This window comes from Delphinus delphis, chromosome 6 (genome assembly GCF_949987515.2).
Source record: "Delphinus delphis chromosome 6, mDelDel1.2, whole genome shotgun sequence".
NCBI lineage: Eukaryota > Metazoa > Chordata > Mammalia > Artiodactyla > Delphinidae > Delphinus > Delphinus delphis.
Window position 1 is genome coordinate 3,563,527 of NC_082688.1, and position 60,948 is coordinate 3,624,474.

The window sequence follows — 60,948 nt, forward strand, 5'->3', positions numbered from 1 at the left end:
GAATGGGCAAGATTAAGTTTTGCACCCCAGATGTGCATGGGGGCTTCAGAGCCCAGTTCACTCCCAGAGAAATACTGAGTTTCTACCTTTCCCAGCTGAAATGCCCGTCTGCCCCTGCATCGGGACCTCGGCACCTGGAAGGGCCCCTGGTGGGTTTAGAGGCAGACGTGCTGGGCTTGCCCAGAGTCTGGTTTTCGGTCCTGACTCTGGGCACCTGGGTGGAACACGCTCCATCCTGGGCCCACCGCCCCCTCTGCGGCAGGAAGGGACCAGCCTGAGTGACGCTGTCCACGCCTCACATATGCAGACAGGACCAGGGTGGGGTTGGTGTCGCCGCCAGGCCAGTAGCGGAGCAGCAGGAATGGCAGCCTGGGCTGGCAGCCGCCAACGGCCCCTGCAGCCAGGGCAGGAGGCCCAAGGTGTCCATCAAACATACCGACCGATGGCCATGCAGCTCCGCCCCAGCTGCGCAGGCACAAGACTCCTGTCCCTCCCAGACTGACAAAGTGCCACACGGCAGGGCACCGCTCTGAGGAACAGCACAGAGCCACGTTTGCAAAGGCAAAAAGAAACGGGTGAAGTGAATTCCGCTCATATATTGTATTTAGGCCAAACATATCAATTGTCAGTTTCAACGTGTAGCCGATATAAAAATTATTGATGAGCTATTTGCGTGTTTTTCTACTAAGTTGTTGTCAACATCCGGGTGTATCAGTCACAGTGCCTCTCAATCAGATGGCCACATCTGATCAGGGGCTGGGGGCCGCCACATCAGATGTGCAGAGCAGAAAGGACACCAGGGTGGTGGATGAGAACAAGAAAAAGTGCAGGCGCACTGTTTAGAAAAGAGAAGCCGATGGTCAGTGCAGGGAATGACCAGAAAAAGGGCTGTTTCCGTGCTCAGCTTCCACCGAGCCTGGCGTGGCCATGTCTCCCGTGGGTGGGCTGAGGGCCTTAGGACTGATTTTTCTAGCATTTCAGTGACAGCCACGTGGTTCTCGCCAAGCCAAGGGCATGACTGCCCCCTGCTGGACTCGCTGCTCCCTGCATCCGTCCTCTTAGGTGGGGAAATCCTGGCACCCAGTGGGCACAGCTGGCATTTCCGCAAGAGGGAAGCTCCCATGGCCGGGCTGGGGCTCAGAAGTATAGGGACCGTCGGTGAAGGGGGTTAGAAGGTACAAACTTCCGGTTATAAAACAAATAAATTCTGGGGACATAATGTACAACGTGGTGACCATAGTTAATAACACTATATTACACATTTGAAAATTGCTAAGAGAATAGATCTTAAAAGTTCTCATCACAAGAAAATTAAAATGTGGTAACTATGTATGGTGACGGGTGATAACTAGACTTATTGCGGCCATCATTCTGCAATATATACACACACTGACTATTACATTGTACACCTGAAACTAATATAAATGTTACAGGTCAATTATACCTCCATTTAAAAAAAAAGAACAGGGCCACCTGGACCCAGTTTACCAAAAACATCAGAAATGGGGCTGGGAAAAAGCTGAGGCCAGTGAGGCAATAGAATAACTTAAAGGGGATGTCAGAAAACTCAGTAATCAAGATTTTACTTTTATATATATATATATATATATATATATATATATATATATATATATTTAAAGTAATTTTAAAAATCAAAATTAACACTAAAATACCCGTGATGAACAAAATATCAAATGTTAAATAAATACAGGATCTGACCCTCACCCAGTCCTGGAGGTGGTGGGGTCCTGCTTGGCTTTGGAGAGACCCACTTAAGCCGGCCCGGGACTCTCCCAGCTGCCAGAGGTTCTTTCTGGAAGAAGGTGGGTGTGTTAATCTGCTCAGGAGGCCATAACAAAATACCGTAGAACTTGGGGGGCTTAAACAACAGAAGTTTATCTTCTCACAGTTCTGGAGGCCGGAGTCCCAGATGCAGGGGCCATGGTATCTGGTGAAGCCTCCTTTCCTGGTGTGCAGATGCCTACTCTCTCCGTGTCCACACGTGGCCTTTCCTCGGTGCAGAGAGAAACCTCTGGTGTCTCGTCCCCTTCTCTTTTTTTTTATAATTTTTTATTTTATATCGGAATATAGTTGATTAACAATGTTGTGCTAGTTTCAGGTGTACAGCAAAGTGATTCAGTTGTACATATACATGTACCTATTCTTTTTCAAATTCTTTCCCCATTTAGGTTGTCACATTCTCTTCCCTTTCTGATCGGGACTTCAGCCCTATAGGATCAGGGCCCCACCCCGATGTCCTTATTTAACCATAATTGCCTCCCGAAAGGCCCCATCTCCAAATACAGTCACATTAGGAGTTAGGGCTTCAATGTGTGAATGTTGGGGGCACAGTTCCGTCCACAGCAGTGAGATACAGATGAGGGAAGCAAACCTCCTGCTACCTTCCCGCTTCTCTCTGGCCCTCTGAAGCGCCTGGGGGAGACTCTGTAGTCAGGCAGCTGGACCCTAGAACCTGCCCAGCACCCTCCAACCTTTGGCAAAGACATGGGATGAGCATGGGCTCAATAACCCGCAAACTCCACCCGCCTGCGCAGTCCGTGGTGTCCTCACAGCTCAGACCAGGCTCCCCTGGCCCTCCTGAGCGGCCAGGCCATGGGGCCAGCAGTGCAGCCACCGCCCACCCCACAGGGTCTCCTGGATTCAGAGCTGACAGCCGAGGCGCAGGAGACCTGTCCCACAAGGGTTCCTTCTGCTCCCATGAGGATCCCGATGGCGGCCTCTGAGCTGTTGGATCCTTCATTTCCGTGACTCCCCATAGAGGGCCCACGGTCACCCACTAGGAAACCCGGGACAGCCGAGGTCACGCAGACTGGCTGCCTCTGTCCATGGCTGTCCAGGGCCTGCCCCGCGGGGCCAGTGCACTGCGGGGATGGAAGATGGACCTTGGTTTCTCTGGGCACCTCCAGCCAAACGGAACTGATTTCTTGGGAGATTTTGCAAGAGATTCGAGACTCCTTTTCCCACAGAAGTAGCCTGGAGGTGGGAGGACGGTCTGGTTTACAACTTGCCCTCTGAGAGGCGCAGCCAGGAGTGGCCTGGGGGAACTGCCCAGAAACGTAACAATCCCCCTTCACGGTCATTCCCTGTGCTGACCAGCGGCTTCTCTCTGTCTTTTTTTTTAGTGCTTTCCCAAAAGAATTGAACACACATCCACCTATGTGTTAAAACGCGCTTAAAAATGGTTCATTTTGTGAATTTCACCTCCATTTTTTTTTTAAGTGCTTGAATCCCTGCAGGACACTCTGAGCCCAGCTGTGGAGCCCGTGGTGGTTTAGTACCTGGGGAGCTCCAGACTTTCGGGGGCTACTTCAGGTGATGCCATTCATCCGTCGTGCCCCCGGACACAAAGGACAGAAGTGCACCCATTCATCATAGATGTGTGCTGCATTCCAGCCCCAAAGAGATCTTAGAGGCTCAGCTGTACAATGGGTCCCCAAAGCCACTGACCCTCTGCCTACTGAGAGGTGGGGTCTCTAAGAGGTCTTAGAGACTCAGCTGTAAAACGGGTCCCCAAAGCCACTGACCCTCTGCCTACTGAGGGGTGGGGTCTCTAAGAGGTCTTAGAGACTCAGCTGTAAAATGGGTCCCCAAAGCCACTGACCCTCTGCCTACTGAGAGGTGGGGTCTCTAAGAGGTCTTAGAGACTCAGCTGTAAAACGGGTCCCCAAAGCCACTGACCCTCTGCCTACTGAGAGGTGGGGTCTCTATCACCTCCTTAAAGCTGGTAGATGGCTCCTCCAGCAGAGGATGGAAGAGGGAAGATCTCTTGGTTCAGAGGCCAGTCAGCGTGCTGCTGGGGTCCAGCTCCCTGGACCTTCACCCTGGGAGACTCCTTCTCTGAACCTGGCCACCGCCTGGAGAAGCCCAATCCACATGGACAGGCCACAGGCAGGCGCCGCCTTGGAGTCCAGCCTTCGGCACCACTGGGATGGTCTAGCCTCAGGCTCCAGCACCGGCACCTCCCAGCCGGGCCCAGACAACCTGGAACAGAGACAAAGCCACCCCACTGTGGCCGGCTCGAACTCCTGACCTCCAGGCCCCTCCGTGAGTGTAATAAAAGTGGGACTGTTTTATCTCACACAATTAAGGTTGAGGTGGTGTGTTTCACAGAAATAGAAAACCGGATCATCAAGAGAGTTCCTTCTTTGAGTGACGGCTGCCCCATCACTTCCAATTTGAATGACCTCAAACTGATATCTTTTCCATCTAAAACGTCATGCTTTGCAGACATCTGAGCTCGCCCGTGTAAAGGCTTGGTGAAGGGCAGTATTCTCAGGAAGTACGGAGCCCTCTGGAAAGCTCTACTGCTCAGAACCTCCCATTGCAAGGGACAAAACACGAGCCAAAGCAGCTTAGCCCAGAAAGGCAGGTGTCAGCGGGGCCAGGGCAGCCTCAGGCTGGATCCAGGGACCAAGGAGAGGTCGTGGGCGTGTCCACCCCCTCTCTTAATCTCTCTCCCTCTGATGGCTTCTTTCCCTCCTTCTGGACCTTCTCCACATGGCCAAGGGAAGGGTGGACTTGGCCACAGAGTCCCCGGTTCACACTGTCCCATGTCAGCAACCCGGATGGAAGCCCCCCCTTCGGTGCGTGTCACGCGTGCAGATTCACACCCCTATACGCACACACCCACACGTGCACACATGGGAAGGACTCTCTCTACATAGCAAGACTTTGGGTCATAATTTCTACTTCCTTAGAAGCTGCGTACACGCTCATGTACGTGTACACAGATGCACGGGGCACCTGTACATACACACAAGCACACATACACACACACATGCTCACAGGTGCGCACACACACTGGGTCTTCTGATCCCCACATTCACGTTGGGGCCACCTGCCCTGGTCTCGCCCTGCTGTGCCCACAGGAGGTTTTCCAAGACCGGGCAAACGGCAGAACGATCCCTTTCCAACAACCCTTCCTGTGAAGAAGGTAGACAGACCTTCTTAACAAAAGACATCTAACAGAGGGAAATATTTGCACTGAAATGAAAAAATTGCTACTCCAAGAGCATTTTTAATTATCTCTTTGAAACTGGAAAGTGTCTTGTGTGGGTGCAGAACCCATAGGCTTGTTTCTCACTTTTCACTGCGTTACCGTCCTCGGGAGGGGCCCTGAGGGGTGGCATCCCCGTCCTGGGCCCTAATGCTGACTCCCATGTTTTCTTGAGGTGCCCTGGCTGAGGACCATGCAAACCCTCCAACCTCGAAGCCTCGCTCCTGAGATGAAGACAGAGCTGCCGCTCCCAGGCTGTGAGCTTGGTACTGGGGCTCTCCCTCCCTCTGCCTCTTGCCCCAGCCAGGCTCCCACTCCTTTGTTTATTCTACAGATATTGACAGAGCATCTTCTACGTGCCGGACGTGTGCATCCGTCAACTGAGACCTGCTTTCATCTTGGAACATTTAAACCAAGTAATTCTCCCGTTGCCTTAAGTCAACCATGATAGAGCTGCAAACGTGAACTTCTGATCTGCAGGATGCTCTGGGGACAGCAGTTCAGTGGGCAGGGGGCTCTGCCCTTTACAAGAGACAGATTTTTACACAAGACTATAAAGCCTCGTATGTTATCTTCTTCCAGAACTCAGACTCCCACTTCCCTTTTCCTGAGAAATTCATCAGAAGCGGGGTTCCCAGCCCCAGCACGACTGACACTGGCGCTGGATCACTTCCTGTCGCGGGACCCCTGGGGCGCCTGCTGTGGAATGTGGAGCATCTTCCTGGCCTCTACTTGCTACGTGCCACCCCTGCCCACTGTGACAACTGCTGGTGTCTCCAGACTCCGTCCCGTGTCCCCTGGAAGGCAGTGCCCCCTCCTGTCCAGCACCACTGATTCAGAGGAAATACTTCTCCTAGATTGGAGTCTTTTTGAGCCCGTTAGAGAAACTAACGGCTTCCTGTACATGTGAGGAAGGTCTCTGCACATCACCTGGCCAAGAACACCTTCCTGAGAGAGCAGGCCCAGCGAGCAGGATGTTGTTACAGGGAAATCTCCGACGGCAGCTTTGGCCGCCGCCTTCACCATCGTGCCCTCTACTTCCCCATGATGATCAGACGGTCCGTCCAGGTTTCTACTTTTGACTGAGCCTTATCATTCCTGATACATCTTGACAGGCTTCTCCACTGCACACGGTTTGAATGAATTTCCTGTGAGGAGCCTTTCATCTCAAACCTAAACAGCCAAGGAGCATCCGTACCAGAGAGACAGTTGCTGAAACGCAAGGAGCATAATTGCTTCAAAGGAGGCGGCTTGGAGCCTGGGCGGGAGCCGGGGGTTCACTTCCGAGGACACAGCCCCTGTTTGAGCTCTTGCTTCTGTGACTCTTTCTGCAGTTTGGATCCGCTGTGTGAGTTCTTGTCCCTGAGGAGCTGGTGCCCCTCGGTCCCCGGCCTCCCTTCCCCGTCTGGGGGGGATTTTCCCACATCCAACTCCACGAGCTTCTGGGAGCATCTAGAACCTTCTAGGAGCACCCAGAACCTTCCAGAACCAGGCCCAGATTCTTCTGCCAGGGAGAAATGACCTTTGCACTTTTTACTCCGTGAAGTATCAGAAAGGAAAAATCATTATTTCCCCTCAAGGCTTTTATACAAATAAGCAAAATTCTAAGCAACAGGAAAAGAGAAAGGGAAGTGCCCAGTTTTTTGTTTTTTTTAATCCAGTGAAAGTTGTCCTCTTCGTTTGTTCTGCCGGAAGGGTTTGTTTAAATTATTGGAACATAATAAACGATAATATGTGTTTTTATTAAACTGAAGTTCTGTAAAAGATATTCCTAAAACCAAGATGACTTCAAAAATTTCTTTCAGGAAAAATGATTGCTGTCTTTAGCTATAAAGACAAGCCAGAACAGAGTCTCCCAAAGGGGGTCATTGTGTTTTTTTAAAAGAACCTTAGTGGGGCTTCCCTGGTGGCACAGTGGTTAAGAATCCGCCTGCCAATGCAGGTGACGCGGGTTCGAGCCCTGGTCCGGGAGGATCCCACATGCCGCAGAGCAACTGAGCCCGTGTGCCACAGCTACTGAGCCTGTGAGCCACAACTATTGAGCCCGCGTGCCACAACTGAAGCCCTCAGGCCTAGAGCCTGTGCTCTGCAACAGAGTAGCCCCTGCTTGCCACAACTAGAGAAATCCCGTGCCCGCGCGCAGCAGCGAAGACCCAGTGTAGCCAAAAAAATAAAATAAATAAATAAATAAAAAAAAAAAAAAAAAGAACCTTAGATATTTACTTGAAAAGCGTGAGTTTGAAACTTCTGCTGTGAGCATAGCTAAAGCTATGTCTTTATCTACCTAGATAACACGTTAAAGCAACAAGAAGAGTTTTTTTTAAAACTAGGAGATAAGTATAAAGTACAGACTCTGAAAATACACATAAGGGAGGGGAGCTAAAACTGGGCAGAAGGAAGACGGGCATCTCCGAGGGTGGTGGGCAGATCCCAGGCAGTGGATCTCAGAAAGAACCAGCAGGACGCATCCCTCGTAGATGAAAGGGGCTCGCTTGGAAGTGAAAACACTTGATTGTAACCAATGTGGGGATTGCAGAAAGAGGAGGAAGTCACACTGTCAGCAAAAATCCACCTGCGTCCAGGTTGGCTCCAAGAGCCCGAGAAGGTAGCAGACACACGTGGTTACATGAACCAGCAGTGTTTGCAGGAAGAGGTCCACTCAGGAGGGCGGAGGAACAAGCTTTGGAGTTGTGAAGCTGGGAGGTATGCTGAGCCCTCACCCAGAGCATCCACACAGGCAACAGGACAAAAATCAACAAGTGGGATGATGTCCAACTAAGAAGCTTCGGCCCAGCAAGGGAAAGAATCCACAAATGAAAAGGCAACTTGCGCACTGGGAAAGAATACTTGCAAACCGTATGTCTGAGAAGGAGTTAATATCCAAACTAGATAAGGAACTCACACAACTCAACAGCAAAACCTAACCAATGTTTAAATGGGCAGAGGATGTAAATAGACGTTTTTCCGAAGAAGACAGGCAGATGGCCAAGAGGTACATGAAAACGTGCTCCACGTCACTAATCATCAGGGAAATGCATATCAAAACCACAATGAGATGTCAACTCACACCTTTCAGAATGGCTATCGTCAAAAAGAGAAGAGATAACAAGTGTTGGTGAAGATGGGGAGAAAAGGGAACCCTCGTGCACTGCTGGTGGGAATGTAAATTGGTGAAGCCACTATGGAACACGGTACAGAGGTCCTCAAAAAATTTTTAAAAAGGGCTACCATATGACTCAGCAAATCCACTCTTGGTTGTATGTTCAAAGGTAATGAAAACAGGATCTAGAAGAGATACATGCACTCCTCCCCCATGTTTATTTCAGCTTCATTCACAATAGCCAAGATATGGAAACAATCTAAGTGTCCATGAACAGACGAGTGGATAAAGAAGATGTGGTGTATATACAATGGAATATCATTCATCCATGAGAAAGAAGCACATCCTGCCATTTGTGACAACATGGAGGGACCTTGAGGGCATTATGCTGAGTGAAATAAGAGGCTTAGACTGAGAAAGACAAACACTTTAAGATATCACTTATATGTGGAATCTAAAAGAGCCAAACAACTAAGAGAAAACAAAATGTGAAAGAATTTAGAAAAATATTTATGTCATATCATTAAATATAAATGGGTTTAACTTATTATTCAAAGAAACAGACTTTCAGGTTGTACCTAAAAGCAAATCCAGTTCTATGCTGCTCAAAGAAATACATCTAAAATTACTAGAAATTTTGAAAATAAAAGGTTGTCAGTGGTATGTCAGGAAATGGAAAAAAGCAACTATGATTATGTGTTAGAGGATTATATGTTAAATACTGTCTACAGAAAATGAGGAATAAAGTTTAATATATACAGTTAAAATAGTAAAGGCAACACTATCACAAAAGTCAAAATCTTTCTAAGTATCATGACCTCAAATGGAGGAGAAAGGAATGAAGGACAATGAAAATGGTAAATATGGAAGTAAATGTAAATGAATATTAAATGTATAAAACAAAAAGATAGGAAATACAGAAGAGTGTGAGAGACATAGTAGATGGAGAGAAAATCTAACACACATTTCACTAGGGTCCCAGAATAGGACGAGGCACAGAATGAGAAGCAATATATAAAGAGGTAATGGTTAAGAACTTCGCAAAATTGATGAAAGACATCAGTCTACAGATTCAAGAAGCCTTGTGAATCCCCAACGAGGATAAATAAGAATAAATCTATAACTAGACATTCATAGTATAAACCTGTTTAAAAATCTGCAATAAAGAGAAAATCTTAAGCAGCCAAAGAAATAAAGAAGGTTGTTGAATTTTCACACACACAAAAAAACAATGAAATGATATCTTTGAAGTGATAAAAAAATAATAATAGTAATAGCAATTGTTCTACCTAGAATTATCAGATAGAAGAGGTGGGGTGTTGGGAAACAATATACTCTTTACAGGAAATACACCTAAAACACAAATATACTTAAAAATTGAAAGTAGGGCTTCCCTGGTGGCGCAGTGGTTGAGAGTCCACCTGCCGATGCAGGGGACACGGGTTTGTGCCCTGGTCCGGGAAGATCCCACGTGCCACAGAGCGGCTGGGCCCGTGAGCCATGGCTCCTGAGTCTGCGTGTCCGGAGCCTGTGCTCCACAACGGGAGAGGCCACAGCAGTGAGAGGCCCGCGTACCGCAAAAAAAAAAAAAAAAAAAAAATTTGAAAGTAAAAGAATAGGAAAAGATAGCATAAAATACCAGCCAAAGGAAAGCTGGTGTAGCTATCTATATCAATATCAGAAAAATAAACTTTAGAGCAAAAAACATTACTAGACATAAGACAGACTTAATATTGATAAAATAATCAATTTATCAGGAATAATGACAATTCTAAATTTTTATGTACCTAATAAACAAAGAAAAATAGACAATTACACATCATGGGAGATTTTAATACAATCTCAGTAATTAAATAGAACAATCACTTGAAAATCAGTATGGATATAGAATATTTGATCAACATGGCCAAGAAAACTGAGATTTGTTACTTCTTACAACTCCACACATTCTTCCCAAATGCACTCAGAGCATTTACAAAAATTAACCATATACTGAGCCAGAAAGGATGTCTCAAAAGTGTGAAAGGGCTGATATCATGAGGGGTACATTCTCTGACTTCAGGGAGTGTAGCAGATTGTAGTTTCCATAAAAATAGCTTCAACAGTATTTCTGTTTCAAGGTCTTCCAGAACTGTGTAGAGATGGAGTCTAATTCCCCTAGCTTGGAACTTGGCAGGGCTTTACCTTCAAGAACCAGAATCTAGCGGGATTGATGCTGAGAGACATCTAGGGCTGGGTTACAAAGCTGATGCCACCCAGCTAGCTCTCTCTCAGACAGGTCTCACCCTTAGAACACAGCCATAATGTCGTGAGGAAGCTGAGGACACATGGAGAGCTCGTGTGAAGGTTTTCTGACCCAGCTAAGGTCCCAGCTGATGCATGAATTACTAGATGTGTGAATGGATGAAACTTCAGATAATTCCAGCCCCCCGCCTTTGAGTCATCCCCACTGAGCCCTACCCAAACTTCAGTTCCTGAGCAAAATAAATACCACTGTTGTTGTCATTTTAAACCACTATGTTTTCGGGTGGTTTGTCACAAAGCAATATGTAACTGAGACACATCAAGCTAGAAATCAATACCCAGGGCTTCCCTGGTGGCGCAGTGGTTAAGAATCCGCCTGCCAATGCAGAGGACACAGGTTCGAACCCTGGTCCAGGAAGATCCCACATGCTGTGGATGCAGCTAAGTCCATGCACCACAACTACTGAAGCCTGCGCTCTAGAGCCCGTGCTCCGCAACAAGCGAAGCCACAGCAATGAGAAACCCACGCACGGCAATGAAAAGCAGCCCCCACTCGCCGCATCTAGAGAAAGCCCGCGCACAGCAACAAAGACCCAACACAGCCAATAAATAAATAAATAAATAAAAATTAGAAATCAATAACCAAAATAAATCAGGAAATTTCCATTCTTGGAAATTACCGTTACATTATTATGAGAATATTTTTAACGAAATAATAATCAAATTGTAATACATCAAAACTTGTGAGATGCAGCTTAAGTCATGGCTTAGAAATGTATAGCCTTAAAAAGTATGTAAAATTAATAAGAAATGCTAAAAATTAATAGATGAGCATCCATCTTTTAAAAGCCTAGAGAAGGAATAATAAAGTAAACCCAAAGAAAATGGATGGAATAATACAAATAATAGAAATTAATGAAATACAACAGCATTTAATACAAAGTTTTCAACAAAATGTAAATTTGGTTCTTTGGAAGAACTAATACAATTGATAGATCCATGATGAAGAGGTTAATGAAAGAGAGAGAGAGAGAGGAGGCATAACTAACTAGTATCAAAAATGGAAAAGAGGACATCGCTACAGATCTTGTGCATATATACACAAAAGATATTAAAGTGATATTATGTACAACTCTATGCCAATAAGTTTGAAAATTAGATTAAATGGACAAATTCTAAGAAAAATACAACTTACCAAAACTAGTATAAGTATAGATTCTAAATATTCCTAAGATCGTTAAATAACAAACCCAGTAATAGATACAAAGAATAGCATAAGACACTCAAATGTGTTCCAGAAATTCCTAGTTACCGATATTTAAAAATCTATCATTGTCCCTCACAACAGTGACAAACTAAAAATGAAAAATCATTTGACCATCTTACTAGTGAAGAAAAAGCATTCTATATATTCAACATCTATTCATGATAAATAGCTTGTAACAAACTAGAAATCAAATGGAGCTAGGAAAATATCAAAGATATCTACCAAAAAATAACACAACACACAACCCACTTGAACTCTTGTTCCAAGAAACTGCAATGCTTATTAATTTCGGGTAGGAGTGCAAAATGGTACAGCTACTTTTGAAAACAAGTTGGCAATTTTGCATAAACCTACCACGTGACCCAATGGTTTCACTCTTGGTATCTACCCAAGAGAGAAGAAAATGTCTGTCCATACTAAGACTTGTACACTATTTATGATAGCTTTGTCTATAATAGCCCCAAACTGAAAACAACACAAATGTCCATCGGTTGGTGAATGGATAAACTGTGGTACATCCAACATTTAAAAGGAACAAACTATTGATATATGCAGAGTCATGGATGAACCTCTAACTATTACACTAAGTGAAAGAAGTCATATTCAAGTGGCTACGTAATTGCCCTGAATCAGAATATCCTTCAACTTCTGAACAGACAATGAAGACAGTAATTAAGTAACTAAGACGGGGTGGTTTGGCAATACCATGTGGAACCCAGATAGAAATCTGTGCATAAATGGATACTTGATTTATTACAAAAGTGGCATTGCAGAGAATTCAGGAATTATGTCTCCACTTAATGGTTCTGGGCAATTAAATATTCATATTTTTAAAATATGGAATCAATACTTCACATTACATAGAGCAATCAATCCCATATGGACTGTAGAGCTAAATCTGGAAGGAAAAACAATAACTGTTTAAAGATAATACAAAAAAACAGCTTTTTTGGGCTTCCCTGGTGGCACAGTGGTTGAGAGTCCGCCTGCAGATGCAGGGGACACGGGTTCGTGCCCCGGTCCGGGAAGATCCCACATGCCGCGGAGCAGCTGGGCCCGTGAGCCATGGCCGCTGAGCCTGCGCGTCCGGACCCTGTGCTCCGCAATGGGAGAGGCCACAACAGTGAGAGGCCCGCGTACCACAAAAAAAGAAAGAAAGAAAAAAAAATTCTGCTTGCAGATTGAGTGGCTCCCATTTTAGCTCATGTCTGCCTTCCTGGTTCTCACATAGCGGAAAGAAGCTACCTGACAATTTCAACATGTCACCTAGAAATCTCTCAACCAGATCCACAGGTACATTTTCTATCTTCCAAGTTACAGACAACAGGCAACATTTTGTCAATTGTTGAGCTACGTGTTACACCATTTTTCCATCAGCTGCAGCATTTCTTCTTTAAATGCCTTTGCAGACTCCACTACCATTTTGCCATTTTGTTAACCTTTGCTGATAAGTTCTTTGACACTTTTCCATTTTCTGTCCACTGCCTGGTCCCAAAACTAATGCCACATGGGTTGGGTCTGTGTACTGCAGTGTGCCCCTCCCTCTTTCTGGATTCCAATTTCTGCTTCAGTCAGCTTTTGCTACATAACAAGCAACCGCAAAACTACTGGCTGGAAAAAAACACCATTTTATTTGCTCATCGTTCTGTAGTTCAGCAGTTTGGTCTGGGCTCAGCTGGCCTGTTCTTCTACCAGTCTTGATGCTCTCATGCATATGTGGTCAGCTGGTGGGTTGGCTGGTGGCTGGATGACTAAGATGAGGCCCTCAGCTGGAGTAGCTCCTCCTTGCCCCAGGGATCAGTCATTCTCCATTCTGCTAGCCTGGGCTTCTTCACATGGTGGTCTCAGGACCGCAAACATCAGTGAGACCAGCAAGCCCCAGTGGGCAAAGCCATTCAAGCCCCTGCTTATACTGTGTGTGCTGAGGTCCCGTGGGCTGAGGCAAATCACACAGCCTAGCCCAGAGTCAAGGGGTGGAAAAGCAAAGTCCTAATGGGAGGAGCAGTCACACCTCTGAGGACCACAGGCCTGGAGGAAGAGGATCGCCCCTGAGGCTGAGGAGATCAGGAGAGGCAGGCGGGAGGGGCCCTGCGGGAGGAGCGGGAGAGGAACAGAGGGCGATCACCTCGTCCATTCAGGCCGGAGAGGCTGCTGAGCTCCCAAGCCACTTACCCCCAGCCAAAGCCCCATCCAGGCCGCGTGGGTCCTGGGGGCATAGGAGGGAGGCTGGGGAGATCAGGAGAGGCAGGCGGGAGGGGCCCTGCGGGAGGAGCGGGAGAGGAACAGAGGGCGATGCCCGGCCCGCTCCAGCCCAGGAAACCTGCTGGGCTCCCAGGTGAGGTCCCCCACCCTCTGAGACCAGGGGTGGGAAGCACGCCTGGGCCCCTTCTGTTCCTTGAGCCTAAGCCCCATCCCCCACAGCCCCCAGGACCTTTTCCAGCCCTGTGGGTCCTGAGCATTGGCCCCGCCCACCACCCAAACCTCGCCGGCGCTTAGGCCACGCTCTCCACAGCCAAGGCCTTTCCCACCCACCCACCCCTTTTTTTTTCCTTTCCCTCCTCCTCCTTTTTACTATTGTGGTACTGATGTACCTTCCGATTGTTGATTCATCTATACTTTTATTTTTACATTCTTTCTAACGTATCTGTTAGTTTCCTAGTCTAATTTTATTTTTTACTTTGTTATTGTTCTCTTTTTTTTTTTTTTGCCACCCCACGAGGCTTGCGGGATCTTGATTCGGGAGCCTGGGGTCGGGGGAAAGCTCCTGCAGTGGGAGCTCTGAGTCCGAACCACTGGACTAACAGAGAACCTCAGACCCCAGGGACTATTCATCGGAGTGAGGTCTCACAGAGTTCCTCATCTCAGCACCAAGACCCAGCTCTACCCAGTAGCCTACAAACTCCAGTGCTGGAAGCCTCAGGCCAAACAACTAGGAAAACAGGAACACAATTCCACTCATTAAAAAAAAAAAAAAAAAAAGTGAGATGGTAAAAAAATACGTCACAGATGAAGGAGCAAGGTAAAAACCTACAGGACCAAATAAACGAAGAGGAAATGGGCAATCTACCTGAAAAAGAATTCAGAGTAATGATAGTAAAGATGATCCAGAATCTCGGATGTAGAATGGAGGCACAGATTGAGAAAATACAAGAAATGTTTAACAAAGATCTAGAAGAACTAAAGAACAAACAAAGAGAGATGAACAACACAATAACTGGAATGAAAAATACACTAGAAGGAATCAATTACAGAATAACTGAGGCAGAAGAACGAATAAGTGAGCTGGAAGACAAAATGGTGGGAATAACTGCTGAGGAGCAGAATAAAGAAAAAAGAATGAAAAGAATGGAAGACAATCTCAGAGACCACTGGGACAACACTAAACGCACCAACATTCAAATTATAGGGATCCCAAAAGAAGAAGAGAAAAAGAAAGGGTCTGAGAAAATATTTGAAGAGATTATAGTTGAAAAATTCCCTAAGATGGGAAAGGAAACAGTCACCCAAGTCCAGGAAGCACAGAGAGTCCCATACAGGATAAACCCTAGGAAAAACACACCAAGACACATATTAATCAAACTAACAAAAATTAAATTCAAAGAAGAAATATTAAAAGCAGCAAGGGAATAACATACAAAAGAATCCCCACAAGGTTATCAGCTGATTTTTCCGTGGAAACTCTGCAGGCCAGAACGGAGTGGCAGGATATACTTAAAATCTACAACCAAGATTACTCTACCCAGCAAGGATCTCATTCAGATTCGATGGAGAAGTCAAAAGCTTTTCAGACAAACAAAAGCTAAGAGAATTCAGCACCACCAAATCAGCTTTACAACAAATGCTAAAGAAACTTCTCTAAGCAGGAAACACAAGAGAAGAAAAAGACCCACAAAAACAAACCCAAAACAATTAAGAAAATGGTAATAGGAACATACATATTGATAATAACCTTGAATGTAAATGGATCAAATGCCCCAACCAAAAGACACAGACTGGCTGAATGGATACAAAAACAAGATCCATATATATGCTGTCTACAACAGACCCATTTCAGACCTAGGGACACATACAGACTGAAAGTGAAGGGATGGAAAATGATATCCCATGCAAATGGAAATCAAAAGAAAGCTGGAGTAGCAATACTCATACCAGACAAAATAGACTTTAAAATAAAGACTGTTACAAGAGATAAGGAGGGACACTACATAATGATCAAAGGATCAGTTCAAGAAGAAGATATAACAATCGTAAATGTTTACACACCCAACATAGGAGCACCCAACATAGGAGCATAGGCAATGTTTACACACCCAACATAGGAGCATAGGCAAATGCTAACAACCATGAAAGGAGAAATCGACAGTAACACAATAATAGTAGGGGACTTTAACACCCCACTTACACCAATGGACAGATCATCCAAACAAAATAAATAAGGAAACACAAGCTTTAAATGATACAATAGACCAGATAGATCTAATAGATATTTATAGGACATTCCACGCAAAAGTGGCAGAATACACTTTCTTCTCAAGTGCACATAGAACATTCTCCAGGATAGATCACATCTTGGGTCACAAATCAAGCCTAGGAAAATTTAAGAAAATTGAAATTGATCAAGCATCTTTTCTGACCACAACGTTATGAGATTGGAAATCAGTTACAGGAAAAAGTAAACTGCAAAAAACACAAATATTTGGAGGTTAAACAATGCCCTACTAAATAACCAAGAGATGACTGAAGAAATCAAAGAAGAACTAAAAAAAATACATAGAAAAAAATGACAATGAAAACACGATGACCCAAAACCTATGGGATACAGCAAAAGCAGTTCTAAGAGGGAAGTTTATAGCAATTCAATCTCACCTCAAGAAACAAGAAAAGTCTCAAATAAACAATCTAACCCTACACTTAAAACAACTAGAGACGGGGCTTCCCTGGTGGTGCAGTGGTTGAGAGTCCGCCTGCCGATGCAGGGGACATGGGTTCGTGCCCCGGTCTGGGAAGATCCCACATGCCGCGGAGCGGCTGGGCCCGTGAGCCATGGCCGCTGAGCCTGCGCGTCCGGAGCTTGTGCTCCACAACGGGAGAGGCCACAACAGTGAGAGGCCCAAGTACAGCAAAAAAAAAAAAAAAAAAAACAACTAGAGAAAGAAGAACAAAGAAAACCCAAAGTCAGTAGAAGGGAAGAAATCATAAAGATCAGAGCAGAAATAAATGAAATAGAAATGAAGAAAACAATAGCAAAGATCAATAAAACTAAAAGCTTGTTCTTCAAGAAGATAAACAAAATTGATAAACCCTTAGCCAGACTCATCAAGAAAAAAAGAGAGAGGACACAAATCAATAAAATTCGAAATGAAAAAGGAAAAGTCACAACTGACACTGCAGAAATACAAAGGATTATAAGAGACTACTACAAACAACTATATGCCAATAAAATGGACAACCACAAAGAACTGGACAAATTCTTGGAAAGGTCCAATTTTCCAAGACTGAACCAGGAAGAATTAGAAAATATAAACAGACCTATGACAAGTAATGAAATTGAAACCGTAATTAAAAATCTTCCAACAAACAGAAGTTCAGGACCAGAGGGCTTCACAGGCAACTTCTATCAAACATTTAGAGAAGAGCTAACACTGATCCTTCTCAAACTCTTCCAAAAAATTGCAGAGGGAGAAACACTCCCAAATTCATTCTACGAAGCCACCATCACCCTGATACCAAAACCAGAAAAAGATATAACAAAAAAAGAAAATTATAGACCAATATCACTGATGAACATAGATGCAAAAATCCTGAACAAAATCCTAGCAAACAGAACCCAACAGCACATTAAAAGGATCATACACCATGATCAAGTGGGAGTTATCCCAGGGATGCAAGGATTCTTCAATATATGCAAATCAATCAATGTGATACACCACACTAACAAATTAAGGAATAAAAACCATATGATCATCTCAATAGATGCAGAAAAAGCTTTTGACAGAATTCAACACCCATTTATGATAAAAAACCCTCCAGAAAATGGGCATAGAGGGAACCTACCTCAACATAATAAAGGCCATATATGACAAACCCACAGCAAGCATCATACTCAATGGTGAAAAACTGAAAGCATTTCCACTAGGATCAGGAACAAGACAAGGATGTCCACTCTCACCACTCTTATTCAACATAGTTTTGGAAGTCCTAGCCACAGCAATCAGAGAAGAAAAGAAATAAAAGGAATACAAATTGGAAAAGAAGAAGTAAAACTATTTGCCAATGACATGATACTATACATAGAAAATGCTAAAGATGCCACCAGAAAACTACTAGAACTAATCAATGAATTTGGTAAGGTTGCAGGATACAAAATTAATGCACAGAAATCTCTGGCATTCCTATACACCAACAATGAAAAATCAGAAAGAGAAATTAAGGAAACACTCCCATTTACCATTGCAACAAAAACAATAAAATACCTAGGAATAAACCTGCCTAAGGTGGCAAAAGACCTGTACTCAGAAAACTATAAAACACTAATGAAAGAAATCAAAGATGACATAAACAGATGGAGAAATATACCATGTTCTTGGATTGGAAGAATCAATATTGTGAAAATGACTATACTACCCAAAGCAATCTACAGATTCAATGCAATCCCTATCAAACTACCAATGGCATTCCTCACAGAATTAGAACAAAAAATCTTACAATTCTTACGGAAACACAAAAGACCCCAAGTAGCCAAAACAGCTTGAGAAAGAAAAATGGAGCTGGAGGAATCAGGCTCCCTGACTTCAAACTATACCACAAAGCTACAGTAATCAAGACAGTATGGTACTGGCACAAAAACAGAAATATAGATCAATAGAACAGGATAGAAAGCCCAGAGATAAACCCACACACACATGGTCACCTTATCTTTGATAAAGGAAGCAAGAATATACAATGGAGAAAAGACAGCCTCTTCAATAAGTGATGCTGGGAAAACTGGACAGCTACATGTAAAAGAATGAAATTAGAACACTACCTAACACCATAAACAAAAATAAACTCCAAATAGATTAAAGACTTAAATGTAAGAACAGACACTATAAAACTTTTAGAGGAAAATATAGGAAAAACATTCTTTGACATAAACCACAGCAAGATCTATTTTGATCCACCTCCTAGAGTAACAGAAAGAAAAACAAAAATAAACAAATGGGGCTTAATTAAGCTTAAAAGGTTTTACACAGCAAAGGAAACCATAAACAAGACAAAAAGACAACCCTCAGAATGGGAGAAAATATTTGCAAATGAAACAACAGACAAAGGATTAATCTCCAAAATATACAAGCAGCTCATGGAGCTTAATATCAAAACAACAAACAATCCAGTTAAAAAATGGGCAGAAGACCTAAATAGACATTTCACCAAGGAGGACATACAGATGGCCAAGAGGCACATGAAAAGATGCTCAACATCACTAATTATTAGAGAAATGCAAATCAAAACTACAATGAGGTATCACCTCACGCTGGTCAGAATGGCCATTATCAAAAAAGCTAGAAACAATAAATATTGGAAAGGGTGTGGTGAAAAGGGAACCCTCCTACACCGTTGGTGGGAATGTAAATTGATACAACCACTATGGAAAGCAGTATGGTGGTTCCTAAAAAAACTAAAAATAGAACTACCATACGACCCAGCAATCCCACTGCTCGGTATACACCCTGAGAAAACCATAATTCAAAAATAGACATGCACCACAATGTTCATTTCAGGACTATTTACAATAGCCAGGACATGGAAGCAACCTAGATGTCCATCCACAGATAAATGCATAAAGAAGATGTGGCACATATATACAATGGAATATTACTCAGCCATAAATAGAAACGAAATTGAGTTCTTTGTAGTGAGGTGGATGGACCTAGAGTCTGTCATACAGAGTGAAGTAAGTCAGAAAGAGAAAAACAAATACCATATGGTAATGCATATATATGGAATCTGAAAAAAAAATTGGTACTGATGAACGTAGTTGCAAGACAGGAATAAAGAGGTAGACATAGAGAATGGACTTGATGACACGGAGTGGGAGGGCGAAGCTGGGGTGAAGTGAGGGTAGCATCGACATATATACACCACCAAATGTAAAGTAGGTAGCTAGTGGAGTGGGAAGCAGCAGCATGGCACAGGGAGATCAGCTCAGTGCTTTGCGATGACCTAGAGGGGTGGGATAGGGAGGGTGGGAGGGAGGCTCAAGAGGGAGGGGATATGGGGACGTGTGTATGCATATGGCTGATTTGCTTTGTTGTGCAACAGAAAGTAACACGGTACTGTGAAGCAGTTATACTCTGATAAAGATCTATTAAAAAAAAAGAAAAGAAAACAAACGGGTGGTTTCAGCTACTCCAGCCTGGCCCCAGAGGACAGACCGGTCACGACTTAAGAATTTGTAGCCAGACTGTCACCTGATCAGATAAAGGTCAACTGACCGAGCTGCAGCTGCTGCCTGGGGGAGCCAGGGAGTCTTAGGCTGAGGCCAGGCTGGAGGGAATCAGCAGAGAACTCCTGTCTGCTGGTAACCCAAGTCCCTGGCATCAGGGCGGTCGGGCCCAGCACAAAAGAACGTTCCCAGTAAGGGAGTCTCGGCCCTTTAGGTGTCACGTCTCCTTGACTTTTCTTCTCTGCTTAGACAGCTTTAAAGGAAACCCAATCATTTCCCAACTTAGTAAACCTGCACTTGTGAAATGTAAGTCACCATTTTGTGGATGGCGACCACAGTTCTGAATGTCAAGGGCATTGCGGGTGTGTGCGTGCACTTGAGGTAGGACCCCTGTTTAGTCCCATTTGGTGGCTACGACCCTCCCCTGTAAAAGGGCGGGGCTTCCCCAGATGGTCTGTGAAGCCCTTCCCAGCACTTCAGACTCTCCTTAAATACATCAGCAAGCCTCAGGCTTCAACCGAGCCAGCAAGGGGACTTCCCTGGTGGTCCAGTGGTTAAGACTTCACACTTCCACTGCAGGGGGCATGCGTCCGATTCCCTGTTTGGGGAATTAAGATCCCACATGCTGTGTGGCCCCAAAACAACAAAAAACAAAAGAACAGCCAGCGAGGAAGAGTAAAAGAGCCAAAGAAAGGAGGAAACTGGAAATGGTAAATAGAGGGAAAATAGAAAACATGAGTGCAGAAGATGCATAATGAGTTGCAGAGGGGATGCTTCTGCTGGGGGGTCCGCATATTCAAGGGCTCTCCCTCCAGGACCCCACCAGGTGCTCTTGGGGAAAAGCCGATTAGACCCCTAGTGTCCGTAGCAGGGGAGGGGCAGTAACACGCCAGAGCCTGCCCCATTCCTGCCTTTGCCACACACTTGATCTGGGAAGACTGATCGCCCTGCCTGGTGCTCCGCGCTCTGGGCGCTGCTGGCCACTCCCTCCCTGTGCTCAGCCAGCCCACCCCGGCCCTGCAGATCCCTGCAAGGTGGCAGCTGGGGCTCCATCACTCAGTCCCGCCCCCTCGGCCAACCCTTGGGGCTGCCGTGGTCTTCGTCAGGGGCACAGAAGGTCTGATCATCCCCTTTTAAGGGCCACCGGCTGCCATTCCCATTAATTCCCCCAGGGAGTTGCAAAATGGTGACATTTGAATTCTACGTTCCTCTTCCGTTTATTAGTCGGAGTGCTTTAATTTAAAAAACAAAACAAAACAAACCCCACTCCCTATGTACTATTTGGCTCCCCAGTGGCCCCGCTCACTCGGGAAAAGCAGGGAAAATGCTGGATTTCTCCTCGTCACGTCCTCAAGATGACGACCCGATTCCTGTTCCCTCCCCGACCCCCCACCGACGGTAACGATTTGGGTTATTTAGAAATGTTACAGTGAACTCATGGACTTAGACTTATTTTCAAATTTTACTCTATTTTGTGCTGAGCGGCCAGCAGGAGGGCACCTACAGCCTGTCCCGCCAGTGAAGGAGGATGGCCAGTCCACCTCCCTCAAGGCAGTGGACGAAGGAGGTGGCTTCCGGGTCCAGGCAGGGAAGCCGGAGGGAGAGCCCCTGAGCATTGGTTCCTGGGGCGGGGGAAAGCCGGCTCCCACACCAGAGCAGGCTCTCCCTTTGAACTTGTCCCCCCAGATCAAGGTCTCAGGTTCAAAGATCAATGTTGTTCTATTTCAGGTCTCCAACTAAGTCTTGACACCAGTGGTAAGAAAAGCGAGAAGGTACTCTCAGGGCTGAGCCTGTAACATGTTTCCTAAAATTTTAGCATTCTTATCAAGTTGGATAAGACTCCTGAGTTTGGGGCAGGATATCTTGAATGAAGCTGTCTCTGCCTCTGGCCTGTCCTTAAAGCCTAGAGCCTCTGGGCTCCCTCGGTTGGGCAGCCCTGGAAGAAGCCTTGTCTTTTCATCAGGACCTTCAGCAAAGGGACGCGGTCTGTGCTTGGACATTTCTCCAGAAGTGGCCTTCTCCTCCACCAAGTTTCTCAGTCAGCTCTGGATTCTTCAGGAAAACGTCCACCAGGCAGCTCTCTCCTTTGCCAACCACAAACGTTCTGTCCTCAGTTCCCTGGTCCTAGAGGCCCAAGGCGGGGGTCCCCAGACCACGCAATGGGACGCTCTCTCCAGCCTCGTCCAACGTCAAGAGCAGCTTTGGGCGTGTTGGGAGGATCCAGCTGGCGTACCGCAAAGACGCCTCTTTCTTCTCCAGGTCTCAGTGCAGAACAAAGCTCTGCTCTTTTCCCCAAGTTCAGCCCAAAGGCACCAAAATTCAGCCAAATTCTGTGAAGATTCAGAGCAGAAACCAGTTGTCAAACGCGCATTCTTCCTTGGGCACCACCTTTAAACGCCTGGGTTTCTCCTTTGAGGTTTTAGGTGGAGTTCCTTCTCCAATCGGCCGCGGGTCCAGGGCAGCCGTCAGAGCAGGGGCTGTCACCGTGGCACCCTCAGCAGCCCCTCCAGCCCCGGAAGCCTCAGACGGTGCCTGCATGTTCCGTTCCAGGCTCCCAGAGCCAGGGTGGCTTCTTAGCCAGAGGGTTTGCACGGCACTCCTGGCCCCTTCTATCCTTGGCAACAGAGGCTGCAGAGAATAACAGTGGCTGGGGATCCAGTGGGGCCTGCTTGCCCCCCACCCGGACAATCCACTTCTGAGCCTGTCTTCTGTGGTCCAGCTCTTTTCCCTGACGCCTTAAATGGTGCTGAGATAAACTGAACACCTACAAGTCTCCACTGTGTTTCTGTGCATTAAGGATGAAACTAACGCACCGCATCCTTAGACTATAAGCGAGCGGACTGCGCAGGGCGACATGAAAGGTCACCTCTGCCCAAGTCGTAAATGTAACCAACCAGCCTGTCCCCCAGCGAGTCTCTCATATAAAACCTCAGTGGTGCTGGGCGGCCCAGGTAAAAGCTTCCTTCTCTCTGGCTTCTACTCTAGGAATTATGGCTACATTTTAAGTCTGTCTTACTGGTCAACCTCCTCTTGCCTCCCAGCAGAGCAAACCCCCTTCCATTGTAACCGGAGACCGTGGTGTCGGAGTGTAGGGTGAAGTGCTACAGCTGCTTTTTATAAAGGGGCTCGTCCTGCTGTGTAAACAGAGCAGGAAATGCCAGCTGGGCAGTGGGTCCACTTCTGAGCGCCCACCCTGGCACCCCGCCGGCTCTCCCTGCACACACTATCTCCGCAGGGGCTTGGGGGCAGCTCACCTGTCCTGCCCTGCAGCCTGGGCGCTGGGTGGGTCAGGCGTGTGGACGACCACACTGTGCCACCCATGTCGGAGAAACAGCCACACTCACTGGGCACACTCAGGGCGGTGAAACACTGTCACTTGAAAACTAGGAAAGTAAAACCCAGGCTCCCAGGGAAAAGCTGTGTCTGATGCTCTCATTTCAGGGAGGGGAAAACCCTGCACGGCCCCCGGCTCTGTGCCCGCCCCATTCACTCCTCACTCCCAGCCTCCGGCGCCTCTGTGCTCAGCCTGAGAGCCAGCCTACTGGAGCGCCACCCCCAGGGCGGAGCTGGGTGTCTGCCCAAAGGCAGTCACCCCACCCATGCCCCCTCCCAGTGGGTCTCCATCCACCAGTGCAGGCCTCATGTCCCTTCCCGGGTCTGCAAGTTCCTGACATTTTTCCAGTTCTGTGCCAGAGCGAGATACTTCCAAGATGGAATACAGAAAGTGTCATGGAGGGGAATGTTTCTGAAACCGGCTTTAGTGTGAAAGCAGACAGTGCCTTCTAGAATGGAGAGAGGGGATGGGACACGGGAAGGCCCAGCTCTCCACGCAGCCCGACTTTCCTCTAATGGCACCAAACTAACTGGTACACAGAGAAACCAGGACCCTTTATCAATCTGAGGAGACCCTTCCCCAGCCCGCGTCCTAGGAAGGGAATACATGATTCAGGATCGAAGGAGCTTTGTATTCAAAAAAGGTTGAATTTTCCATATTGCCTTTCCAAAACTCAGAGAACGTGCAGTAGATTCCTCTTCTTTCTGCCAAAAGAAAACTGAAATAGAATCATTTTTACAGATTTGGGGACATTTTTGAGACTGAAGCGTGAACTCTCGTTTTTACTCTGTGCCAATTCGTTCCCCAGGAGCACGGAAGCGTCCTCACGACAAGTTCTGCCAGAACTGGTTTCCGTCGCCACATTTGCCATCATTTCCATCCTGATTGTTTCCTGACTGTTAACATTCTGATGCAGATTTTCATATCTAAGTTTTATAATCTTATCATTTCTGGACAAATTTTCAGCAGCCTCTTCCACTGAATGTAGTTGGGATAAAACTCTTATAGATTTAACAAGCTAACTCACTCTGCCTGAAATATGGATAGAAAGAGTGGCATTTCTCAAGTACAGAATTCGAGTAGCTGTTTCCAAAGGAATAAAGTCCTGGAGGTTTGCAGTGGACACAGGGCAGCTGCCCAGACCCCTTCAGGGCGGAGGCGCCAGGAGTGGGGTCTGCACTGGCCACACTCCTGACTGAGGTCCTCTCCTTCCCGGGGGCCGCCCACGTCCAGTGGCCTCTGTGCAGGGGGTGTAACGGCCCGGCCACTTTCCTCAATGGGACAATCTGAGGGGGTCATCTCAGTCTCGGCCTCCACCGCACCCACATTATGGCCACCTCCCCTCGCCCAGTCCTGTGTCCAAGGATGCTGCAGCCTGAGCCCTGCACACGCTTCTCCTTCTCATGTCTGCGTGGACTGACCTGAGGGGGGCTCCTGTCCCAGAGTGTCTGGGCCCAAGACATCCGACTTCTGCCGGCCTTTGTCGCTTTGCCTTTGCTCAGTATGTTTTCCTGCCTTTAAAGGGTTCCCCAAACCTGGGGGCCTCAGCCCCCAGTCTGGCCACCTCCCAGTGCCGCCCCAGTTACCCACAGGCCCTCCGAGGAGAGGACGGGCGCAAACTTCCCAAAACTGCCTGATAAGAATGAGGACCTTGGTCCAATTTATTTTCTGCCAAGAATCAGAGAGAGAAAATCATTTTTGTGTTTCCTGCCCTTGCATGAGTGAATCGGAAGTAATGCAACTTCATCCTCCGTTTATGACGGACTCTGGGCCCTCCTGAAAAATTTCTTCTCAAGGGGAGTATTTTCTGCCTTAGTTTAGCTGCCTTATAAACAGACGATCTTAAACTCAAGTTGGCCCCTGAAATGGTAAATAATAAACTGAGTGAAATTCATGTCAGGAAAATTCTAAGAACCTGACACTCAAGAAATAAACTGAATAAAGGTCGTTTCTGAGGTGAGAGATTTTTTAAATTAATTTTTATGGGAGTATAGTTGCTTTACAATGTTGTGTTAGTTTCTGCTGTACAGCAAAGTGAATCAGCTATATGTGTACATCTATCCCCTCTTCTTTGGACTTCCTTCCCATTTAGGTCACCACAGAGCACCGAGGAGAGTTCCCTGTGCTACACAGTAGGTTCTCATTAGTAACCCATTTTATACATAGTAACGCGTATATGTCAATCCCAATCTCATCAGGCGAGAGATTTTTAAAAATGGTTTTGCAGGGCTTCCCTGGTGGCGCAGGGGTTGAGAGTCCACCTGCCGATGCAGGGGACGCGGGTTCGTGCCCCGGTCCGGGAGGATCCCACGTGCCGCGGAGCGGCTGGGCCCGTGAGCCATGGCCGCTGAGCCTGCGCGTCCGGAGCCTGTGCTCCGCAACGGGAGGGGCCCCAGCAGTGAGAGGCCCGCGTACCAAAAAAAAAAAAAAAAAGGTTTTGCAGAAATAGAACTTCCAAAGACTGAATCTAGTGGGCAGAGTTACTTGGACCCGGTCTGGGTGGTGTGTGTGTGTGTGTGTCTGTCTGTCTGTCTGTCTACACTTACACACATGAACTTTCATACATTTCCATTCCATACTTTACATGAGGTGATTTTTGTATATATGAAAACAATGCTCATGATTTTAAAGTTGAAACCGTATAAAGAAGCCAGCAGAACAACGCAGCATCTCCTGGCCAGCCCTCACACGGGGCCACTCCACAAAGGACGTCTCACTGCTAACAGTGGCTGGCAAGTCCCGGGGGAAAATGCCACTCTGTCGTCCGTTCTGCCAGGCAGGACACCCCACGGCCACCAGCGAGATCAGCCCAGCCGAGGCTTTATGTGGACCCACCTCATCCTCTCCAGCAGAGGCTCCAGGCACAGATGGTCAGTGTCGCCGCCCCTCCGAACAGCCGTGTAAGTGGGGTTTGCTTTGCTAAGTGAAGAATCGTCTTTGTGGAGATCCACCTGCGTGAACCGTGTGACCATAACCTCGGGACAGAGTCCTCGAAGAGGGGTTGGCGGGCTTCACACTTCACAGACGCTGGTGGGGATGCAGTCCTTCATCCTCCCATCAGCTGGTTCGGGGGTGCCTGCATCGCCCGTGTCCCCCCTAGGGACCATCAGTGGCGGGGGCTGGGGGGGAGGAAGTGGCACCCCCTTTCATTGGAGGTTTTCATTATGAGAGCACCCTTAACTCTTTTAGGGAAAACAGGCACAAATAAAGGGGCCTCTGGCTTCTGTCACTCGCACTGACTCTGGCCCTGCTGTCCTGGCTGTCTTCCTGGGGGTCCCCTGCTCCGTGTGGAGAGTAACTGAGAAAGTCCCTAAGAATTCCCTGCTCCCTTGACAGAAGGGCAAAGAGAGGGCCAGAGAGGAGCAGTGACGGCACAGGGCCCCAGAGCCTGACTGGAAGCCCACCCACCGCCCTGGTCCCTGCTGCCAGCGCTCACCCATCTGGGACACAGCAGAGCTACTGACTGTCATTCTAGAAGAGTCAGGCCTGGGCTGAGCAGAGATGCCAGGGTGACCCCTGCCTTGGAAAAGGGAGACCACTTCATGGTGGTAAGAAGAGGGGGAAAGCAGCCTGTGGGCGGATCCTAGGAGACCCGGAACTTGCACAGTGAGGAGACTGATTGGGGGAAAACTAAACGCCAAAGTCAGCACCTCTTACAACAGGAAAGTTTTGATAAAAATAGATGTCCTTCTTGTTCCTCCGATGAAGATCTTACAGCATGCCGGAGACACAGCTTCCTCAAAGTTACAGTATAAATGTGTGTGTACGTGCGTGTGTGTTCACACACGTGTGCCTGTGTGCACATGCAGGTGTGTGTGTGTGTGCACGAGCGTGTGTGTATACATAGGTATCTGAAGGTCGGCGGTTTCAAAAAGGAATGAAGAAAGTCTTTCCCGGGCTTCCCTGGTGGCGCAGTGGTTGAGAGTCCGCCTGCCGATGCAGGGGACACTGGTTCATGCCCCGGTCCGGGAAGATCCCACGTGCCATGGAGCGGCTGGGCCCGTGAGCCATGGCCGCTGAGCCTGCGCGTCCGGAGCCTGTGCTCCGCAACGGGAGAGGCCACAACAGTGAGAGGCCCGCATACCGCCAAAAAAAAAAAAAAGAAAAGAAAAAAGCCTTTCCCTTTCCAGAATCTGCTTATCCCCCGTCACACCCTTGGATTTCTGATTTCCACAGGAATCTGTAATTCATGGCCCTCCATGGTTTCAATTGTTCTTATTTGTAAATTTAGCCACTAAATTGGTAAACGCTTACAAAATCTCAGCGTGGTAAAAGCTGCCCTGGGCCTTACCGCTAAGCCAGAAGCCATAAAGGAAACTTCACAGATTTGGTTACTCAAATTGAAAACTCGTGCATGGCCAACAAAACAAACCAAAAGCTAAATCCAAAGTTAAAAGCAAAATGACAAACTGAAAAATAAACGAGTATACACTGGAGATATGCTAAATCCTTAATGCAAGAAACTCTGCAAAAAGAAAAAGACACACGGCCCAAGAGAAAAATTTTAAATGCTCACAGAACACGTACAGGCAATTTTCCAAATGGCCAGTAGTAAAATAAAAAGATGTTCTACACCACCACCAGGCAAAGAAATTAAAATCAAAGTGGAAAAGATTTGTTTTACCTGTGAGATTGCCAGACGTGAATGCAAGGATACAGTCCAGCCGTGCTCCCCACTCAGTGGGTAGACGGTATGTCAGCTGGGCATTTCTGGAGGGCATTTTGGCCAAAACGCATACCAGTCCTCAGCCCAGGCGAGGTCTCTTCTAGGAATTTACCCTGAGGAAAACTCAGCCGGCTTCCAAGGACACATCAGCAAAGATGTTCATCACAGCACTATTTACAAACTGTGGAAAGGGACTTCCCTGGTGGCGCAGTGGTCAGGTATCCACCTGCCAATGCAAGCGACATGGGTTTGAGCCCTGGTCCGGGAAGATCCCACATGCCGCAGAGCAACTAAGCCCGTGCGCCGCAACTACTGACCCCACGTGCCTAGAGCCCGTGCTCTGCAACAAAGAGGAGCCGCCACAACGAGAAGCACGCGCACCGCAACGAAGAGTAGCCCCCGCTCGCCGCAACTAGAGAAAGCCCGCAGCCAAAACTAGATAAATAAATAAATAAAATTTAAAAAAATAAAAACACTGGCTGTGTAGGAGCTTCTAGTAACAGGACGGCTGATGCCCATAGTAACATCTATGCATCCCTTTTTGTGGCTCATTAGGTTATTAATTAGATGTCTTTTCCCAAACTTTTGGTAATGAAAGAGTATGACTCATAGAAGACAGTGTTTATTAAACAATTCTCTGAAGCATGAATGCTATGTTTCCATGGCTTTCAAAATTCCCTAGGCGGATAAGGCTAGAAATAGCCCCCTTCTCATTCCTGCAGGAAAAAGCCTCTGACTTTTTTCTCCTGTCCAACTTCTGGCACTTTTTAGACAGGAAACGAAACCCCAGTTCACCCCGAGATACGTCTGGGTCAGGGGCATGGAGGCCGGTAGGGATGGAAAGACGGACAGTCTTCGTGTCTTGCTTTCGACCTGTCCCTCCCGCTGCCCGGGCTCCACCCCCACCAGCCCTAGCACCCTGAGTAGCAGTGGGACACCACAAGCCTCCGGTGAAGATCTCTGAACTGTTAGAAAAATCAAACAAAACCAGAAAGAACTTCAAGGCCACACAGTCAGCGAAGAGACCAGAAAACAGAACCTGTCTTACTGTGCGGTGGGGGGGTGGGGTGGGGGTGTTCCTGGAAGACAATGCTCCCTCCCCATTCCCAAACAGGCCAAACGCCCAGGACAGATGTGTCTTTAACATCTGTTTCCTCCTGTTGGAACCCAGCTGAAGGTACGCCTATGGAGCCAGTCACAGGGTGCCCCAGCCTCCACCCCGGCCTCCACAGACCCCCAAGGCCAGGCCAAGGGCCTGCACACGGTCAGGTGCTCAGTGACCATCTCCTGAACGACTGAGGGATGCTCTGCTCTCCCAGGTCCCCTGCGGCTCTGAAGTCCTGGGTTTCCACTACACATGAGGCTGCCTCCGAGCTTCCCTGCTGCAGGACCCAGCCCCTGGGCGGGCTGTTTATCCATTCTTAGCCTCAGGTTCCTTATCCCGAAGCTTGGGGTGAAGTAGGAAACGCAGACACATAGAAGCATTGGGCAAAGGCAGCAGGAGGCCTAGGCAGCTTTCCTGGAAAGAAGGCTGGCCATGCAGCACTGGAGCTTGGGGTACTGGGGGGAAGGGGGGCAAAGAGGGACCCGCTGCTTCCAGGGAGCCAGACTTGAGCTCTGCGCAGACTTAAGGCAAGGAACCACCTCCTTCCAGCCGGAGGCACGGTGCTAGGCACACAGCGGACGCTGGCCGTGTAGGAGCTTCTAGTAACAGGACTGCTGATGACCACAGTACCATCATCCACGACAAAGTAGCCCATCTGTGCGCCTCCCGGCCTGAACTTCCCACCGGGGACCGCGGAGGCAGGGCGGCGTCTGCCAACTCGGCCACTGACTCAGCGCACGACCCCCGCTCCCGGGGTAGTTGGGGGCCAGGGGAGAGGGCGCCCAAACAGCACCGGAGGGCCCCAGCCTCTGGCCGGAGCGGGCTGGGGGGTCAGACATCACTCCGACTACTCACTCCAACCGCACCGGGCGCATTTCGGGGTGCCGGCCCGAGGCTGGGGAGGGGCGGGGCGTCTCTGGAGGCTCGCGCCGCCTCCGGGCTGGGCAGGCGCGAGCGCGGGCGCGGGCGCGGGCGCGGGGCGGGGCGGGGCGGGGTGGGAGCGGGGGCGGCGCGCGGCGCCCGCGGCTCCTCCGCAGCGCGGCCGGCAGGTGGGCGCGCGCTCGCCGGGCGGGGGTCCGGCCGGGCCGCGCGCCTCCCCCGGAACTCGGCCGTGCCATTCCCATGATGCCCAGCCACCGGGCACGGCTTCCGGAGCGCGGCCGCCACAGCCCCGCCGCCGCCGCCGCCGGTAGGTCCGGGGAGGGAGCTCCGGGGGCCGCCCCGCCCCGCGCACGCGCGCCCCGCCCTCCCGCGCGCGCCCCCGGCGCCGGCGGCCCGGCCCCTCCGCGCCGGGACCCCGCCGCCTCCCCGGGACGCGGCGCGCGGGGCGGGGGCCAGTGCGGGGCCGAGTGGGAGGAGGGGGCCTGGCCGGAGGGCCGGCATGCAGGCCGCACCGCGGCGCCGGGCCGCCGGGGTAGGGGCCGCGGCGGGCGAGGCGGGCTCGGCCCGGCGCCGGGTAGTTAGCTGGCGCGGAGGGCGGGGGTCGCGGCCTCAGAGGCGGCTCCTGGCCGGGACCCCCGCCTGCGCGCGCCCGCGTTCCTCGAAGCCGGCCGGGCGCGGGGCCCAGGTGAGGCGCAGGTGAGGGCCCGCGGCGGGACAGCTTGCGGCGCGGCCGAGGGCCCGGGGCCCGGCCCTCCCGCTGAGATCGTGCCCTGCGCCCCGCCCCGTGCAGCTTCCCGGAGGGTCACCGGGCCCCTCGCCCCCAAGCCCACCGAGCCCAGAATATAACCCGGGCGCAGCCCTGCGTGGAGGCCCGACCCCTTCCTGCCAGAGAACCGCGTCGCCTCTCCGGGCGCCGGGATCCTTCCTGGCAGAGGCTGCGCTGGGAGTGAGCGCCCCCAGGCCGGGAGCAGAGGGCAGGGCAGGGTCAGCCGGGAGGGTCTCGCCTGGCCTCCGGCCCCCTAGGCACTGGCAGTGGCCCTGCAGCTTTGCTGGGGAGCCGTCCTTGCCGTATTGTAAAGTCTCATCTTCCGCGGGCCAGGGCCGGAATTCCAGCGCACGCCCACTTCAGGCTGGCCCTCCAGAGAGGGCCCTCCTTCTGGGCCTTGTATCCCGACCCTCACCTCCCTAATCCTGGGGAAAGTCCAGCCTGGGAGGGAAGGGCAGGGGCTGCTCAGCATTAATGGCGAAGCCACATCGCGTGCGGGGAGCCGGACTTGGCCAGGGGATGAGCGTTAGCGAGGTTCTGTCCTCGTGGAGGTTGGTGTCTAGACTGAGAAGAGAACCCAGGTGCCCTCCTCCACTGTTCAAATTCTAGCACCACATGGCTTTGGGGCGCAGGGCTGGGTGTCCTCACAGCCACCCTCCAGACCTGGTCCCCGGGTTCTCGAGGAGCAGGGTGGCAGTTTGGCAAAGCGAAAGCCCCCAGGCTTCAGCCCACAGTCTCTCCAAGTACAGTGTCGGGGAGTTTTCCAGAATGATTCATCTCATTGTGGGTGATTGTCTTAAAGCCACAAGCTGTCGCTGGAGACGCTGTCTGAATTTTTAACCTCATTCTTGCGCTAGGTAATTTGACAGTTCAGAAAACTGCCCACTAGGAGTCCGAGCTCTCCATAGTCATTTAAGAGCTGTGAACATGGTCAAGGTGATGGGTAGAGAGCAGCGCTTTTCCTTCCGCCCACTCTGCTACCTGGAGTGGAAAGCACTGCAGCTTGGGTTCATCCTTGGGCCCACTTTTTCAGATAGCAGTGCTGTTTAAGAAGTTAATATTCTTTATTTAGACTCTTCCCAGTTCAAGGCCTATGCAGATGTCTCGTAATCGCTGTCATTTTGCCAAGGCAGCTTGAATGATGACCACAGCAAGGTGGGCGCAGCCCAGGGAAAGAGCCCTCCGCCTCCCCACTGTTGCTCCCCACTGCCCTTGGGAGGGAATCTCCCTGGAGGGTGGTGCTGTGGGAGGGATCGTGGACTGTTATGGGTGCTCACATCTGAGGACTGATGAATAGCCTCCCATGTTCCCTGCCGTCACCATCCTACAGGATCAGACCGATGGCCCAGGAGAATTGGGAATTAGTTGTGGTTAACTGTATTTGGCCTCAGGGTAAGTTCTTCCAAAATTGAATTTTGAGCCCTTCATGTGATTTCTTTCCCCCCAAATACTTACCAGCTGTAGTTTCAGCCTCTGAATTAGGTCTCTGATTCTCTTTAATCTTGGCAGTCAAAAGTCCGTTTAAAAAGTGGGCACCAGATGCTACAGCGTAGAGGTGGGGGGACGAAGACCCAATCCCTGAACCGTTCTGCAAACGTCACGCCGAACCTGGACTTGAAGAGAATCGCAGGTAAAGGCAGCAAATTCTTTTACATTGTAGAGTCTCACTTTCTGAGCATAAGTAGTAATAGCAGAGGACTTCCTTCTGAATTGGTCATGCCCTCTGGTAAATTGCTGGTCCCACCTGTTTGGGCACGTCTGTGCCTAGGTGGCTGGGCTAGGCTTTCCTGGAAAGGACTGTGGTGTGTAAACACAGGATTCTGTGCTCATCAGGAAGGAAGCTCCTGGGGGAGAAGGATCTGCATGGGAAGCAAAGCAAACACACAGGCCACTTCCGGCCACCCCCCAAGGCCCCAGGGTGGTGACCGCCTTGCCCGGCACTGTTTGGAGTTGGAACTCGATTTCCCTGTTTCCACAAGCACTGCCAAGCTCTCCTCTTGCATCTCGGCTACTTTGCATTCCAGTTTGCAGGGGATCGGGAGAGGTCAGAGAAACATGTTAAGAGCTGACAGTTATATGATGTATTTTGCGTCTCTCTAATTGGCTGTGTACAGCCTGCGTTATGTTCCCCTCCCCGGTGGTGGTCCCAGACCTGTAGTGTAAAGGCTGTTGGGAGCAGCTCTTCAAAGTGTCCCCAAGACTATCCCAGTGGTTCTGCCGACCCAGCCACATTTGGTCTGAGATACAAAAGCTGTGGAGAAACCACACAGCGTGAAAAGGGGCGCCTTACTGTGTTTGGGGCAACTTCTATATTAATTACCTAAAAATAATCAGACGGTCCCGTGAGACCATCTGGCAAATATACATTCGACATTTTAAAATAAAGAGGCTTTGGGCTTCCCTGGTGGCGCAGTGGTTGGGAGTCTGCCTGCCGATGCAGGGGACACGGGTTCATGCCCCAGTCCGGGAAGATCCCACATGCTGCGGAGCGGCTGGGCCCGTGAGCCATGGCCGCTGAGCCTGCGCGTCCGGAGCCTGTGCTCCGCAACGGGAGAGGCCGCAACAGTGAGAGGCCTGCGTACCGCAAAAAAAATAATTAATAAATAAATAAATAAGTAAAATAAAGAGGCTTTGGTATAAGTGAGTCTTTAAAGTTGTTTAGGGAGATAAATGTTTAAATGCTCCCATTGAGTAACTTCTCATTTCAGGAGCTGCTGATTCGCGTCAAGGTTGGACCTACCCACGACATCTCACTGAACCTGGATTCATACTAGTTGTTCTTTTCCACCTGCAGAGGAGCACTGAGTCTTTATCTCATTGGCACCTCCTGACAACTTTTGGAGGTAAATAAAACCTCTGTTCCTGTCCCGGAGAAGATGGACAGAGGGACGGGGAAAGGACACTCGTGTGAGCTTCCGCGAGCTCGCTGCGGGTGGCTCGGAAGCGTTTTCTCATGAAGCTTCGTGGCCGTCTTGCGTCTACAGCCAAGGGAGATGCGACCCGGGAGGCGTGAGTGACTTGCCCTGGGACCCGCGGCCGGCTGGACCCTCACCAGGCCCACCGCTTCTCCGTGACCTGACCTAGGGCGCCATCCCGGCGTGCCTTCTCCTCCAGGATGTGAAGCAGGCAGAGAAGCAAAGTGCCGCCTCTCTGCGCGTCCCGTCGGCTAGGATGTATCTCATGAATGCGCCTCCTGTGCTCGCCCTGCCGTCCAAATGGGAGGCCTTTGGCCCACCCGGGAGCTGTAGGTTTCCCGGATGCTTCTCGGAGCCGAAGGAGGGCGTCCCGAGAGCGGCGGTGAGCGCCAAGGTGCAGGCGGTCATCAGCACGCTTCAGGGGGACGGGGCCGCCCTGGGCATGAGTGGCGAGCATGGCCGGCAGAGAAGCCAGAGAGCGGAGAGGGGCCGCGGCACCAGGCTGGCTACCAGCCCCACCTTTGCCGCCTGTGGTCTTGCTGTTGGTTTTGACCCCAAGGGGGAGGAGGAGGCCGCGGACCTTGGCCCCCTGGTGCTGGATTCGGACAGTGATGATTCCGTGGACCGCGACATTGAGGAAGCCATCCAGGAGTACCTGAAGGCCAAGAGCGGGGCCGCCCGGCCTCCCGCAGCCGGTCGATGCAAACCAGAGCCGCCTCCGAGCGGCACCCCGACCGCCCTGTGCCCCCCAGACCTTGCAGCTGGCCCCACTGGTGTCCCCGGCAGCCACAGGGGAGTCGGCCAGGACCAGGGCTCTGCCTCGCCGCTCAGCGTGAGCAGTGAGGACTCCTTCGAACAGAGCATCCGGGCGGAGATCGAACAGTTCCTAAGTGAGAAGAGGCAGCACGAAACCCAAAAATGCGACGTTCCTGCAGACAAAAAACCAGACCCCGCTGACAGCTTGGCCCAGTCGGCGTCTAGATCCAGCAGAGAGCCGACGGGCAAGGCGTACCAGCAGGAGCTGGCGGGCGCCTGTAAGGAGTTCACCTTCCGGAAGCCTCCCAGGTCCACAAAGGCTGGCGCGCTGCCCAGAGGCCCCAGGTGCAAGGTCACCGTTGAGCCCGCCGCGGCTGCGGGCCGCCCTGCAGAAGCAGCCCCTGGTAAAGTCGGGGTCAGGAGGGGCACCGGCTCAGGGAAGAGGGGAAGGCGAGCCAGGAGCGCGGCCCTGGTGCCTGAGGCGGTCGACTCAAGCAGCGATGATGGCATCGAGGAGGCCATCCAGCTGTACCAGCTGGAGAAGAGGAAGGAGGCAGGTGGCGAACCGCCACAGAGGGCCCTGCCCGCGGAGGAGAAGGGCCCCGGGCCCCCTGCACACAGCACGGGCCTCTGCACCAAGAGCACCTGGCTCGAAGGCCACGGGAAGACCCCGGGCAAGAAGAAGCCGGTGGCCACCAAGGCCGCGGACTTCAGCCCGGGTGGCCTGGACCCCGACCACCCCTCCAGGCCTCCCAGGGAAACCGTGGCTCCTGCACCTCCAGGAAGTACAGCTGCCGAAAGCAAGTCTGTGGACGGGTCCCCGTGCCGCGCAGACACATCCGCGGAGCTGATGTGCGCTGAAGCGATCCTGGACATTTCCAAAACGATCCTGCCGGGTCCCCTGGAGGGCGGCACCAGATCCCCGCCCACCAGCCCACTCCTGTATCCCCACGACGTGCCTTCCTGCTCCGACGGTGACAGCAGCTCTGTGGACAGCGACGACAGCATCGAACAGGAAATCCGGACGTTCTTGGCTCTGAAGGCGCAGTCAGGGGGGCTGCTGCCCAGGACGGAGACGTGCCCGCCACCGGCACACAGCCCGCTGCTGCCGTCCGGCCTCAGCGCCTCGGCCTCCAAAACGCCGGACCTGTCACTGAGCTGCAAGAGGAAACGCGGAGCAGGCAGCACCGCCGTGCGGCCGTGCACGCCCAAGAGGACCAGAGACACGGCCGAGGCGCAGGAGGGCGCCCGGGACGCCGACCGCAGCCAGGGGAGAGCGCAGCCCAGCCAGGGGAAAGCCAGCGAGGCCCCGGGAAGGGAGGGTGAGACCTGGGGCCAGCCTCTCCCCTGCAGGACGGGCGTGCTGGGTGATGAGCACGGGGCCCCGGTCACGCAGGGTACAGTGTTGCCAGGCCCCGGGAAGGCGGCCGAGGCGAGGCGCGTGGATGAGAAGGAGAGCTCCGAGGACAAGAGCAGCTCGCTGGACAGTGACGAGGACCTGGACACGGCCATCAAGGACCTGCTGCGGTCCAAGCGGAGGCTCCGGAAGAGGTGCAAGGACCCCAGAGCCGGCTGCAAGAAGAGGGTCAGGTTCAGCACCACGGAGACGCAGTTCCTGGATAAAGTAGGAGGCTTCCCGAAAGACTGGAAAGACCGAAGCCCACATCTGCTGAAAAGCTGCCTCTCAAAGTCCAGAAAAGAGAGCCCGGGGAGACCCTCGCACGTCCTCTGCCGAGAAGCGGTGAGAGCAAAGCCAGACGGCATGGCAGCCGAGGACGCGCCCCCGGCTCCCCGGTCCAGGGGCCAAGCCGCAGGAAGGAGCCTGTTCTCTGGTGAATCGGAAGCCCGTGAACTTCGTGGTCCGGCCCCAAGCCCCAGTTCCCTGTCTGATGACAGCAGCTCTGTAGACAGCGATGACAGCATTGAACTGGAGATTAGGAAGTTTTTGGCCGAAAAGGCCAAGGAGTCCGTGAGCGGATCAGAAATTCAAGGAGGGGGCCCCACCACTCTCGGGACGGGGAATGGGGGCAAGCCAGAGCTGCCGTGCCGGAAAGTGCTACCTCCCGGCCCGTCCCTTCAGCCTGGCATGTGCACTCGGAGCCAAAGGTGCAGGGGGCCCTTGCAGCCGGCCGAGGGACCGAGGGGCCCGGGCAGAGCCTTCGCTCCGGCCGGGAGGAGCAGCCCCCGCGCCGAGCAGGCCTGCAGCCCTGCAGCCCTGGCCAGATGCGAACTGGTGCCGCCCAGGAGCGCCAGCGGGACCACGTCTGCCAAAGGGTCACCAGCCAGTAGGAGAACCGCCTATGTGCCCAAAGATAAGAGCCCGAGGGGGGCCGAGGCTGCCGCGGGGGAAAGCGCATTGGCTCAGCTCCCGAGCTGCATGGAGGCTGGCGCTCGGGCAGAGAGCCGGAGCTCACTGGCACGGACCCCAGGCGCCGAGCGAGAGGGGAGGCCCCGGGCCGGCCTCGCCCTGCCCTGGACTGACTTCTCCCCCCAGAGCCGGTTGCAGAGCACCTGGGCACTGAGCACGAAAGGCAGGGACGCGGCGGCGTGGAAAGGGGGACTCAGGGGCCAGAGAGAGAAGCGGCTGGAGGGCCAGGCCCGGGGCTCGCCCAGCCTCGCCGTGGACCCCAAGAGAGGCCTGCCTTTTGCCGGCTTCTCACCACTGCTCTCCACGCAGCTGTTTCACTTCGGGAAGAGTGTCTCCTGGGGGGGGAAGCAGGCCAGCCTCTTCAGTCCCCCCCTGAGCCTGCCTCTGCAGGGCGCATCCTTCTCGGCCTTCCGAGAGACCCAGGCTGGCCACGGCCCAGTGTTCGGAAGCTCACACTTGCTGGTGAAGCAGGAGGGTGGCCGCTGGCCGCCCAGGAAGTCCCAGGCAGGGCTCAGTCTGCCCGACAGGAGGAACTCGGGGCCGGAGGAGAGCATCTTAGACCTGCGGTACAGGCGGAGGGGGGTGGACAGAGACGATGAAGACCAAGAGGTCCTGGGCAGCGATGCCAGCGAGTTCAGCGATGCGTCTGTGGAGGAGGGCGGCAGCCTCTTGGCCAAGGGCCCCGTCCTCCAGCTGTGAGCACGCTCCTGGCCGCGGCAAGTGTGGGCGAAGCATGTGTGTGCCCGTCCCCACATGCCACACACTCCTGATGAAAGGGCGGAGCCCCGGAGGCCCCTGTACAGCCTGTAGATTTGTACACTAACGCGAAAGGATGTCTTTATTTAACAGATGTGTCCTGGTAGATATAATTTTTGTAGGCTTTTTGTAAATTATTTAAAGTGCTGTAAAAAATATTTTTGGTGAATACCATTGTTGGATTTTGTAGGGCGTCCCTCGGGGCAGTTTTCCGTGGTCTCCGCACTAGTCTTAGATCAGCAAACACTTGGTTCCGACTGTCCCTGCACTTGGGGTTGAGCGCTGGTGGCCGTGGCCAGTCGTGGCCACAGTTCGGGCCCGAGGAAGGCAGCAGCTGGTGCCCCGCCTGAGACGTGCCAGAGCGCCCCAGCAGTCTTGGTTGGGACACCCCTGGACAGCACTTCTTATGTAAAAGAGGCCCGAGCATGTCTTCAATTGGAAAAGCGTTTCAAAGCACAATGGCCAGCGAGCAAACCGGCCATGCCAGTTGCACGTAGGAGTCCTGAGTGAGATCTCAGGGCCGGTCACCAGTTCACGCCTGAAGCCTGTGTTGTTTAACGTCCAGTCCTGTTCAATCATGACATGATGCTACCGGCTCAATAAACCTATTTTTATACAGGAGCTGCCGTCCTTCGTTTTTAGTCACAGCTCTAAAAAGGTACCAGGCAGCCCGTGTGTTTTAAATGCCCTTGTCCTGATCTGGGCAAAGCAAAGAGGCAGCGGCTGCTTCATGGGTTCTGGTGCCCGGAGTCCTGAGGACCGAGGACAAAGCCCACCGCCCTCCGGGAACTGGGCTCGCTGGGACTGTGCTCCACCAGCAGGGGCGTGCCCGTGCTCGGTGTGTTTGAGCGGCGGTGCCACGCACACAGGGAAGAGCGTGGCATCCTATACCTTGTGCTCTGAGGCTGCTGCGGTGCCCACAGCTACAGAAGAGGCAGGTGGGAACCTGCACACGTGAGGCTGAGCGCTGACGTTTACCCGCGATCGTCCAGCAAACTGATCGGCTGCCGCAATTGTGACAACTCATCAGTAGCTGCAATGGGCCTGGAGCAAGCAGCTGAAGTTGTTATTCTGATGTGCAAGTGAATTTTCTACATGTTGTGCCCCCCCCCCAGGTCTTAGCAGGAATTCACTTCTGTACCCAAATGGGGACGTGTGCCAGCACCCACAGTCAGTGTCCGCTGGGTCAGATGCTGTGACGAGCAGGCCCTGTGGACTCTGTGACCGTCCGGTGCCTACGCGCTGTGCATCCGCTATTTCCGTTGTCGAATATTCATTCACTTAAGTGCTTCCCGGAAAAACAATCCATGCTTTAAATTTCATTTAATTTTCATTTAATTTTGAAGGAGTGCTTTTAACACTTGAAAACAAAAATCAGCTTGTTTTGTATATAAGAACTGGATTTTTTGTTTTTTGGGTTTTTTTTATGCTAATAAATCAGGCACTGCTCACAAATCAGTTGATGTAGTCTGTCCTGTGCAGAGTGGCCTTTGCAGGATGTTGACGTGAGAACCCGATGTCTAGGACCTGCCAGTGTTCTTCTGTGCCATCGTGCATTTAGTCCTGAGCACCTGTCTGCTCCTGCGGCCCATCCCAGTCTCCCCCAGACCCTTTGCACCTTCCTCTCCCCCTGCCTCCCTAGCCCCAGTCTGTGTGCTTACCTGGCAGTGCAGGCCATGCCTGGTTTTCACAAACTGGACGTAAACGTGATCGTGCGGGCCCATCCCTGGATTGCCAACAAGCCATGCTGCGTGAAAGAGTTTTGCTTTCCCTCTCTCCAACATCCTAGGTCAACTCTGGCACACACTGGGGCCAAGGTCCGAGGTCCCCCTGCACCCTGTCTGCAAAGGGGGCTGCAGTGGGGGGCAGACGGGAGCACTGTCCCTCAGTGATGGCTGTCTATACGTTTGCAGCCCTGGTACAGCTCCTCCGATGATCCGGGCCCGACCCTGCATCCCTGCGTCACAGCATCCCCGGAGCTGCTGCACGAGATGGCACGTGTGCCCGCACTTGGAGCAAGAGTCTCGGCGAGGGTGCGTTACCAAATCAAGCTGTAATTACTCAGACCTACAGATAAGTCCGAACCAAAGAGCCCCTCTTGCTTCCCAATGGGGAGGGGGTGGGCGTCTATGTACCTGGGGCCACAGGTTCATTTCACCTAATGCAAAGAAGGGGGAGAGACCCGTTTTTTTGTTTTTGTTTTTTTGGGGAGGGTTTTTTGCGGTACGCGGGCCTCTCACTGTTGCGGCCTCTCCCGTTGTGGAGCACAGACTCCGGACGCGCAGGCTCAGTGGCCATGGCTCACGGGCCCAGCCGCTCCGCGGCATGTGGGATCCTCCCGGACCGGGACACGAACCTGTGTACCCTGCATCGGCAGGCGGACTCTCAACCACTGTGCCACCAGGGAAGCCCCAAGAGACCCGGTTTTTGAGGTGTCTAATGCTCTGGGTTAGGTCATCCTGGGGTCACTGTGTCGCTGCAGGAACTGCCCCCTTTTCTGGAAAGAATGGGCCCGTTTCAGAAGTCCCAGCAGAATAGGATGGGAGGGGGAAGAGGGGGAAGTCCTGGAGGTTAGTGTTCAATGTTCACCACCCACGTCTCCTCATCAAGGAGAGGGTCTTCCTAAAGAGAAGAGTCATGGACTTCCCTGGTGGTGCAGTGGTTAAGAATCCTCCTGCCAATGCAGTGGACACGGGTTCGAGCCCTGGTCCTGGAAGATCCCACATGCTGCGGAGCAGCTAGGCCCATGCGCCACAACTACTGAGCCCACGCGCTGCAACTACTGAAGCCCGCGTGCTCTAGGGCCCGTGCTCCTCAACAAGAGAAGCCACCGCAATGAGAAGCCTGCGCACCGCAATGAAGAGTAACCCCTGCTTGCCACAACTAGAGAAAGCCCACACGCAGCAACGAAGATCCAGTGCAGACAAAAATAAATAAAATTTTAAGAAATCGCGAAGTGTTGCTCTGAACTTCCTCTTTTGCTCAGAATCCAAGTTATCAACAGGTTTTCCCAAGCTGTGACGCACTCGCAGTGGGAAACCAGGCCCTCAACTGAAATACTAACACTTTATCTGCTCATATAAAAAGTATTACCACCTTGATCCTCCTCTCTCCTTGAAATTAATTTAAGGGACTGTGTAGAGGGGACGGGGGGGGGAAATATTATATTATTTGCAGAAGCTTTGAGATTTCTGGTGTTTTGTGTGCTGAGCAGAGGGATTTTTTTTTCCCAGTGTCAACACATTTTACTAGGTATTTGAAACCATTTATTCTAATTGACTAAATAAAAGATTAAATATCACTGAAGAAAAATAGACAAATGAAAATATACTTTTAGAGTAAGAAGTTACTGGTTTTAAGCCAACTCAGCAGCTAAATTAAGTGATTAGTAAAGTGCTGTGGAACTTCGTCAATGTTTCATTTCAGAGTGGAATAGAGGCCAGATAAAGAAAAGACCTACTCGTGGATGGGGAAAGAGTTTCTCTGGAATTGCCGTGCAGTTTATTTAATAACCTGTGGAAACTGGTTTTTGTTAACCTCTTTGGATCGCCTTTCCCGTAATTGTTCTGATTGGATTTAAGATTTCAAAAGAACTCAGTACGAAGGTCAGAAGAATGATGGGTGTCATTTTCTTCCCATTCTGTGTGCTATAATGCCGAACAGAAGGCATGTTCTTGTAATTCAGGGTTAGACCTGTCAATCTAAACTCTTTTATTTTTCCCTCACACATGAAGATTCCAGTTTGAAAATAGGTTAAAAAGATAAATTTCATGATAATCGCTGGAGTTCGTATATGACTCGTGCAAACAGGTAGGAAGTTAGGGTGTGTCTATGGGGTCAGATTCTGATGACCTGGCCCCTCCCAGGACCCCCCAAGGCAGGTTCAAGCCCAGGACCTGCTGCAGGGCACCCCCTCTGGACCCTAATTTTCCCATCCATAGATGGAGGTACAGCAAGACCTGCCCCAGGCGTGAGCATCAGATGAGGTGACACTGTCAAAGCTCTTCAAAAACCGTGAAAACAGACAAGTGGAGGGGAGCATGGTACCTCGCGGGGGCCCAGGCGCCAGGAGCATGTGGGAATTGGGAGCCTGAGCCGGAGATGGTGGGTGAGTTTTCAGGAAGACAGGCATGTACGTTATACCAGAGGTACTTCGGTTGTCCGTCTTTCCAGACATTTATTCTACGTACAGAGTCTAACGTTCCATTAACTCATTAGCAACTGATACAGAAATATTGGTTATTGGCTATGACAATTAACGCACATCAATGCCTGATTCTGATGCCAGGATTAACTTCATAAAGCTCACTGGCGTGCTTGGCATGTTTCGTTTGTGGATGTCAGCTCGACTGACCGTCCCAGCCCGGGCTCTGACCTACACACGCTGTCCTGTTCCGGGAGTGCAGGTGCTCACCGGGTCTAGCTTGGAGGGGAAACCGTCACTTTGCCTGACCGCTGCATCCTCCCCTAGATCCCCTGCGCTTCCCAGCCAGCTTCAGAGGAAGGGATTTGTGCTTTTCAGTGAGTTTAGAAACTGGATTGATTAGCTGTTCTTTTTCTTTTTTTATTTCAACAGAGGAGAAATACAGAAACATTCTGAGGATTTTGGTATTTTTAATGAAAGGTTGTTTTAAAAAAAAGGCATTTTCAGTGTGATGCCTGGAGTCTGTGCTAGTTTTCCAGCTAAGGAGAAGGATATGACCTAGACCCTGGCTCCAGATACAGCTTTGTACCTTTTCTATTCAAATAATAGATTGATTTTCTCTGGAAACCATTTCCACCCCAAACTGAACGTTAAGAATGTTGCTGAAATGTTTACTTTTGTGTAATAATAAGTCTTTAATGAAGAAATAACCGGTCATGGTATTTCATTTCCTCCCCAATTCATATGTGAGTAAAATCTCTTTGGGTAAAAACCTTTGTAAGGAAGGTAGCGACGGTGGTCTGTAACAACGATTTCTTCTGTCTGGTTCCAACACCTTCCGGGTTTCCTGTGATGAGCTGTCATAAAGGAAGGTGGGAGGAATCTATGTCTGGAAGATATATATTGTCGTAGAAAATGTTTTCTTATTGAGGACCCTCTACATCATAGTAAACATTGATTGAGAACTAACTACGTGGAAAGAGAAATCCACTTCGTGTAGCTATTACCCCCACCTGAGAAAACCATGGTCTTCCCCGCCTGATTTTTTTTAAACTTTTTATTGAAGAGGTACAATGAACAGCAAGCGGGGAAGCCCGACGTACACCTCACCCCTCAGCAACAAGCAGCAGTCACCAACTTATTGACTCCGCCTCTGTCCCGCCCCATTCGTGGCCAGGGGGTCTCAATATCACTCCAAGCTTGGCCCGGGTCAGGGCCAGTAAGGGCCCTCCTGCCTGGTCCCGCCTGGAGCTTCCCTCCTGAGGTCCCCTCTGCCTCCTCGCCCAGCCCTCGTCCACACCCAGGCAGAGCATCCTACCCTCCCTCCGTGGCTCGGCAGGTGCTTGAGAACAGAAACCACGCGTAGTTTGTCATGAGTATAAAAATGGCTCCCAGAGATGCAGGTGGGGCTCTCGGGCGTTCCCAGCCTTCAGACTGAGATCGGGGTCCCGGCATGCCCACCGCCCTACTCATCGATTATACCTGAGTCAGGGACTGGGGACATGGCAAGGTTTTTAATGGAAAGTCAAGCCATTAGCTCTTTTTCATCTAGACGTAAAACAGAGAAAGTAGGGCATCATAGCCCCGTTTGCAAATTTTTCTAACCTAGAGGGGAAAAATATTTTCAGGGAAAGCAGTGAAGTGTGTTCCTTTACAATTGGGCAAGTTATCAAAGATTACGGCTGCCAACTGTCCCGACTATCTCCGCCAGAGCCGGGAGGCCCCTCAGTCACAGATGGACGGCTTGCTGACCCTGTAGCTGGGGTGGAAGTTGAGCCGGTCGTAGAAGGTGATGTAGTTGTCCGGACCCGTCACAATGCTCTTCTCCATGGAGACGTTGAAAGTATTGTTCTGGAACATTCCACCAGCTGCAACTTGTCTAGAAAATTTATACGAATTTGGATAAAATACCTTCTGGAAGTGAAAAGGGGACACTAGGGTTAGTGATACATGATAACACTCTTGAGCAATCAGTCATTAGGTATTTTGGGAAGAAAAATAAAAATTTGTAAGAAAATGTTTTTAAATTCTTATTTTGTAAGAAAATGTCGTCTCCAGTCCTAGGAAGCAGAGAAGCCAGGGTGGGCAGGATGGCTGGCCTAGTTGGCCCCAACCATCCCAATTTCTGCCTAATGTCAGGGAATAATGATTAATGGTGCCTCCTTTCACTATTACATGGATAGAAGAATCAATTATGGGGCCACCTGGGCAAGGCATTGCCACATCTGAATATGGTTACAAGGGGTCAGGCCCAAAGGTGTTCCCAGTTCAGCTTTTGCCGACTGTACAACTAGGGCAAGTTACTGGACCTCTCTGAACTTGAGTTTTCTCTTCCGTGGAAAAGAGAGAACATCAGTAGGTTTCCACCTTGATGGGGTATTAGAATCCCTTGTAGAGCTTTAAAACAATTCTGATGGCCAGGCCCCCCCAGCCGAGGGGTCTGGGGAGGGGATGCCCTAGCGAGGTGGAGGTGCAGTGAGAACACAGATGAGGCCGCTGGTGTGTGCGGGCACCCAGGGGTAGGAGTCATTTCAGCAATACAGCATCCCCAGGTGACCTCGAGGTTTCTGACAGAAGTGGCCTGGACCACTAGCAGATAGTACACTTGGGACAGGTGGCCTGTTCTAGGCTCCCCTCGTGTCAAGTAGATCATTTGATGTTTTGTCTCCTTGGCAGGAAGCAAGTACCAAGAGAAACGGCCTTCAGTGCATTCTTTTGTTTGTTTTTTGTGGTTGTTGTTTTTGTTTTGTGCTTTGTTTTGTTTTGTTTCATTTTTGGCTACACCCTGCAGCTTGTGGGATCTTCGTTCCCCGACCAGGGATCAAACCCGTGCCCCCTGAAGTGGAAGTGCGGAGTCCTAACCACCGGGCTGCCAGGGGATTCCCAGTGCATTTTTAAATAGACTTTATTTTTTAGAGCAGCTTGGGGTCTACAGAGAAGCTGTGCAGAGTGAAGAGTTCCCGGATCGCCTCCCCGGCAGCACACACGGCTGACCTGCTGTTCACATCTCCCATCAGTGCATTTAGAACAACTGAGACAATGGTGACGGGTCGTCATTAACTAAAGTCCACACTGTACGTAGGGTCCACTTTTTGCCTTGTACATGCTGGGTTTTGACAAATGAATAATGAATGACATGTATCCACCACTACAGTGTCATTAAGAATAGTTTCCTTCAGTATATTTTCTAAAACCCAAAGAATGCATTTTTATTTTCTGTTCCCACGTGGGAAGGAAACACTGCGTGCTGCTGGTTGAGTCCCGCGGCCACACTCAGGTCAGGAAACTGGAAACCAGGTTCCAGATAAAGCAGGTCGATAAGCGGCAGGAAAAATTTCTAAACTTGCCTCCGGAGAACCTCGGTGCTTCACGTCCCACTGCCTCATAAGACCAGCAAATGGCCTTTTTTATAAAAGCAAAACATCTGGACCTATGTTTGTAAGTGTGTCGGTCTTTTTCGTGGAAATACCTGATCCCTTGATCCTGGGAGAATGACCTTTAAATGCTCTAGGAACTTTCTAGAGAAATAATCTTCTCACAAAAGCTCTATCCCCCATGAAAAACAGGTAAATAAGCAATTATCATGATCTTTTAACATGAATAATTTGGAAGAAAAACAACAACACTGCCAGCCCCAAAATGGGAGGCCCTCCTGTCTTGGGTACCCAGGGGATGCTTACACTGGTCCATCTGCCCTTCACCTGGACCCAGCAGGGGCATCAGGGGGTTCTAGGAGGCTCCCTGCCATGTGAGGTTGATCTCAAAGAGGGGTCAGGTTCCCCAAAAGTGCACAGATCCCGGGGCCCTTTTGTAACCTGTGCTTTCATCAGCCAGTGCTGTCTCTTAAGATCACAAGTTAAATATTTCATAAAATACGGTATTACTCCAAAAAGAAGGCAGTTCTTCATTTATCTGCCTCAAAACCTACTGCATTAGGTTACGAGAGTCGGCTGGTTGTACGAGTGAATGGGGCCAGCCCTTTGGGATGTTGTAAGGAAGACTACATGCCCTTTTTCCATCCTTTAAATCATTTCATTGCTAAACTCATTCGTTCATTTATTTCTACCCTGCCCTGTCCCAAAAGGAATTGAGGTGCGCCCTCCCCCTTGGTGCTGTTGGAACTGCGGGCCTCTCTGCACCTCCCCGTCCTGATGTGTTGCTCTTTTGAGAAATCTGGAGTCTCAGCCTCCTCCTAGAGATGCCCCACCTGCGCACCTTTCTTTGCTTCCTCCTTACCGGCATCTCGTGCACCGTGGGTGCTCTGCTCCCATACGCTTGGTTGCTGGTCCTGTACACTGAGGGGGGCTCCTTGGTCCTAGCAAATGAGAAAAATACTTTCTTTTCCACTCATTTGTTTTAATTCTGCCCAAGCCACAGCTTTAACATATTTGGTTGGTGGAGCTTTGTTGGAAATGCCCCAGATGGGCGATGCAGCCGTGAACCTGGGCTCCTGTCGAGTGCAGGGTTGGCCTCCCTGGCAGGCTCAGCCTCCCTGACTCCCTCTGCTGACCTCTGCCAAAGCCCTAAAGAACTCCCAGGTGGCAAGTGCTGGCCCTCAGCCCCAGTGGGACCTGGGCCCATGCTGTCATTTCCTGGGTGGGTGGGTAGGCTGGGAGCTGTGACTCAGCCTCCAGGCCTGCCACTCGCGGGGGCCAGCCCTTTGGGATGGAAGGGGATGCCCTCCCATGGTGGGGGGGGGTCCCTCCACTTCTGAGCCTCCAGGAGAAAATGTTCCTGCAGTCTCTAGTCCTGATGCTATTGGTACAGCAGTTTAACTAGTGGCTGTGGGCTCAGACACCCCAGCTCTGCCTCATACTAACTCTGGGATCTGTCTTTCTACAACCCAGATGTCCCTCCTGGGAAATGAAGATGCTAACAGAGCCAACTCTGTGGGATCGTGGAGGGACTAAGGGGGAGAGGGGGGAGCAGGGAAGGCACGCACAGCCTGCCCAGCTGTGTCTTAAGAGGCTGCAGCGCACTGGAACAGCTGGCAGGCCACGCCCCTCGGCAGCCTGGTGATGGAGGTGTCGCCATGCACCTCAGGCGGACGGGTCCTCTCCGCCTAGAAAGGAGAGGAGACTGACCCCGCCCTAGAGGGTGCTGCTGGGATCAGCCCGAGTTGTGTGATTTCCCCTGGGCAAACCCCGCCCCACCTCGCTGGCGGGAGGCCCACTCACTCCACCCGCGAGTCGCAAGCCGCAGGCAGCACCTCCGCGCTCATTTGGTGGTTAACAGCTGACCCCGCTTTTGACTTGGGGGCCGGGAGGGGGCCTGGGGGTTCTTGCACAACGGGCCATCTGCGCAGAGCGCAGGACCAGCTGGGCACCTGGCTGGCGGCTAGACCAGGAGCCCTTTCTTTCCTCTTTGTATGCCAGGTGGACCCTGACCGGACTCCCTGGTCCTCACCTGTAGCCCCGAAACCAAGCCGGGTTGTTGAACCTGGCCGGTAGGTCCTCGCTCACGCGGTAGTAGTCGCTGGTTTTCTCCGGCGGGGCCTTGGCCTTGGGCACCTCCTGCTCCGCGCATCCCTGGGGGTCCTCCTCGGACATCTCGCCTCGGTCCACCCGAGTTTCGTGGGAAAGAAAGAGCGGGCAGGAAACAGCTTCTCAGCCCTGGGGCCGTGAGGGGCCGCGCGGCGTCTTGTTGCTAAGCGACGGTCCGGTCACCTGACTGGGTGGGCGGGGCCCTTAAAGGCGCCGCGCCTCCTGGGCCGGAGGCCGCCCACCGCCGGCTTGTGGGGGCAGAAGTCCGAAGTTCTAGAACCTTCCGTGGCGAGCCACGAGGCCCTAGGCTAGCCGGGATAATAAGGCATTACTTCCTGGGGCCGCAGTGCCGGGTACCCGATGATCAGTAGCCTTCGGCGCCAACATTTTCCCAAATGCGGTGGGGGGCAGATTTCCAGGCAGATGAAACCCCGGGCCTGGGGCTTCATCGGCAAATTGCGGAGTTCAAGTTCTCTAAGGCCGCTCCGTTGTAACGCTCCGACGCTCACCGCGTGGGCCAGGGCTGCTCCTTGACCCCCACCCCCGACTTCAGGCCCCCCAGTACGCTGCATCTAAAATTAAGACTCCAGATTTGCCTAACTTTATGGAATCTTTCTAAGCCAAATGTTTAAAAATTAAAACACTTTTGGACAGCGGGAGGTTGTGCTGGACTGGCCGCAGGTGAAGACGGTCCCCATCTCCCGGCGAGTTCCCGCGGGACGGCTGGGAACCTCCTCGGCCGCCGGGCACTGTGCAGGGAGTGGGCGAGGGGAGGAGTATCCAGACCCCGCGCTCGACAGGACCCCGGCTCCGGCCCGCCCCACGCTCCTTGCGGGTCCACGGTGCCCGGGCAGACCTGGGGCGCAAGGCCCAGCTTTCCCCAAGGACTGCGTGCTCCGACCCGGAGAGCAGGCGGGGGCCAAGGGGCGGGGACGCGTCCAGAGCTGGGGTGCCCGAGAGGCGGCGGGCGCTCAGTGGCACCCCCGGGCCTGCAGGTGGCGCTGCGGCGAAGGCGCGGGCCGCAGACGGAAGGAGGAGCCGCTCGTGGGGCCGCGCCTGCCCGTCTTCCGCGTCTGTCCGTCCGTCCGCCTACCGGAGTCCACGCCATGGTACCCGGCTCGGTCTTACCCCGGCTGCTCGGCGCAGGTAAGGCGCCCGGGACCCGGGGGTGGGGGGCGCGGCAGGGACCCTCTTGCGGGCCGGGCGGCGGGAGGGAGGGAAGGAGGGAGGCGGGCGGGGGGCGCGCGCCACGAGTTTGCTGTCGCCGCAGGTGTCCGGCGCTGGCCGCTCCAGCTGCACCTCGTCCAGACGGCGACCCCGGGCCCGGTGGGGCCGAGCGGCAGGACGCTGGGGAGCGCTGTGGCCTCTGCAGCCCGGGAGCCCGAGCGCAGCAGCGGTAACTCCGGCCCTGCGGTCCTGGGGGTTTGAAATTGTCCCGCTGCTAGGAGTCCCGGGCGCTCTGGGTCTCCATGGGGCCCCTGGAGGATGCGGGACTGGGGAGGGCGAAGGGCGGCCTTCCGCCCCTGGCAGCCCACGTGCTGGGCCGCACGAGCTTGCAGCCCTCCGAGCAGCCCCACCGCCGAGTAGGGCCGAGCCCCCCCCCTCCACGAACCGCGGCCGGGGAGCTCCCGCGGGCGGCTGGCGGGACCACGGGGACCTCAGACACCACCCGGCGCCCCTTCTCTCCGAGTGAAGACTTGGCCACGTTTACCCAGGAGCGAAGCTGGGGTCAGATCTCGGCCTCTGCCCCGAGCCTCCAGAAAAGGCCCCTGGGGACCCTCAGCATCTGCTCTCCCGCAGACCCCAGGCTTGGGAGCCGGGATCCAGACCCTGCATCCTCTCCCCCTCCCCGCCCCAGATCTGAACGAGAGGATCCTGAGCGAGCCCCTCAAGCACTTAGACTTCTTCAATGTCAAGGAATTGTTTTCTGTAAGAAGTCTCTTCGATGCCCGGGTGCACCTGGGACACAAAGCTGGCTGTCGGCACAGGTAGGTGACGCCCCTGGCGAGTGTAGGGGTGCCTGGGGGGCTCGGGACCCTTGCCTTGGGGTCCAGGGCCCCTTTTTCAGTTTGTTTGTTTTGTTTTGTTTTTTGGGTACGCGGGCCTCTCACTGTTGTGGCCTCTCCCATTGCGGAGCACAGGCTCCGGACGCGCAGGCTCAGCGGCCATGGCTCACGGGCCCAGCCGCTCCGCGGCATGTGGGATCTTCCCGGACCGGGGCACGAACCCGTGTCCCCTGCATCGGCAGGCGGACTCTCAACCACTGCGCCACCAGGGAAGCCCTCAGTTTGTTTTAAGAGCGTCTAGCTCCCTTTTCTTCCAGATGGGATCATTGAGCCCCAAGGAGGAGCAGCTGTTTATTCTCAGGCCCCGTTTGCTCCTCCCGACCCCCAGACACCGCGGACCTTGCTGTGGGGCTCCTGGTCGTCGGTGGGGCCAGGCCCGCTGCTGCTGGTTCCCCGACAGACAGGCCAGCCGGGAGGGCAGTGCTGGCAAGGCCGTCGGCATCTCGCGGAGGTATCTCCAAGGGCACGCAGAGGAGTGGTGACTGGCCCAGTCTTTTCACGTGGCGATTTTGACGGCTGGGTTGGGCGTGTATTGGAGGAGCAGTTAGGCCAGGGAGGGAGGCGGTTGTAGATGTTCAGGGGAAAGGTGATGGGCCCAGCTGCGCCGGCAGGGTCGGAGCAGTGGTTGGATGTGGGGTGATGGGGGCAGAGCCGGCTGAGCAGAGCCCAGAGCAGGTGTCGACATCCTTCACATCAGGAACTTGGGTCCTATGCGGGTGACCCTTCAGCCACCCCAGTGGGGATGTCACACAGGCACTAGGGAGAAGCAGCCTGGGCCGGGGGCCACCACATCAGGACCTTTTGAGAACATGTGGAGTGGGGGATGGAGGAGAGAGGAAGTCCCAGGTGGGAGCCCTGGGCAACCAGTGCCTCAGAGTCTGGGAAGAGGGGGTGGGGCCGGGGCATGGGAGGAGGGACGCCACTGTAGGTGCTGCGGAGAAGTCACCTGAGGTGAGGGCACGTGGGGCCTTGGGAAGGCTCTTCGGAGAGGAAGAGAGAGTCCCAGCGGGGGTGAGCAGAAGAGTGAATGGGGCGGGGGCTGCAAGAGGATGGTCTCGCAGCCCCAGCGCTCGGCCCAGGCCAGCGGGTCTGTGCCCTCAGGGTTCCCTCTGAGGCCTGGCTGCCTCCTGCTCCGGCCTGTCACGCTTGCAGCCCAGGGCGCCCCCTGCCTTTCTGGTCCCCCAGCCCCCCCAGGGGGTGGGGCTGAGTTGTAAAGCCTCAAAGGTGATGATAATGAGAAGGATGGGAGCCAGACAAGCAGCACCGGGTGGGACGTGGTCCGGACGTCACGTTTAAGTGTCCAGATGTCCGTGTGGGTCCACTCTGTTAGGCACCCCGCGCGGCCAGGTGGAGGTTCAGAGGGGTAAGCCGCTTGCCCGAGACATGGAGTGGCCTGCAGCCCAGCCTGCCCTGCTCGCCCACCCTCACCCTCCCACTGCCCGCGGCTGTCACTCCTGGGACAGCGTCCCCGCTGCCGTCGTCATGGTGAGGGCTGCAGACTGTTCCAGCCCTGGGCTTGCCGTGCCCCCCGTGCAGGGGCCCGGGGCTGGGGGAGCGCATGAGAAAGGGCGGGTGGAGGTGGCCACGTGGGGCTGGTTCACACTGGCCTTGGTGGGTGTCCGGCAGGTTCATGGAGCCGTATATCTTCGGGAGCCGCTTGGACCAGGACATCATTGACCTGGAACAGACGGCGACGCACCTGCAGCTGGCCTTGAATTTCACGGCCCATGTGGCCTATCGCGAGGGCATCATCCTGTTTGTGAGCCGCAGTCGGCAGTTCTCACACCTGATCGAGAACGTGGCCCGGGACTGCGGGGAATACGCCCATACCCGCTACTTCAAGGGCGGCCTGCTGACCAATGCGCCCCTCCTGCTGGGCCCCAGTGTCCGCCTGCCAGACCTCATCATCTTTCTGCACACGCTCAACAACGTCTTTGAGCCCCACATAGCCGTGAGGGACGCGGCCAAGATGAACATCCCCACCGTGGGCATCGTGGACACCAACTGCAACCCATCCCTCATCACGTACCCCGTCCCGGGCAATGACGACTCGCCCCCGGCCGTCCAGCTCTTCTGCAGGCTCTTCCAGACCACCATCAACCGGGCCAAAGAGAAGCGCAAGCAGGTCGAGGCCCTGTACCGACTGCAGGGCCAGGAGGGCGCCAAGGGCCGCGGTGCAGCCGACCCTCCTTCCCCGGGAGTGCAGGCCGAGCTGGACTTGGGTCATTCCCCTTGACCTGCCTGCTCTTCTCCTGAGTGAAACAGCAGCCGAGTCTGTTCTGAAGCTGGGACCCAACCCCCTGTACCCACACCCACCCCCGGCATGGTTCTTAGCACCTTCCCAGTTATTCCAGGCTTCGGGTCCCTGCTGCTAGGAACGCTTCTCAGCAGCTGCCCGCCCGGGGCTCCACTTCAGACCCGAGGACCCAGCAGGCTCACTGGGCAAGTGGCCTGCCTGGAAAGGACCCGTCGGAAAACATCCCGTCCCTGGAGTCCGAAGTCCTTGCTTCTGCCTCAAGATGAGTCCCTTGTGTGTTAGGAAGGTTCTCACCAGCTTGACTTTTCTCAACCAGAATACCCCTAGGTTGGGCTGCTTCCCTGCTGCCTGGCTTCAGGGGCTGTTTTATAACGTGAGGTTGCAGGGTGAGCCACTAAGAAGACTCCATCCGGGTTGGGACAGGCTGGGCAAGGCAGACAGCGTGATTTCAACAGGAATAAAGCTTAGATTTGGGCAGAACGGGGACCTGGACCGTTGGTTCTGCAGCGTGGTCTCTGTGCTCTGTTTTCATCGGCACCCACGGGGCCCCTGGAGCACACGAGACATGTTCCTGCCCCCTGGGTCCTCGAGCTTCAGGGAGACAGGCAGGCATGTGCACGTGGGTTTGGATGGGACGGCACTGGCTGCCTCTCGACACCGTCTTCGGGGTTGAGGCTCGAGGCCCTCGTGTCCTGCCCATGCCCTGAACAGGCATCCTCCCCAGGTGGTCGGGTAAGATGGGACCCTGTTCACAGGAACTTTTGGATGCCCCCTCATTCGTGGGACCTTCCTTGGCAACACTTGTGTTCCTGGGATGAGGTGTGGCCCCTGCTTTCCAGGACCCCACCCCGTGGCTCCTGGTGTGCACATGACCACCCCAGGACCCTGTCTGCCGCCGAGGGTCCAGGCAGCAGGTCCTGGTGGGGTCAGAACAGGATGGCCTCGTGTGGATGGATGCATCATGCCAGTCCACGTCCTACAGTAGCACACGGGGGCAGGAAGACTGGTCCCACAGGCCCGCTCAGCATCTTTCAGGGGGGGCATGCGAGGTGGAGGTCCCTGATGTTTTCTGGAAGGGTTCACAGTTTGGAAGGGGCAAGGAGCTGAATGCCAGTTTGAAACCAACTGACAGGCATCGGTTTAATTTGCAAACATGAAGTATGGGCATGCAAATTCACAGGCAGGTAAATTGAGGGGTCCCCCCAAGGCTTTCCCCCCACAGGACACCTCCCTCGGTGTGCGTGGGTGAGATTTCCCGAACTCCTCTGGAGAGAGCTGGCCGGGCCTGTCGCTTGGCGCTCCAGGGAGGCCGGAGTGGGCAGCCAAGACCCTCGAGATCAGCGCGGTGTGAGAAGGCTCAATGGCCGTGGACGGGAGCTCTGGAATGTGAGCTGGGCCTCCCCAAGGCGGAGGGTCCACACCGCCCTTCAAAAGCAGGCCTTCTGGGGAGGGCAACACAGGCAGGGCGACGAGGGACACACGAGAAGGCCCTGTTCTCTCGCCCTTGACTCGGGCTGGGTGGAGGGGAGCAGCCCTGGAGGGCGGGCACCCCCGAGCACCCCTACCCCACCCCATTCCCCAGGGTGGCCTGCCTGGCCCTGGCCATCCTCTGTCCCCTGAGGATCCCCCTGGAACCTGCACCAGACACAGGCCGGTGAAGACCAGCAGGGGCAATGAGAGTGTGTGCTGCCGGTCCTGGGGACGCTGGGAGCAGGGTGGACAGGGGTGGACAGGGGTGGCCACACTGAGCAGGTGACTCGGCGGATGATGGGACACAGACGAGCTGGGCGGTTTCAGGTACACGAGGACCTGAAGGGAGGCACAGGCTGACGGAGCCCAGAGCCCGGATGGGCCGGCTCGGGGGGGCACTTCCAGAGGGGCTCAGGTAAAAGGAGCGGGGGGGCAGAGCACGGGCTTTCACCCTAGTCGGGGGTCAGCCAGCCCCGATAAACATCACAGCAGGCACAGTAGATATGACAGCCTCACGGCCTCCTCTAGATACAGATGCATCCTCCCTGCAGGAGGGGACCTCCAAGTTTGCCAACCTGGAGATAAACACCAAGAGAGGCCAGAAGCCCCAAAGGCCTGGCGAGCAAGGGCCTGAGCCCTCCCCTCCTGCTGCCGCGGTGACGACTTGCCCATTAGCCCTGACCTTTCCTGGGGTCTGGCAGGGTCGTTCCCTGAGTGGTTGGTGTCCCAGGGGCCTGGAAGAGCCGGGTTCAGGGGGAGATTTGGGGCCAGGGTGGGTGAGGGCAGGTGCACCACGCCACCAACTCGGGCCAGAACAGGCTCGCGGTGAGTGTAGGCGTGCAGGGGTCTCTAGAATCGGGCCTGCAGGTGGCTGGGGCCAGATGCCACCTGGGGCCACTGCCCAGGGTCCAGCCCAGGACTTTGCCTCCAGTGGCCAGTCCCAACCCAAGGAGCTGGGCTCCTCCCTTCACCCACCAGTGCTCCCAGGCCTGGCCCTGGCCACATGCAAAGCCAATTCTTTCTATACCGTTGCATCTCAACATACGAGCCTGAATATTCTCACACTGTTTTTGACCTGTCCCTCTCTTGTCCAAAAATCAGCCCGTGTATGAAAATGAGTCAGCCCTGAACCTGTATGAGACCTGCAAGGTGCGGACCGTGAAGGCAGGCACGCTGGAGAAGCTGGTGGAGCACCTGGTGCCCGCCTTCCAGGGCAGCGACCTCTCCTATGTCACCATCTTCCTGTGCACCTACCGAGCCTTCACCACCACCCAGCGGGTCCTGGACCTGCTGTTCCAAAGGTGAGCGCCCCGCCCACCCACTGGCTGTGTGTCTTGGGAATGTCGCTTTACCTCTCTGAGCCTCAGTTTGCTCACGTGAAGGCTGGGCTGCCAGGACTGTCGGATGAGCATGGACAGTGCGGCCCCACGCCCGGCCCTGTGGAAAGGGCTGCTGAGGGCTGGGGCGGTTTTGATTAAGGTTTTCCTCTGCCCCATGGAGAAGCTCTCTGCTTCCAGCCCCTGGGCAGAACAGTTTTCCCATTTGGAAAGGAGGTTCCAGATTCTGTCTCAGGGGTCCTTCCTGGGAGTAGCCAGGGCAGGGCTGGCTGGGGGCTGGCTGAGGGCCCAGGCCCACTCAGGCGTCTGTAAGGTGCTGGTTGGGCTCATTCGTTCAGCAAATACATACGAAGCGCCTACTGTGTGCAGGCACTTTTCTAGGCACTTGGCTTTATTCAGTGAACGGTGCAAATATCCCCGCCCTCCCGGGCTTCCATCCTAGCCGGAGGGTCAGCCAGTAACACTAGACGTCATAGCAGGTACGGTAGATGTGACGCCCTCACGGCCTCCTCTAGATACGGGTGCATCCTCCCTTATTCCAGCGAGGACAGCGGACCTCAGGACCAACTGAAAAAGTGAGTAGACTTTGGGTCTGATGGGAGGGGCTGGGCAGAACCCTGGCTGCCACACATCTTGTGATTCCCGCTGGAGGGCTGAGGTCTGGCTGCAGGAGGAAAGGAGTCAGAGAGCTGTGGCTGGGCTCCCATGTCCCCAGGGAGCAGAGGGGAGGCTGGGGGCTCAGAGCCGGCCCCTGAGAGCATCCGTCCCCACTCAGATCCGGGGCCCAGGACAGGAGGTGTGGGGGGCAAGCTGCTGACACGTCAGCCTCGCAGCCCAGTGTGAGCGCTCAGCTGGGGCTCATGGGAGCGCGGTCAGGGTCAGGGGGCCGGCTACGTCCCCACCACCAAGAATGGCGTCCCCGGGAGGACGAGACCCGCACTCCGGCGCACAGACCAAGGCAGCCGTCGGTGCGCGAGCTTCCGGTTCAGGTGCGCGAGGCCCGTGAAGGCCGGGCAGGGGCGCACTCTGCTTGTCCCCTCCTCCCTCCCCTGTTTATGCAGCGCCTACTGTGTGCGGCCAGGCCAGCGCGATGGACAGAGCGGGCGCGGCCCTCCCTGCCCTCCTGCAGTTTCCTTCCCAGTGGGGAGGGCCCGGGGGGCTGGGGGCAGACAGGAGAGAGTCACGCTCCCCCGAGGAAGGGAGAGGTGGTCACCAGGGGCGGAGGGCCCCTTCCTACCAGGCCTGCCGACCAGGCCTGCCCCCGCCTGGCAGCCCAGTGCGGGTGGGGCAGGGGCGGGCCCAGAAGCCCAGCCCCCACGGGGGAGCCAGGGGAGGGCCGCGTGGAAGGAAAGGCCAGGCCCCTGACCTGCTGCCCGCCCGCCTGCCCCCAGTGCCGTCTCCTCCATCCTGGGCACCTGGCTGGACCAGTACTCCGAGGACTTCCGTCAGCCCCCGGACTTCCCGTGCCTCAAGCAGCTGGTGGCCTACGTGCAGCTCAACATGCCCGGCTCCGACCTGGAGCGCCGCGCCCACCTTCTCCTGGCCCAGCTGGAGCGCACAGAGCTCACCAAGGCAGAGCCGGAGGGTGAGGAGCGGGTCGGGGCTGCCTCAGGCCGCCCACGCGGGGACCGCGGCGGGAGACGTCCTGTCTCAGATCCTGGCTGGAGCCTCTGTAAAAGGCCGCGGGCTGTTTCCTTTGCTTGCAAAGGCCCGTGTGAGGCAGGCACGTGGATCTCCTCCTGCACCTTCACTGCCATCTCAGGATCTAGAACTGGCTCCAGCACCAGCCCCTGTGCAATCTGAAGACCTAGATCCAGCTGCAGAAGCAGCAGCAGAACTAAAGCCAGATCCAGAGCTGGAGGCGTTTCCATCAGTGGCTGGAGGGACACCTTGAGCGGCGGCACCGGAGTGGGAGCCAACATCACAGTCAGTTGCCTCAGCACCTCTGCCTCCAGGGCCCGCGGCTGCACCTGCTCTGGAGGAGACCCAGAGCCGGCTCGGCACCCACTACCCCTGCGGGGAGAACGAGCTCTGGCGCCACGCTCAGCGTCAGCTCCTGACCCACTTCTACCCGCTCCCCCCACCCCCGAACTTCCCTTCCCCTCCCCTGTTACTGTTTCTGATTTGGTTTTTAATTTTATGTTTTCGTTTCACATTATTTATGGTGTCTTTTACGTCTTCATATAACCAAGTTTAATTTTTTTAATTTGAAATTGTGCATTTCAGGAGCATCGAGTATATTCACAGTTCTGTGCAACCTTCCCCAGGGTCTCGGGCAGACTGTTTCACTCCCCAGAAGGAATCCCTGAGCCAAAGCGCTGATGCCCCATTCCTCTCTCCCCCAGCTCCCGACAACCTGTAATCTGCTTTCTGTCTCTGTGTCTTTACCTGTTCTAGATGTTTCCTATAAATGGAATTATACAAGGTGGCTTTCTGTGTAAGCCACATATTTTAAGAGGGGAGTAGTTAATTTTTGTTTTCTTTTTTTACTTCAAAATAGCATTTTTATTATATGAAAGGGAAATGCCAGATGGATTAAAGATGGGATGTACAAATTGAAGTCTTTTTTGTAAATATGTGTGCAGTCTCAGGGTAGAGACCCCTGTTCTGAGGATGGCCCCAGAGCCAGAAGACAGAAGGGAAACGCCTGGCTCTTCCCATGGCCAAACAGAAACAAGAAACATGTAGAAAGCTGGGGAGACAAACCATAAACTGGATCAGCACTCCTCACACCCCAGGGCCAGAGAAAGGTTTGACGCCCCTGTGGTCCCCCAGATTTTGAAAGTCAATGTTTTAAAAAGGGACAGAGAACACACATGTGCAGCTCCAACAAGAGGCCGCACACGTGGTCGGTACAGGTCAGAGACGCTTGACCTCCCAGTGAGGACACGCAGATGTAAGCGCCGTGGAGACGGCGCTGTCAACACCACACCGACAGGTTTCTAGTCTGGTGGCGACCAGCCCTGGGGACAGTGTGAGGAAGCAGAGGCCCAGCCGGTCCTCTAGAGGGAAGCGTGGAAGGACACTCCCGTCTGGGAGAACAGTGCGCAGGACCCCAGAGCTCCACGGGTGCAACCCTTTACCTGCAGAGCTAATCCCAGGAGTTTACCCGCAGGAATTCTCGCATGGTGTGTGTGCCCATGTGCACGTGTGTGCGTGTGCAGTCGTGGGTGTCAGGTGGGGAGGACTCTGGGCACGTGTGCCCTTCTGGAACCTGGTTCCCCCGGGCGGGTGCTGATCAGTCCATCGTCTTCCTCCTCCGCATTTTCTGGGGCCCCGAATCAGAATTTCCGAAAAGCCCCTGCTATGGGACATGGGCCATTTGCCATTTTTCACTCTCAGAATCATGCTGAAGGGAACATCTGTGTCCATAAATCTCTATTCAGGGCAGAATCCATGAGGTGGATTTTCTGGGTCAAAACATACAGTTTTTAAGGTATTGGCCAGTTTCCAACAGAGCGGTCTCTGCCCACTTTGAGCCTCGCTTGGGAAAGCGGGGCCTCAGAGGACCCGAGGGCCGGGACCTCAGGGAGGGAGGAGGAGGAGGCCCTGGGAGTGACCTGCCCAGAAGGGACTGTCCCGCCCTCAGCCCCGCCCCCAGCCCCGCCCAGTCCTAGAGCGGGTACAGAGCTGGCTCTAGTTCAAAGGTGGCTCTGCTCCTAGGACTGGCACTGGAGCTTATGCAAGAGCTGATGCTGGACTTGGCTCTAGCTCTGGGGAAGGCGCTGGAGGCGGATCTACCTCCAGAGACGGTCTAGACCCGGTTCTGCCGTTGGACAGCGCTCTCGAGCTGTCTCTCCCACTGGCACGGGAGCCGGTGCTACAGCTATTGCGGTCGCTGGCTCCGGCTCTGGCTCTGGCGCGGCCACTGAAGCTGACTCCTGGGTGGGTACTGGTTTGACTTGAGCTGTGGGTCAGGTCCTGGAGCCGCTGTTACCTCCGGAGCTAAGGTTACAGCAGGTGCCGGAAGCAGCCGTGGATTTTGCTGTGGATAGGACGCGGGAGCTGTCCCTGGTGCTGGAGCTCTCGCTGACTTTGCGGCTGACTCCAGCTCCGGTCTGGTGCTGGCTCTGCTTCTGGTGCCTCTAGCTGTGCAGCCGGTCCTGGCTCGAGCTCTGCGGCTGGCGCTAAAACTGGCGGTGGAGCCGGCTGTAGCTCTGGACTGGTTCCACCTCTGGAATCGGTGTCAGGGCAGATTCTGGCACCAGAGCAGGCACAGAGTCTGGCCTAGGAGCTGCTGACAGAGCTGCCTCTGCCTCTGACGTGGCATCACGCTGGTGCCAGAGCACGATCTAGCTCTGACGTTGGTGCTGGGGCTGTGGCTCTTTCTCCTGAGCTGGCACTGGCTCTAAGTCTGCTACGGGCGCCCAAGCCAGCTCTTGCTCTGGAGCTGCTGCAGGAGCTGACTCTCATGGGGGCTCTGGCTCTGGAGTTGGTCCTAGAACTGTGGCTGGAGCAGGCTCTAGGTCTGAACTTGGTGCTGACTCTCTCTCTGGAGCTGGTGCCAGGAATGGCTGTAACTCTGGGGCTGATGCTAGAGCTGGCGCTGGAGCGACCTCTTCCTTGGCACCTAGCACTGGCTCTAAACTGGCTTTGAGTTGGTTCTCACTCTATCACTGGGGCTGGCACGGGAGTCAGTGATAGAGCTGTCTCTATCTTCCAGAGGTAGAGCTGACATGACAGCTGGTGTTCAAGCCAGCTCCAGCTGGTGGGATAACAGCAGCCCCGCCCAGGAGCAGCAATGGAGCTGAGGCTGGAGCTGCCTCTATCTCAGGAGTTGATGCCAGTGTTGGAGCCTGAGTTGACTGTCGCCATGGCACTGGCTCGAGCTCTGGTGCTGGAGCTGACTCTGGCTCTGCAGCCAGCTCTGGCTCTAGTTCTGGAGAGCCAGAACTGTTAGTGGTAATAGAACTGGCTCCGGCAATGGATCAGTGCTGAAGCGGGTGCTGGAACTGACACCGAGTCTGGAGCTTTGGCTGGAGCTGGCTCCAGATATCACTCGCGCTCTTGAGCTGGTGCTTGGAGCTGGCTCTCGCCCTGGAACGGGCAGTGGAGCTCTCTCTAGCTCGGGAGCTAATGCTCGAGCTAGCTCTGGTGCTGACACTAGCTCCAGAGAGAGCTCTACCTCTAGAGCTGCCTGTAGCTCTAGCTGTGTTGCCAGAGGTGGTGCTGGGGTAGAGGCGAGCTCACTTCCTGTTGTTATCTGTCACTCTGGGCTTTGTGTTGGGTCTGATCCAAGCTCTAGAGCTGCTGCTGGAGCTGGCAAATTGGTTGATGACAGAGCTGCTTCCATCCCTGCAGCTGGTGAGACAGCCGGTGCCAAAGCTGGTTCCAGCCCTGGAGCTGGTGCTGGAGCCAGTTGCGGAGCTCACTGGAGTTTGAGGGCTTTTCCATGAGCCAATGAAGGAACTAGTTCTCTCACTGGACTTGACTCTAGATCTAGTGATAGAGCCGGCTCTCATTCTGCACCTGGCACTGGCTCTAAATCTGGAGGTGGCCCTGGAGCCAGCTGCAGCTCTGGAACGCTGCAGGAGCTGGTGATTGGAGCTGGCTCTGGCTCTGGAGCTGGTGCTACCTCTAGCTGTCAGGCTGGTACCAGAAACGCCTTTAATGGTACAAGATCTGGCACTGACAGTGGTGCCAGCTTGGGAGTTGGCAGTCGAGCTGGCACTGGTGCTGCAAGAGGACAAAAAGTTCACCAACCTCGTGACTGTAGACTGCGCGCACACACTTGTGCACGCATCAGATACATTTCTTTTCTTCCCTTCCTTTATCTTCTTACCGTACAGCATAACATAGACCATAAGGTACACAAATAACTGTTACCCTCACATCACAGGGTTTAAGTTACAGGTCGTCAAGGAGAAAAGTAAGCATCACCCCAGCACTCTGCGTGCCCTGGGGACAGTGCCCGCGTGTCTCATCAGGAGGGAGAACGACTCTCTTACTGTCTTCACTTAGAGACTCAACATGGCTACAGCAGAGCTGTGGGTACCGAGTCAAAAGAAGGTGGGCCGTGACGGTTGGTCTCACGTGTCAACCTGCCCAGGCCATAGTGTACATCATCCGATCAAACTGGTGATTTAGTCCACACGTGTTGTGAAGCTACTTATAGGTGTGGCTGACTTGCCTTTAAGTAAAGATCACTCGAAGGGTGGGTCTCATCACGTGAAGGCCTTACAAGCCTTCAAAAAACCGAGGTTTCCTGAAAAAGAAAGTCTGGCTCAAGACACAGCAGCTAAGGATAGCCTCAAGACGGCAGAGGAGTAAGACACGGAGATCACCTTCCGCCCCACAAATACATCAAAACTACATCTGTAGGAGTGGAACAACTCCTACAGAACACCTACTGAACGCTGGCAGAAGACCTCAGACCTCCCAAAAGGCAAGAAACTCCCCACGTACCTGGGTAGAGCAAAAAAAAAACAGAGACAAAAGAATAGGGACGGGGCCTGCCCCTCTGGGAGGGAGCTGTGAAGGAGGAAAGGTTTCCACACACTGGGAAGCCCCTTCACTGGCGGAGATGGGGCTGGTGGGGGGGAAGCATCGGAGCCACGGAGGAGAGCACAGCAACAGAGGGCAGAGCGGAG

At 53.1% G+C, this 60,948-nt stretch overlaps 3 protein-coding genes across 8 annotated transcripts; 2 read left to right on the forward strand and 1 right to left on the reverse strand.

The window, feature by feature from the left end:
- Nucleotides 1–30,171: 30,171 nt before the first annotated feature.
- On the forward strand, nt 30,172–40,549 carry PPP1R26 (protein phosphatase 1 regulatory subunit 26). Of its 4 annotated transcripts, XR_009519791.1 has the most exons (6): nt 30,615–30,736; nt 32,137–32,198; nt 32,316–32,436; nt 33,515–33,649; nt 39,515–39,634; nt 40,212–40,549. XR_009519791.1 is itself a non-coding variant. In XM_069540740.1 (3 exons), the coding sequence occupies exon 1, from the start codon at nt 33,978–33,980 to the stop codon at nt 37,542–37,544; it is 3,567 nt and encodes a 1,188-aa protein (XP_069396841.1). In that variant the 5' UTR covers nt 33,675–33,977; the 3' UTR covers nt 37,545–38,679; nt 39,515–39,634; nt 40,212–40,549. The 4 variants fall into 4 exon arrangements, 1 of the variants encoding a protein (XP_069396841.1); XR_009519790.1 differs by lacking the exons at nt 30,615–30,736; nt 32,137–32,198 and adding an exon at nt 30,172–30,347; XR_011246506.1 differs by lacking the exons at nt 30,615–30,736; nt 32,137–32,198; nt 33,515–33,649 and adding an exon at nt 30,172–30,347.
- A 2,270-nt stretch (nt 40,550–42,819) lies between these two features.
- On the reverse strand, nt 42,820–47,361 carry PIERCE1 (piercer of microtubule wall 1). The gene is made up of 3 exons (XM_060013264.1): nt 47,152–47,361; nt 45,982–46,060; nt 42,820–43,659 (listed from the first exon to the last, which is right to left on the reverse strand). Exons 1-3 carry the CDS (start codon nt 47,292–47,294, stop codon nt 43,471–43,473), a joined length of 411 nt encoding a protein of 136 aa, XP_059869247.1. The 5' UTR covers nt 47,295–47,361; the 3' UTR covers nt 42,820–43,470.
- A 933-nt stretch (nt 47,362–48,294) lies between these two features.
- On the forward strand, nt 48,295–51,662 carry MRPS2 (mitochondrial ribosomal protein S2). Of its 3 annotated transcripts, none has more exons than XM_060013883.1 (5): nt 48,295–48,374; nt 48,499–48,624; nt 49,087–49,216; nt 49,623–49,745; nt 50,921–51,662. In XM_060013883.1, the coding sequence occupies exons 1-5, from the start codon at nt 48,335–48,337 to the stop codon at nt 51,528–51,530; spliced, it is 1,029 nt and encodes a 342-aa protein (XP_059869866.1). In that variant the 5' UTR covers nt 48,295–48,334; the 3' UTR covers nt 51,531–51,662. The 3 variants fall into 3 exon arrangements, with proteins under 3 accessions (XP_059869866.1, XP_059869868.1, XP_059869867.1); XM_060013884.1 differs by lacking the exon at nt 48,295–48,374 and adding an exon at nt 50,625–50,779 and having other exon boundaries at nt 48,501–48,624; nt 49,552–49,745; XM_060013885.1 differs by lacking the exon at nt 49,623–49,745.
- The last annotated feature ends 9,286 nt before the right edge of the window (nt 51,663–60,948 follow it).

Excerpts from the sequence above, each read along its gene's own strand:
- PPP1R26 (XM_069540740.1), top strand. The coding sequence starts at position 33,978 with ATGTATCTCATGAATGCGCCTCCTGTGCTCGCCCTGCCGTCCAAATGG.
- PIERCE1 (XM_060013264.1), bottom strand. The coding sequence starts at position 47,294 with ATGTCCGAGGAGGACCCCCAGGGATGCGCGGAGCAGGAGGTGCCCAAG. Across the intron at positions 46,061-47,151 it reads GCTTGGTTTCGGGGCTACAG|GACCAAGGAGCCCCCCTCAG; the intron begins GTGAGGACCAGG and ends CTCATTTGCTAG. Across the intron at positions 43,660-45,981 it reads CCACGGTGCACGAGATGCCG|AAGGTATTTTATCCAAATTC; the intron begins GTAAGGAGGAAG and ends TTTCACTTCCAG.
- MRPS2 (XM_060013883.1), top strand. The coding sequence starts at position 48,335 with ATGGTACCCGGCTCGGTCTTACCCCGGCTGCTCGGCGCAG. Across the intron at positions 48,625-49,086 it reads GGAGCCCGAGCGCAGCAGCG|ATCTGAACGAGAGGATCCTG; the intron begins GTAACTCCGGCC and ends TCCCCGCCCCAG. Across the intron at positions 49,217-49,622 it reads AAAGCTGGCTGTCGGCACAG|ACACCGCGGACCTTGCTGTG; the intron begins GTAGGTGACGCC and ends CCCGACCCCCAG.